Below are 72,089 nucleotides of genomic sequence, written 5' to 3'. Positions count from 1 at the left end.
AAATTGAATATAGAAGAACAAACAAGAAAAGTCATAAATCTTACTGAAATTATGTTTGGGTATTTTTCTCTAATCGGGATATCTCAACATGTCTTTTTTTTTTTTAAAAAAAAAGAACAAAACAAATATGATTTTGATTTTAAAAAGAGATGATAAAAATACAAAATTCCATAGAAAGCTCAAGAATATACCAAACTCATGCTCTTAGCTTGCTTGAACGAGCTCGTAGACATTAGTAAAAAAATATATGAGAAAAGATGGCTCGTGAAGAGGTTGAGGCGGCTTTGGAGTGAAGAGACGGGCACGAGGGGGCAGTGGCAGTGACAAACATAAATTGATGGTCGAAGATGGTCAGAATCACGTAAGGGTTTGGTAAATTCATTTGCGTGAGCCGTGAGGGTTTTAAAATTGGAGAAAAATATGATTTTAATAAATTCTCATTTAAAAATGAATTTTATTTTAATAAATTAAATAAATTATTTTTTGTATTTTTAATGACAACAAATAATTGTCGCGAAAAGTGAAAATTAAAAAATTCCATCTTTTTCGGCCAAAAACACAGATTTTTACCTTTTGTGACATTTTTTTTCCTCCCTTCAAATTTGGAATGTATATATATAACGGTCGTAATAAATACTTTCTATCGTAGTTTAAAGAGAAAAAAGAAGAGTGATGGTTTCTTCTCGGTGGTTCTCAGTTCACGCACGAAGAGAGAGAATCTCGAGTTGTGTATTAAGTTTCTAATCTATCAATTATGGTTGATTTGAGGTTTGATGGATACAATAATCACTTTATTATAATGTATTTGAGTGGGTTTTAAATTTTCGTGGAACTTTATTTGAATATTGGGTTTTTATTTTAAGTGGATTATTTTTGTCTATTCATATTTAATTAATTTAATTTTTTTTATATAACTATCTATTTATTTTGCTATTTATCCAACCTAAAGTATTTAGGGATAGTTGCAAATTTGACAATTAAATTCAAATTAATTAAGTATATAACACAATTTTAAAAAAATTGCAAATATAGCAAAATTTGTCAAAATCTATCAATGATATAAATCTATCACTGATAGACCATGTTACAAATATTGGTCTATCACTGATATATCATATGAAGTATATCAATGATACAAGTCCATCAGTGATAGTTTTGTTATATTTGTAGTTTTTATAAAATGTTGATATATCCTTAATTATTATTGCTAAAATAGTCATCTATTACAATTTTTCAAGTATTTATTTAGTTATTTATCTAGTTGATAAATATTCAGCTATGAGTTTATGTTTAAAAAGGTTGGGCTGACCTAAGTTTGACCCAATTAAATACTAGAGGCCCATACGACTTGGGCTAAGTCTATCCAATTTGGCCTTAGGTTCACTTTACTCACATTTTGTTAGTGAAAAATAGAAATATAATAATTTGATTGAAAATATTATCAAATAATAACATTTTTTAAAAAATAGTAAATATGATAAAATTTATTATAGAACACCAAGTTGATTCATGTAACGAATCTCTTTTATTGCTTCAGATTCAGGAATTAATACAGAGAAATTGAGGAGATCTCAATTTGAAAATCTCTCTAATCTACCTTCCTACCTCTCAAGGAATTGCAAAAATATCTCTAATTCACTTTCTGCCCTCTTATCTTCTAGTCTTTTCTTATTTATACTAATATATTTACCAACTAATTACCCATTAACTAGTAACAGATCCTAACAACATAACAACTAGTAGCAGATCCTAACAGAATAACAGCATAACAACTAGTAACAAAATAACAACCCATAACACAATAACAATTACTTAACTACTTGTGTGACTATTCTCGTGTTTTCTTCACTAGTGATCTCCCATTTAACCTCCTTCTTCTCCTACTGCAATGATGTAGGTTTGGTGATCATTATCTATTAATGATAAAAGTCTTTATTAATCAACTTTGCTAAATTTATAAACTTTTTTAAAAATATTATTATATACTTAATTATTATTTCTAAAGTGTTACATGTGAATAGTAAAATGTTTTGATGGTCTAAATTTTGCTCCATGTTAATTTTATGCCTTAAAATTTGTCAATCTATCAATTGGGTTGCCTTTGTATTTTATTTTTATATATACAATTATGTTTAATCTATATAGGCCACTATCAAATACATTATTTTTAATCTAAATTTAGATAAATGAAGTTTTTTTGGTTAATTTTCATAAATATAACAAAATACCAAAATATCTATGGCTCGTGCAATAAAATAAAAAAGCCATGAAATCGGTTATTTTTTTTCTAAATATTATAAATTTGTCATTCATTTTCATCTTCTTTCTTTTATGGAATTTTCTTTTTCTCTTCTTCTTCTTAATTTTTCTTTTCTTTTATTTTTTAAAATTGTTATTTGGTTCAAGATCGTGTATCAAATATAAAAGATCTATTTTTTTTCAAACAAAATGTTGTTTGGTTGTTCGAAAAAAAAATGTTGGAATATTGGATAGCTAAATCTAAATGATCATATACAAATAATCTTAAAAAAATTGTTCAGATTTAGCAAATTTAAACGAGCAAATCTAAACCATTATTGTGTACAAAAAGTAGCCAAATATAAACTATCATACCAAAAAATCATGAAAAAAATTGTTCAGATTTGACTACCAAATTTTAAATGATCGTATACCAAAAATGTTGAACAAAAATCCTTTAGATTTGACTACTTTTTTTTTTGTATTTTATCGACTAGTGTTAACCATAGATAGTAAATTCAATTAATAAGAAGTATAATTCTTTTATGTAAAGTTAAAGGTTATAAGATGCAAAGACAAATGAAAATACATAATTAGCGTAGTCAATTAATAATCAGCAAACATTTATCTCGTTTAAAGTTAGATAGATGTAATTCTATTACCATCAAAAGACATATATATTGGGTACAAGTTCAACTTCATATCTAAATTTAATGTTATTAAAAGTGTAAGCCAAATTTGCATCACATATTTACATGCATCAAAATTTTGAGTGATCAGTTGCACTATTTTTCAACCATATATTGTCTCACACCATTTGAAAAGATTATGGATCTAAAATTTTAAATTATGGGTATGCTGGTTTGTGTGGTGCACAATTAACACTAACCTAAAAATAAAATCAAGTTTAATAAAACCAAGCCAAAATTGTACTTTACGCTTAAAAACTATCAAATAAAGCTCCCTTATTCTTGACATTAGATTACTTGACGCATTGAAAAGTGTCAAGTAAATAGATACTTGACAATTCTTAAACGTCAAGTAAATTAAGTTTTGTAATAGTGGAGATTCGCGAGTCAGCCATTTTGTCAACATAATTTTGTTTTGCAGGTTTTTCTACTATTTAATTAGCTCCATTGAAGTGCAACAATTGTTACCAAGGTGGTAGAACTTTCTAGAAGAGTTGTAGAAGGGCTTGGGATTTCAGTTGTGGACATTCCGATGGTTTATGTCCACATATATGTAGTACATAAAAGGATGATTCATAGCCTTCTCATAATTGTAAGAAAAGAAGAGTCTTATACTGATAAGAAAATTTGAAAGGGAAACGTACTCTCTGTTCACTTATCTTATGCTATTCTCTCATTCATTAAGTCGAATGGTTTCTTTTTAACTCAAAATTATATACCCTAATGTTAAATTATCTATTATAACTAAACCATTTAATCCCATGATAAAAGACATATGGTTGAAGAACTAGCATGAGTACATATATATATATTGATCCATCAAGTCTAATTAAGATACCTCTGTCATGCATGAAGCAATATGACAATGTGATCTCGGACTTGAAACGAGTAATTGAGGGTTGATTAGCACAGTTTGGAATTGTGAGGTGTCCCTCATATTACATACAGAACCAAACAAGATTGTGACCGGAAAGGACAGATTGAGGAACACAAAACACAAAAAATAATGATGAAATTTTAGAGCATTGTTTTGTTGTAGAATTATATAATATTGTAGAGAAGCTAAAATGAATGTGGCCATAAAGTGTACACAGTGCAGGGACAGGAGTTCTGAAACACACAGAGTAACAGAGTTAGCAGATTATTGCTACATATATTTACATATATATATATGGGATAAGGTTGAAGAATCACAAAAAGATCTTCTCATACAAAAGGAATAGGATATATATATATATATATATATATATTTTTACGATAGATGAGTTTGAATTGGTAATAATGTTTGGAAAAAGAATAGGATATACATATGTATATAGAACATAAAGAAAATGAATATGGAGTGTTTAGTTAGATGAATGCATGTGGTCCGTGTGTGTTTTGGAAGGGGTGTGTTTGTCTTTTAGTGGTCCCTATATTTTAATTTAATCATCACCGTACGCTGACTCCCACCACCAACATTATTGGAGCAATCCTCCAAATTCTGAGGGACCTCTTCTACACGTGGCATTGTTTCACTTTTTCTATTTTAAATTCTACATTTCACCCTTACAATCTTTTTCACTCCATATTCCCAATTACCCAATTACCCATCTTTCCATTTACTTTCACACTCCGACTTAATTAAATTATTAAAAACCCAACATTATTGTTCTAATTTTCCCATCCCTAACTCCCACTGGAAAATACTCATTCCATCCTAAGAACATATAGGCTCAAACCAACTAATAATACCCTAAAACGGATGCCACCCTCCTCATTTTTAATAACTTATATATATATGAATCGAATCCTTCTCACCTTATCCAAAATAAAAGGCAATGTTTGAGTTTAATGAGTGGGAAACTTTTCACTACTAACATAGAGAAAGGTGAAAAAGAAATAAAAAAAAAGTTAAAAAGAAAACAACAAATCTACAAAACATAAAACTCCAAACTTAAAACAGAAGCCAAGATTCTATAAAGATAATTTACTAGAAACAAAATTGTTTCCATCACAAAGAAATCATTATCTCTAATTCTAATTACAAAACCACTTTGTCAAAATGTTTGTACTACAACACCCTTTAATCTTATATTTTAAAACCAACAAATAAAAACAAAATTTAGTTAGAGTTTAGTATATGCAAGTTTAAAAGTTTTTTTTTTTTTTTACTTCAATGATTTAAAGGCATACCTTCCTCTCAAATTATGTTCGTGACTAAAATTATGTTGGAGACTATTACTTCTTTGAAATTTTCTAACGTGAGATAATTATTTTTCAAATGTATTTTGTCAAGGTCGTATATTGAAAAACATTTCGTTTACGGTAAAGGTTAAATTAGTGATTTTGATTTTGAAGAAAAAAAAAATTATAAGTGGATGTTTTTAATTTTAATAATATCAAAATTTACTTCAAATGAGACAAGGTTTATAAAAATATTTACCAATTTAATAAAATATTATTATCTATCACGATATAGATAATAGTATATCGTGATCAAAATATAATAAAAATATTATTATCTATAATGATACAAATAATAGTATATCACGGTAGAGCAGATATCTGATAATATTTTACTATATTTTTAAAATATTTTAATTTATTTCGTTATATTTAAAAATATATTTAGTTCCTTTTTAAGTTTTGTAAATCTGTGGAGAAATTTCACTTCCTTCTCTTTTTATTTTGCACATCTATCGAGTTAAAAAGAATATAAAATAAAGGTTCACAGACATTTATAACCTTTATTCAACTTAGTTTATTTATGTGTTTAATATTTATCAATGGGCAATGCTTTATCATGTCTATGAGATAAGTATCCCTTCTGCCATTTGACGAAAAAGAGCTCCCTTCTGCTAGACATAATTAATATATATAAAATTTACATTATTATATTATAGAAGAGATATGTTATTTTCTAAACCAAAATAATTAAATATATATATATATATATATAATTTATACTTTTAAATGTTGTACCGGTTTAGACCACAAATAAATAATTGTATCATTACACCAAAATTTATAGTTTTATTAATTATAATTTATACTTTTAAATGTGTCTATCCCTAATCATTTTTTTTATAAAAAAAACAATCTTTTAAAAGTCTAATACCCGAGAGCAATCTCGCAGTATTTCAATTTCTAATACAAAAGAAGCATCACCAAGATCCTTCACCTGAAAATTTCTTTTGAGAAATCTCTTACTGTCATGCAATAAACCTACATCATTATTTGCTATGAGTATGTCATCAACATATAACACCAAGAAAATAGATTTACTCCCATTGAACTTGTGATATACACAATCTTCCATTATACTCACCTCAAAACCAAAAGAGGTAATTACTTAATAAAATTTGTGATACCATTGACGAGAGGTTTGTTTGAAACCATAAATAGATTTCTTCAATTTGCATACCATAGACTTTGAATTATTAGATATAAAGTTTTCTGGTTGTACCATATAAATTGTCTCATCAACGTTTCAATTGAGAAACACAATTTTCATATCCATCTGGTGTAGCTCTGAATCAAAGTGAGATATCAATGCCATGATTACCTTGAAAAAGTCTTTCGACAAAATTGGAGAGAGTCTCTTTGTAATCAATGTCTTCCTTTTGAGTAATATCCTTTGTAACAAAACGAGCTTTATATCTTTTGATTTTAGCTTGTGAATCCCTTTTGGTTTTAAATATCCATTTACAACCTATGAGTTTCACTCCTGATGGCAATTCCACAAATTCCTAAATGTCATTGTCTAATTTCATGAATTTTATTTTCTCTTCCATAGCATTTATCCACTTTTGATAGTTAGGACTTTATAGAGCTTGTTGGAAGTTGATTGGATCATCTTCCATTATGCCCATATTATCCTGATGTTCTTGAAGAAACACAATATAATCATTTGAAATTGCACTTCTCTTTTCTCTTGTGGACCTCCTTAATGTCACTTCTTGAGATTATTGAGTTTAAATTTCAGATTCAATAGGAACTTCATTGTTGTCTTGTTCTATAATTAGTTTCATAGTGAAGTCAAGAATTCCAGCCTGAACATCATCCATGCCCACATTAGGAAGAGAAAATAATTCTTCTTCAAAGACAACTTTCTTTATGTTATCTTTCTTTCAAACTCAACATTCTCAAGAAATCTGGCATTTCAGTCTCAAAAAATGATCTCGAAGTGGGATCATAAAACTTGAAATCCCAAGAATGCTCAAAATACCCAACAAAATAGCAGCTAATAGTTCTTGGGTCCAATTTTCTTTCGTTAGGCCAGTAAGGCCTAGCCTCAGCTTGACAACCCCAGACGTGAAGATGCCTAATTCTAGGCTTTCTTTCCTATCCACAACTCATAATGGATTTTAGCTACGGCTTTAGTAGGTACCCTATTGAGAATATATGTTGCAGTCTTTAGTGTCTCACCTAAGAGGGATTTCGGTAAAGAAGAATGATTAATCATACTTCTTACCATGAAAGTTAGTTGCCAAGTGAGCACTTTTTGTCTCTTCTTTCTTAATCCTATCTTCTTGTTGCACACATTGTGAGATAAACTCATTAATACTTTATCTATCCTTCTGAGTATTATAACTTATCTTAAACTGAGTGAATTGTGTAGGAAGAGAGATAAGTACTAGATGTATGAGTAAATTTTTATTTATCTCGATATCAAATGCCTTTAATTTACCAACGAGATTAGACATTTCCATATTAGACTCTCTTATGTTTCCATTAACCTTATACCTCATGGAAGTTAAAGTAGTCAAAAGAATACTTGCCTTTCCTTTTTCATTTTTAGCAAAATATTTTTCAATTTCGGCAAGGAACTTTTTGACATTTTCACTTTTTAGTGATAGAATCTGGAAAAAAACTCTTGAATGAAGTGCCTAATAATCAGGAGACACATGCGATTTGATTGTTTTCACTTCTCAATATTAGTCGTATTTGATTGTTTCTTAGTAGAAGGCAAGTTTATCAGTCCTTAATGCAAGGTCTAGATTCATACTCTCGAGAAGTATCTCTAGGCTTTTCTTTCAAATTTTGAAATTTGATCCATTCAACTTAGGGATCGAACACATATTTCTAGATATTTGAGCAAGACCAACTAAACAAAAAAACAAACAAATAAGTTATATACTCACAATTAATGGTTGTCATAAAATAAAATATGACAAAATAATTTCACATATATGGTGGCCCCTTTTACAAGATACCTAGCACAACATTGATGTCCAACCTTTGGGTAGAAACACCAACTGTGTAAATGGTACTCTCAACGTAGTAATCAAAGTACTGACAATAAACTCTGTACAAAAATTAGCCTTTCTTTGGACTGACTATTTTTCTCATGTGCAATCCTTATAATTGTCACATACTCATTACCACACGCATACTCATAATTTGGCCAAATAATTATCTTCCTTTAGGCTGATAATTATTCGTATAAATCAATGAATATGTATATCCTAGTCTAGAATTAAACTAATCTAGATAACATAGACTGCTTTGACAATATGTTATTTTGACCAATTCATCTAAAAAATAAGACACAATAACAATAATTTTATTATTGTAAACAAATAATGAAGGAAGAACACCAAATAATCTTTACCAAAATTCATCCAATAATTGGGTACATTAAAATGCAACTAATATAACATAAACATGTGAATATCACAAAAAATTATCATTCAAGTTTAATCCACGGGATGATCAATTAATCTGAATCAAATTAAACATGAATTCACAACATGATTAATCAAATCTTGAATCAAGAAACATTAAACTTTGAAAAACCACAATATGATTAATCAAATCTTGAATCAAGAATCATTTAACTTTAAAAACGCAATATGATTAATCAAATCTTGAATCAACAACCATTAAACTTAAAACCAAAATATGATTAATAAAATCTTGGATAAAAAAATCAATAATAATAAAAAAAACAAACATATTCCAACAATTCAACATGAAGTTCATGCTCTGATACCACTTGTTGGCATATTTGCTTTAAATCTATATAATAGATTAACCCAATATCATTCATGTCGAATTGTCAAGAATAAGTTACATATTTGATTCCATTAATGATGGCTATAAAATAGTCGCTGCCTAAAGACTATAAAATGACTATTATCTTTCTCAACCAAAACCATGAATACCCTTAGTGAGATCTTTCTCTCGGTGAGATACAAGAAAGACTGAGTGCTTATTGTTTTAGTATCTTTGAACCACAGACCTAAATCTCTTTATATACTAGTTCATAGAATTCCAGTTAAATCCTAATCAATCTAGTAATAGGCTTCTACCCATTTAATTCATACTCAATTAGGAATCTTTGACCTTAATTAAATAGATCACATAATAGACTTAATTTAATAAAATAATCTAATACAATAATTTATTAATTCACGTACATAGTCCAACATGTACAATTGGCATCACTAGTCTGTAGGCTATATATACATGAACTACATCCAAATTTATAAGAACTATGATGAACAAACATTTCAGTCCAGAGGTCAACATAGAATAATTTAACCTATAGACATGTCAGATTGTATCAAATTCTTAATTTAAAGTTTTGTTTTCAAAACTTATCAAAGTGTTGCAATGTTAACTTTAAAAATTAGTGAGGAATTAAAATTATTTTACTTTTAGGTAAGATTTAATTAATATTTGTAAAACAAAGTATTTTCACGTGCTGTGAATGAATTACAAAGCATATATGTATGGTAAGCGCATTTGATAAAAACAAGAGTTTGATGATTATATTTAAGTTTATAACATGATTATATATTTAAATATTATTATCTTTATTTAATATAATCCATTCTTTAATTTAAAATTTAAAATATAGATAATCTATAAATAATTATTTTTATTTTGTTTTTACTTTTTCTAATTAAGAGAGGAGGATGAAGATAAGTTTGGAAGTAGTTATTATAGGTCAAAAGTGATTGGTGTAACTTTCCATGATGCAATGAATGATGAGGAGAAGAAAATGAAGCATAGTTTCTAAAATTGGTGTAAAAATAGGGAGATTAAATTTAAAAATAAAAATAAAAATAAAACAAAAATACTTATGGAATCTTTGTCACATTCTTTATTCATATAACACTAACCACAAAATTTAAAATACCGTACATTAATTATTTTAGCTTTTTTAACAACTTATGTAAATAATGCATTAACTTTATTTCCATCCCAAAGTTATTTTTTTTCAGTCTTAGATTTCAAATTTATCTTATCTATATATTAGAAAATAAACACACAAAATTTCATGTAATAAAGTAGAAGGTTTTGTTTGGTTCTAAATCTAGATACTATTTTGTTTGCAGATACATTAAGTTATTGTTTCTCAATATGAATTTTGTGTCTCAAACTTTTGGTAACGCCCCAAGTTTAGGATTCCGATCAAGATTTAGTAACTAATAACTCTAACATTCTCAAGTTACTCTCACAAACCAATGTGGTTCATTTTAGGATGTTTTATAAGAGAATTTTAAGATCACCTGAAATAGGATTTTTCAAAGCTTAGCACGCTTAACTTTGAACTTTTTATGATTCAACCACTGAAATGAACGTGTATTTTTTTGATAATGGTAGTGACGTTCGTTTCTTTTAAACTTTTCTTAATCATAATTTCATGTTCTAGGGTGTTTCAATTTTTTTAATTTTGTGATTCAAAAGATATAAATTATAAAAAAAGAAAACTTTTTGGTGTATCCATAATTTGAATTTTAAATTTTAAAACTTAAAGTAAAAAAATATTTTAAAAAAGATAAAAACAAAAGAAAAGCAATGCTTGATGTTATGAACTCAATTCTTTTTTAAAAAACTAATGTATATATTATATAATGAATAATTATAAGTTATACAATATTGAAAAAAATAATGATTATACAAAAATTGAACATAAAACATGTTTATAACTTAATCAATAATAGTATACTTAATATTTAGTAGGTAGGTTGAATTAGTTTTATGGTTTGTCCATAGTACTATTACATTTAAAACAATGGTTAAAATTATAACACCATTTATGAATTTTGCTACCAAATAAGGGTATTTGATGGTTCGGTTTAGGGGCAAATTGATCTAAATAAAAAAAAAAGATTAAATACATATATAACTAAAACCCAACCAAACCACATATGAATTATGATTCTGTGGATTCACCTCTTGGACTAGAAGTAATAAAAAGGGTTGAGCAAAAACTATGGCGAAACTTAATATGTTGTTTGCAATCAAGTGGTGGCGAGCGACATCAAAACTTAAGATTGAGGGACGACTAAACTAACCATTAAGAGGGAAAAACAAGAGGTTGAGAAGCTACAATGATTGATAGTTCTTAAATCGCCAATTGACCAAGATATTTAAGTTAGAAGTGGGAGAGAAATAAATTTTAATTTCATATCAATAATACTCTCCTTCACTTGTGGGCTTGAAATATGTAAAATACTCAACAAAATAATATCAATTTCAATCGATGGAACAACAATGTAGAGGTTTGATCACAAGACTTCCTAAACCAACATGCATGCCTTAGTACCATCGTCGTAACTAATTAATCGTAAAACTCATTTATCTCAAGATCAAATAAAATATAAAACCTTTTCGACAAATGAATACCCCACGTAAAAACACGTTTATGACTTCAACTAGCAAACTTGTCACCTTTAGCTTGTTGATTATGTTTGAAAGCTAAGCATCCAATGGTTTGTTAGTCACTAAATGAAAGAGCATAACGAAAAAGAATCTCATATATGGAGTTTTGTTGAAGATAACATTGGATGGTGTCCAATTTAGTAGATGAGCAGCTAAAACACATTTATCCCTGGTAATTCTCCCTAAAATCTTAAAGCAGAAGCAACATTATTCAAAATATATTTAAGTTTGCATTCCACCCTTCCATTTTGTTGCTGCTGTGTACCCACACAAGAGGTTTGGAAAATAATTTTTCATGCAGTTAAAGTTAGTTCCACTCTCACTCTGAACAATTTCCACCTTTTGAGCAAATTGTGGATCAATCATAGCAATAAAGGACATAAACATATGAAAAACTTATTTTTGATCAATCTACAAATAAACCCATTCAACTGGAGAATAGTAATCCACTAAAGTAGAAAATAACGAGCACCACAATAAGATGGTTAATCATACGGACCCCATAAACCACAATCGAGCTATTCAAATATCCAAGTTGATTTACTTTGACTTGAAGAAAAATTACTGCAAACATGTTTAGCTGGATGAGAAACTTTGCAACCTATGTTCAAATGACTCCTAGAATTATAAAGAACAGGGAGAAACTTCACTGCATTCTTGGAAAGATGTGTCCTAACTGATTATGTCATAGCTCCAAGGGGACAAACTTGAACTTGAAATTACTTGTACTATGACACCTTTTCATAGAGTAAACTTGAAAGTGCTTGTAATGTGTGGCACCTTTTCGAAGATAGTAAAGTCCTAATCGATTAGGATATTCTCTTGAGAACGAATGACTTGAGATTAAAATTGTTTGTACTATGACAACTTTTCTTATATGGTAAAGTTCATCCCATCGTTTACTCCTCCTAATCACCTCCCTCGAACACGATGGTCTTGTATGGCTGATAAGTTGGAATTATATCCTACAATACAATAGACATCTTTATTTAATTATGAAACTGAAATCAACTGATTGTATTGTGAGAAAACGCTCATTATAGTTATTCTTGTATTGTTTATTGTACCGGGAGTTAATAACTGAAAAGAACAACTACGGAAGCACATAAAATCATAGAGAACACATCAAACTTTGGTAACGTAGTTCAATGACACAACATCTAAATTTGGAGGACCTTAGACCCATGATAAGAGGATTATATTGCTCGTGTAGTAATTGACCATTACAATGTTATGACATAGGGTACAACACTCTACACGTGAACCAATATGTTGAACTCTAAACTTGAATCAATGTGCTGACCATGGACTGACTCACGAACATCAGAACTAAGAATTGTGTGAAAACAATTGTCGTAACATTAATAGGATCACTCCCTCTTAATCAATGACCAGTTGCAATGTCTTCGTTCAGCAATCTTGAATTGCTTCTTAATCTCTTATATTCGATATGCAGTATTGTAACACATAGGTTCTTGAAGGAGCACACTAAAACTTCCACAAATCTAAATATATCACTGCAAATGTTTTTCGAGAGAATCCTTTTTCTTTCAACACATAACTTTGTTGCACATTTGCCACACTTTTGTCTTCAACCACAACACTATCGCATGCCTACAAGCTAATATTTTTTAGGTAAAAAAACGTCGTAACAAAACAACATCCAACTCCATCAATTTGTTAATAAACATGGTTAACATTTATTAATAACCAACTTGAATATATGAAAACAATCCCAACCAACCGAATGTCTTTATTAATAAATATTAGTCATATGATTATTAATAAACGCACATCAATCAAATCTTCAAACCTATTTAATCCATATATTTATTAATAGATCTATAATAAAATAAGCCAACCAACCTCAATAACACATTGTAATATTGAGAAACACATATAATGAAGGATTACCAAGTATTATTTAGTTTGTTTGTCTCATAACACTCTCTTTAATTAATTTGGTTTGGTTCAATTTCATTTAAGTTTTGAAAAGTAACGTGCAACTAAACCCCATAATTTGGTTTCAGTATTGTATAAAATTGAATCAAACAGATTAATTCTATTTGTTTGACAATCGATTTAGTATGGATTTGAAAACATGAATACCCTTAAACACCTAAAACACCAATGATTTTCAATAACCAACAAATTAATAGTCCTAATATAAGCCACTTGTAAACTCCATACACTTTTTTCCTATTTTTAATTTACCAGAAGACCTTCATGGAGTCAACTAACATGCAGTTTTGTTCTTAAAAAATAAAGAAGAAAAGAAAGAAAGAAAAAACTAAACTGCAGTTTGGTCAAACAAAAACAACCCCTCTCATTCACATGTAAAAATTTAATGTGAGTCTTCATCTAAACCCTAAACCTGAAAATGAATCTATTCTTGTTCATAGTTGTTTGGTAAACCTCAAATTTCTTTACTTTTTATGATCTCAAAAATAATTATCTACCTCCCAATATTTTTAAAATCCAAATAAATTATTTAAAATTAGAAAAAAAAATTGGAAAAGAGAAAAGTTAATAAAATGTAAACAATAAAATAATAAAAAAAAATTGTACAAACATTCTTTGAATTTGAATAATTAGGAGTAGAGATGGGAACATGAATTTAGTTTTGAGATAGTAATTAATTTTATATCTCATCTATTCAACCATGTTTTCATTGGATATTTGAAAAACAATGGAAACAAAAAAGAAAGAAAGAAAATTGGAAATGGAGAGTGAAGTGACGCGCGCGCGTGAACGGATTTGATCGTATGGAGTGGCTGCTTCTTAAATTCGTCAAAATCCAAACCATTCTCATTCGCTCTCTCACTTTCTCCCTCTAAAATTCCCTCTCTCTCTCTCTCTCTCTCTAACTATGCCCCGCCCGCGACACCAACGTCAGCTCTCTCAAGTTCTCCCCCCGGACTTCATCTCCGCCGAGGATCCCTCTCAGATCTTGGACTTCTCTATCGGAGTCGCCGGTGCTGTTTCCGGCCAACCCCATCAGCCATCTCAAGCTACTGCAAATGCTGCTGCCGCAGCCGCCGCTGCCACCGTTCTTCAGCGGTCAAAGAATCCAGCAGGTCAGGAAGGCTCCGGCGCCGGTCACTTCTCTCAGCTTCCAAAAACGGCGCCGTCTACTTGAACACCCAACTCTCCGTCTGTCTTGAAACTTTTTTTTTTTCTTTTTTTACTTTAATTCTCTCTCTCTAGATTTCATGTCTTTGTAATGTTAGTTTTTGTTTTTCTTTTAGGTCAATGAGAGATCCTTTCTCTCTTTTATCTCAAACCCAGAAATAAATTTGATGAAATGGAAGAAGGGTTGTTCATGTGGATCTTCATCTCGGAATTTCATCGCTAATTTAATCATAGTTTAGCAGATAAAACGTTACTTACTCTTCTCAATTAACAATTGTAAATATATAGTAATTAATTACTTTTTCTTTATATGTATGAAAATTTAGATCTCGTTCTTAAACTCAATTAGCTGTATTAACTAGTTATTATATTTATACACAATTCAATCTACTTATTTTAAAAGTTTTAATATTTTACTTTTACTGGGGCTGAATTAAAAAAGTTAAATAAAAATGAGAACAAAAAAGATACACTTTTCTAATAGTAATATATATCCTATACGAATAATAATATTTTAATATTGGTTTTTAGTACTACAATATGTAGAAAGGTTGAAGATTCGAATGTATTAATTTGTCACCTTATTCTTCAACTCTTCCAGAGTTTAACTCTAAATTTTAACAAGTTGGATGTTAATTCTAATAGAAGTTTAGCATTTTTTTTTCCTTCTTTAGTGTAATTAATTTATTTATCAGGTTGAGATTCCAAGCAATCTTATTTTTTAGTGCAAAAAAGGATTGAAGTTTTTGGATCAGATCTTGAAGTCTCTCTCTCTCCATTATTTAGCAATTTGAGTGAGAACAATGAGACAAATGTGATTGACAAATTTTAATCCTTTTCCACAAAGCATTGGAATGTAGAGGAAGCAATCAGTTAATTGCATGAATATTTACAATTTTAAAAAGAAAATAGCTTAAATACCTTCATTTTGAAATAATATATGAAGAGAAAATGAGTGGTTTTAGTTTTCAATTAATTAGAAAGAAAAACGTTTAAATTAAGAAAGAGTATAACATGTTTTTGCAATTATACTTTTAAATTAAAATGGAGCTCTTCCACTTATATGAATATTAAAAAATTGGATCAAATTGGACCTTCAAACTTATGGGTGCTGATATAAATTGTAGTAATGGTACAAGTTTATGAGTTCAATTTTATTATTTATGGATCCATATTTTGTAATTAGTGAAATTTCGAAGGTTTAATTTGGAGACTGGTAAAAATTTAGAGGTCCATCTTTTATAATTGAAAGTTTTAAAGGTGTAATTTAAACTGTTATTTGTATTTTAAGCGTGGTTTTTGCAATTTTTCTTAAAAATGAAAAACGTGTCATTACTAGAAAAATTAATAATAAAAAAGAAAAATTAATAATAAAAAAGAAAAATTGTCAAAAATAACAAACGTGACGAAATATTTACAACATATAGTAAAATTTTCCAATTATATCAATAATAGACATTGATAGTCACTTGTGATAGGAGTCTATCAGTGACTACCATTGATAGAATTCAGAATTTTGCAATAGTATGTAAACATTTTAATTTATTTTGCTATTTTAAAAAATATCTCATAAAAAAGTTATTGGCAAACTTTTAATTAAAACATGCCATCAAATAAATTATATTAAACAATAAATATAAGGGTGTTTGCAAAAATAACAAAAACATTTATGATAATATGGTCTATGTCACTACATTTTATAAATTGCAAAAGTAGTAAATTTAAGAGTTGATAGCTGTCTGATAGTTGTTTCATATATCTAATTACTTGTCATATTTGTGTTATTTGTGATATGTAAAAAAAAATTGTTATCATCTCCTTTTTTTCTAATTTTTTTTGGTATGTTTTAACAACTTTTTTATTATAAAATAACCTGTTATTCTTGGTAATATTCATCCATCAAAGAATTAACAACCAAATGACTTTTTTTTATATAAATTTTATTAAACATTTTCATAATATTTGTTCTTTTTTAAAAAAATCACATATAGTACTTTGGTTATCTACTCCAAATTGTCATGTAGTATATTAAAAGGAGAAGTAGGATTTGCAAAAAGGATAGAGACAGAGAAATTCTCCATCCCTGACCAACTTCGTGCATTTAAAGGGAGATGATACTGGATAGTGCAAGCAGTGGTGGATTCAAAAATTTTATATAGGACACATGACACTATATAATAAACACACTGAAAAATATCACGACGTTTCACTGATGCACTGATAACATTTACTACATTTGTAGTAATAAAGAAATACCGGCAATTTTCACGTGATTTTTTGTAATGCAAATATGTGAATTTAAAATTATCATCAAAAAAAGAAAAGAAAGATTAATACCTTTTGTCTCAAATGTTGTTGATAGAGTGGAAGTTTGGATCACCGGCTTTGTTCATTTTTTTAAAAAAAAAAATTGTTAGATGACAAGTAATAAGAAAAAGCCTAGAATCCTATATAATTAAAATCAAGAATAAGCGGAGAAAAACAACTTCATGAAATTCGGTAAAATTACACATTACAATTATAAAATACACATCATTAAAAAATTTGCATAATACCTTCTTCAAATGTTGAAGCCTCTTCCAATTCATGTTGAACTTAAAAATCTGTTGGATCAAAATTTAGCCAATTTTGAGTACATATGAGAGCGTCCACTGTTTTAGGAGCGATGAGCAATGTGATGAATCAACAAAACGTCCTTTGGCACTAAAAGTCGACTCATACGCTATAGTAGAAAATGAAATAGCCAAAATATCCTTAGCCATATGACTAAGAACCTCAAGTCGATCACTGTTCCACCACTGTAGTATGTCAAAATCACCTTCGTTCTTAACATTGGCTTCCAAAATAAAAAATTATTTAATATTTTCCAAAAAATTGATGATTTTTGTAAATTCACTGTATCTGTTAATCTTTGATATCCTGTATCAGTTTTTACCTATACAAATATACTTTATTTTAAGGAAAAGAAATTTTGTATACAAATGAGTATAATTGGTTAAGAAAAAAAAAGAAGTCTACAACCCCAATTTTACTATAAATCTTAATATTTTTTAAATTTGCTATCTTTTAGTTCGTTATCCAATTTTTTTGTCATTCTCACAATTATCTCTTTTTATCGTTAGTTTTGATCCAACCCCATTTTTTAGAATAGTTTCTTGAATCACTAAATCACTGTATTTTAGAAAAGAGTTTGGTGGGTGAGTGTGAGAACAAAATCGAAAATGATTAAATTTGGTTTATATATGAAAATGTAGATCACGGGAGCGAGCCAGGAGAAGCCCAACAAGATCTTTGTTTGGGTAATGAGGTTTGTTATTGAAAGCCCAAGCACCATAGTAAGAGTAGCCCACTACTATTGCTCATTGCTCCAAGAAAATCTTATAAATTGAAAAGTGGCTTCTACAACAATTTCCTTCTTCAAAGCAAGGAAAATAACTCTTTTTCTTTTTCAATTTTAGATCTTAGTTTATATCTCGGGTTTAAATTTTAAAATATTATATGTTTAGTTCTTACTCATCGAGTTTAACTTCAATTTAATTTTTAGATTTCAGAATGTTACAACTTTAACCTCTAGATTTGAATTTTGTTTCAACCTAGATTTTAGGATTTATACTTTTAACATTCATGTTTTTATGCTAAATGCTCAAATTTAGTATTTGATTACTTATGAACTACGGTTTTCATTAATAAATATTATTGTAAAAAACTCAATGGACAATTATACTGAAATTATAATAATTAGATTTAAAGTATTTGCACATATATAAATATTTATAAAAGAATTATAAATATAACAAAGTTTGTCTTAGTTTATCTATGATAGTAGTCTATCACTGATAGACTATATTGCCAATATTAGTCTATTATTAATAAACCATAAAAGTTTATCAACGATATAAGTATATCGTTGATAGACTTTGCTATTGTTGAATTTTTTTTTAAATGTTGTTGTACACTTAGTTATCATTCTTAAAATTGCTACCTGCTGTAGCTACCAAAAACTAAAGTGAATATTAATTTTAGTAAGTCAATGTTAAAAGTGGAAATCTTAATACATTTTGATCAAATTGAAAGAAAACTAAAATTCCCACACTAACCTTGTAACATTTTAAAATCTACAAACTAAATTGAAAGCAAACTTATAATTTAAGTGTAATTCCATAAGTTTAGGAGAGAGACGTGAATGAATCGATATCACATCTGAATGAGAGAGATTCTGAGAACATGAAATGAGAATATGAAAGTAATGTTAAGAAAGACTTAAAAGAATTAAAAGTTACTATCTATTTCAATAAGGTTCACTTTCCTTTTTGGTGTGGCTTGATCACAAGAACTTCATAGTTAAGTGTGTTTAGCTTAGAGCAATTTTATGTTGGGTGATCTCCTGAAAATTCTTAGGATGCATGTGAGTGAGGGTAAAGCATACTGAAAGGATTTGTATTGGTTTGTGGGGACAACTTCGCTCTAATAAGTCTATAAAACAATAAGAATGAAACTTCCATGTCATAGGGGATATAGAGGAATGTCGGGTATCCGAATTTCAAATCATGGTTTGAATCTTGGGTTTAGGGGCATTACATAAAAACCCCGTTTGATAATCATTTCAATTTTTGTTTTGTTGTGTTTCTTTTTTCTGTTTTTAATATTTTTTTATTAAAAACAAAAACTATACATGTTTGGTACTTGGTTTTGTTTTCTGTTTTTTAAAAAATAAAATGTAACTATTTTGAAAGTTTTTTTTATTTCATTTTCAATTTTTCTTTCTAATTATAAAAACAAGTTTTTTTAAAAAAAAAAAACCAAAAAGCCAATTAGTTATGAGATACATTTGTTCAATAATTAATTATTTAAGACAAAAAATAAAGAAAAATAAGTTTTCAAACAATCCTTTTACATTTTTTTTTTAAAATTAGGAACAAAGATAGAAGGCTTTTATTTTTAAATGACTTACCAACCCTATATGTTTTCTTAAGTAATATTTTTTAAAAATAGAATTTAAAAAAGAGAAGGGTCAAAAATAACCAATTTGACAAAATATTAAAATTTTCAGATTCTATCAATAATAGATATTAATAGACAGTTCAGTTTCTTTTATGAGTGTCAATCATTGATAAAATTCAAAATTTTGCTATAACTTATAAATATTTAAATTTATTTTACTATTTTAAAAAATGTTCCATTTAAAAAACATAAAAACAAAAAACAAAAAACCCTCGATTATTATCCATTAATAAATTTATGATTTTAAATCCAGCTTGAGATTACAGTAAGAGAATCTGAAACAAAATAATTTTTTGGTGTATGATGGTTCAAGTAAGTGTCTATTTGGGTGAAATCAAATTGATAATGTTGATTTTGAGTCCCTAAAGTTTGAATAATAGTCATAAATGTTGTTTAGACACAATTAAGTGTGAGTTAAGTTAAGGAATTGTTGAGTAGATTGTTAAAGGTTAAGGTGGATTTGCTTACTGCCCTTTCTTATTCTAAACCCTAAAATTAGATTAATTAAAAATAGAGATATACAATATCAAGAAGAAGGGGAAGACAGAGTTTTTATTTTACGTATTTTAGATTGGAATTGTCACCATATGTGTTGCCATCAGAAGATGTGTTATGTTATTAGACTAATTTATAGTTTTCCAAATTATTTACCTTCTTTTTTTTCAATTAAAATTTCACTTGTAAAAGTATTCATAAATTTATGGTTTCATCCTGAAATAAACTTCAGCACACCCTCCCTCAATCAAAATTCAAAACCTCACCGTTGACGCCTACCGCCTTGCTCACGCCTCGTGCCGACCACTTGTTTAGACCATGGCTTAGTCATTCGCGCCACCCTGCTCTCTTTCTGTGGGAAATCACACCCTGCCCAAACACACAAATAATCCATCATCGCCCTCACCCTGGAGTTCCCACGCATTGCTTCAATTCCATGAGAGATCGCTTTCGGAATTTCTGTCACGTATCCGTTCATAACTAATCTTTTTATTGAACTCTTTCATTTTCTTCACAAAAATGACGAAAACGACACAGTTTAAATTTGTAAACTTTAAAAAAATTTACATTTTTTTTTCTCAAGAAATCTCAGCTAGAATCACCCCGAGATACAATGTACTTTCGTGAGCCCTGAGTTTTTGTGAATGGAGTAACATAGGTCCCGAGATTAATCTTTCGATTGTGATGAAAATGTCCACGTTACTAAAATTATTATTATTATATTAAAAAATGAAATGTTTTGCTCAATAAGTTTCACCACCATCTCCCGATAAACTTTTTACAGTGTTTTGGGTTTTCTCTCATTTCCTTCCTCCCACATTTAATATCTTTCGAAGTCATCAAGAAAAATAAGGTGAATATTTACGAATTACGTTTTGATTGTCATTTGCATACTGATTAGGATAGCAATTGTTTCTTTTAGGTATTTTTTTTTTCATATGTTATCTCGGTTCTTATTTAAAGATATTAGTCAAGTTGTTTTATATTTGCCTCGAGATTAGTATAGGGTTTCAAATCTTGATCGAGTTCTAATATGATTTCACCTAGAGATTTTGGTTGTAATTTTATATTTTCTTTACATATTTGTATAGGATGCCTTCTGTATTTGTTTGTTTTGGTGGAACACAGAAAAAAATTGAGAAACATCGCTACAAAAACACTCTCTTGATGTTTTTTAACAAATCAATAATTATTACTCTTGATGGTTTTAAAATTGTTATTGAAGCCCACTTCAAGAAAGTCGAAGTTTATGATAGTTAATAAATGTAAAAAATAATAAACTTTGACATTTTATAAACATCAAGTATACAAATGTTCACAACATGTAAAAACGGTGAAGTATGTCGATGTTAACAACATTTAAAAAACGTCAAGAATGTACTTGTTTATGACAATTGAAAAAAAAAACGTCAAGAATATACTTGTTTATGACATTTGAAAAACGTTGAGAAACCCTAAACCCTAAACCTAGCTAAATGTCAATTATTTACCTAATAAGGCTAACTAAGCATCCAACCTCTAATGTAACATTCATATGTAATCAAATTGATCACTCTTTCCTTGGTACCATTGACTATTATAACACAGACTAAAATAATCATCACCGCAAACACAAATAATTATAAACTAGATTATAATAGTATGCACCTTAAACAAAAACTATAACAGCACATAGTTGATTATAACTCACAGACTATAATAACAACTAACTTTATACACCGAAAGCTCCTCGGTGGATTACATTTTGAGAGAAACACAACTGCGAAATACGAATAAAATTGAAAAGAGAAAATGAAAAAAGATGGGCAGTTGAAAATGGTTCAATTTCCAAAAACAAAAGGGATGGTTGCAGCCCTTAATTGTTCCCATAGAAGGGAAGATAGTGGGTGGGAGAAGAGAAGGGTGAAGAAGAGAAGAGGAAGAGGTTTTTTGTTTGAATTGGAAAAAGGGCAGAAAGAGAAGACTAAATTGTGTAATGTGAAAGGAAATAGGGAAATTTTGGTTGGGAAAAAGGGTGAGAGAGAGAGGACTGAATTGTGTACTGTGTGAGAGGAAATAGGGAAATTTTGCAGGCAAAAGTTGGGCAGAAAGCTTTTGACCAATTGAACTTAAAAAAAAGAAAACAAGAGATATAGGTTTAGAAGGTCACGGTGTGGGGCCTACTAGTGTAGAGTTATGTCCAATGTGGTTTTGACAAGTGTACTGTAATGGAGGATAAGTAGGTCAGAGGTGTAGCATGCGACCTGGGTCAGGGTTTGCAGGAACCCTCGTAGGCTACTCTTCACCAAAGATCCAAAAGTTTATATCCATCCGCATGCAATTTCATGCCTAAACCCTTTCTCACTCTCTCTCTTACTTTCTTTTATTATTCTTCTCATGCAAACTCATTCATTTTCCTTTCCTTTTCTTTCTCATCATACCTTTCTTTATTATTATAGTTATTATAGACAATTAATATATATATACCTTCATTTTCATCAATAATACAAATCCCCAAAATACTTTTCATTCGTGTAACAAAATGGAAAAACTTATCAAATTGGTCATTTATTTTTAAATATTTCACATTTGTCATTTATTTTCATAGTCTTTATTCTCTTCCTATTCTACGATTTTTTTTTTCTTTTTGTCATGTTTTTCTCTTCTTCAGTTTTTCTTTTATTTTTTTTTAAAACTGTTATTTGGTTTAAAATCGTGTACCAAATATAAATGATCTATTTTTTTTAAATGTTTTTTTTTCAAAATGCTATTTGGTTGTTCCAAATATAAAAGATCGTGAAAAAAATCGTTGAGATATTGGATAGATAAATATAAATCATTGTGTACAAAGAATCTTTAAAAGATCGTTTAAATTTTGAAAGATCAAATCTACATGATTTTGTTCCAAATATAAAAGATCGTGCTAAAAAAAATCTTGAAAAAAATTGTTGAGATTTGACTATCCAAATTTAAATGATCATATCTAAATGATCTAAATGATCGTTTTTCAAATATAAACGATCGTGTACCAAAAAATCTAGAAGAAAATCGTTGAGATTTGGCTACCCAAATTTAAACAATTAAATATAAATGATGATGTTGCAAAAAATTATGAAAAACATCATTGAGATTTGACTATCCAAATTTAAATGATCAAATCTAAACAATCGTTTACCAACAAAATCTAAAAAAAATCATTTAGGTTTAGAGCCAAATCTAAACGATCGCTAGTCAAATCTAAATGATTGTTTTTCAAATATATTACGTGCGCTGGATGTCAATTAATCACGGGGCATTTTTTGTATTTTCTATTGTGGGCGTATGAGTTTTTTTCGTTTTTTAAATTATTCTACAGTGTGTAAATATTTTGCTACTTTGTTATATTTTTAAAAAGATCCCATATATATATTTATTTAAATATTAAAGTGTTGATGAAAATTAAATTTTATCATCATTGTTACCATTATGGTTACTATTACTGTTGTCATTATTGTTATTGTTTTAACTGAAAACTATCAATTTTACATTTTACTACTACCTTTATCGTTATTGTTATCGCTTGGCCCTTAGACGTAGATGTAAGATAACAGTTACTGTAGATATGACGTTTTTACTGCTACTATTATTGTTGTCATTACTGCTTGACCCTTAGAGGTAGAGGTAAAAGTAGACCATAACAATAAATTTTCATGATTTTAAGTAAATAAAATTAAAAATAATCAAACTATATTTTTTTATTCTAGTTCGTTACAATTAATCTATCAATAAAATTGATCTATTACAATTACACCAACTTTCATTACAGTTTAGAAATGTGGCCTTTGAGTTGTGTTTTACTTTCTTGATTTCAAGATTTACACTTGAAATCTTTATTTTTCATTATATACTAAGTTTAAGTTGTTGTTTATTAATTAATTTAAAATTATTACTAAGTGAAATTTTAGTTCAAATTTTAATAGTAATAGAAAGTAGTAAAACTTATTCTTTTATATTTATGAATGTTCTCGTTAGTTTATGCGCACACAAACTAATTTCACGAAGATAATTCACCTAATTTTACGACATTTTGATGGTAAGTAAACACATCCCAAGTATTCACCACTAGGTCAATTCATCGTGGTTGAAAAAAAAGTGAAACTTAATAATATACTTCTTTCAAATTAACTAATTGGCATATTAACAATTAAAGATGAAAATAGAAATTAAGTAGAAATTACTCGAATTTACATTTAATATTAAATTTAAATTAAATAAACATTCTTTCCATTAGTTCATTTGATATTATTTGTTACGTATGTTTCTAACATTTTTCAAATAGAAATTAAATTTCTTTATATCATACGATTATGTACGTTCATATAACATTTATTCAAGGGATAGTTGCAAATTTAACAATTAAATTCAAAACAATTAAGTATATAGCAACATTTTAAAAAATTTACAAATACAGCAAAATTTGTCAAATTCTATGAATAATAGAAGTTTATCACTGATAGACTATGTTGCAAATATTGGTCTATCACTGATAGACCATACGAGTCTATTAGCGATAGATTTTGCTATATTTGCAATTTCTTTTAAATGTTGTTATATTCTTAATTATTATTCCTAAAATGACTATCAATTATAATTACCCTTTATTCAAGTAGAAAATAAACTTCTTTATATCATATAGTTATATCAATGTCAAATAAAAAAAAAACTACTTCTAAAGGACCATGAAGGTCAGACTTCATTACATTGACATACTCTCTTCTATACATCAATAATTCTTCATCTAACATGACCAAACCTCAATAATGGTACAACAATGACTTTCTTTATCAAATGATCTAATCTCACGTAAGAAAGTATAATATATTTCGTTTGTGTCGATACCATAATACTTTCTTTGCAACTTTACCATGACCAAACCTCACAAACTAACAAAAGAAAAAAAATCCCAAACATAAAGTTTATTTCCAAGGTTTTATTTGTGCAGATATATTTTAGCCAAGAATATTGTACTTTTCCCTTTTAAGTTTTATTATTTTCCCATACTTAAAATTTATTTCCAAGGTTTTATTTGTGCCCATACATTGGTTTGTATCAACCCACTTTGTAGGGACATGTCAGTAAGGACGTCCTATGCAAAGAGATTATAAAACTGAATCATATTAAATAAGTCGCTTTTACTTTGTAACCTTATTTACTATTTAAAACTTACTATTTCAAATATAATAACAAGTAACTAGATTTTAATCTTAAACTAACTATGAACTCCTATTTATTCAAAATTATCCTTAGATCTACATATGTGAGAGCAGTTCAACATCGCAGGTTCAACAAGCTTTCTATTTCAAGGATAAGATCAAGTACATAGTTGAAAACATAGGGTGCAAAACGAAATTCACTTATACCAACTTCTAGAGATATTAGAGAGACTGTTTCTTTAACTGCTTACTCCAAGTTTTGAATATAGGGTCCCACACTCTCTCATTGAGCCGAGAAGGATTCCGTTTATTGGTTGAAATATAAACCAATTATTCATTACATGATTAGTTGAAAATTAAGAAACAAGATGTAATTTTGGGGTAAAACGGTATTTTGACCAAACTGTGTAGTTATGAATTGGATGAAAGTCCTAATGCAGTAGAAGATCGCGGTAACAAAACTCAATTTAGTTGGAAAAAGTTGGAAATACTCCTACATTGAAAAGATAAAGAGAACCTATAGTATTAGACATGCTTTTAACAAAAATAAATTTTAGATGGTAAATATAGACGAAACTCACTTTTGTGGATGCCTATGAATCTATAAGTCGCCAATTTAGAAGTGTCATCAATCTTCGTACACCACGACTTGGCTACCTCCCTATCTTTTGAGTAATTGAGGCTTAAATTTGGAGGAAAAAAATCCTTTTTAAGAGAAAAAAGAAATTTGAAGGATTTGTTTTCTTTATTGTATGAAAATTAGGTTATGCAGCCTCTCCTCTTGTGTAGGTTGAATATGCATATAAATAAAGAGAAAGAAGGGATAGGTAGGATCACCACATGTTCCCCTAAATAACTATCGTGTAAGGAGGTTATTTAGTTATTTTAATTTAAAATAGTCCAACTAAACTAAATCAAACAATGTTAAATTAGTTAATTAAATAACTCATCTAATTAATTAAATCATATTTATTAATATTTCATTTAAAACATATTTAAATTAATATATGTTACAAAACCTATCATTTTAAGGTTAATTTTTATAAATACAACAAAACACCAAAATATTTACGGACCGTGTAACAAAATAAAAAAGCCCAAGATATGTTCATAAATTTTAGGTTTGCGTTTGAATAATGTTGACCATTTTTCACTTTTTTTCTTCTTCTTCTTTGCGATCTATTCATCTTCTCTTCATATTATTACTTCTTCTTCATTTTACAATATTATAGTTATTTTTGTAAATATTTACCAATTTCTTCATTTTCTCTTCCAGAATTTCTTTCTTCTTCTACATCTCTCTCTCTTTTTTCCTTCTTGGTACAAGATCTAAACGATCGTATACTAATATCTAAACGATCAGTTGTCTATCCCAGGTAGACAAAGATAGACCACTATATTAATAAATCGTTTTGATTTAGTACAAGACCATTTTGATTTGGTACAAGATCGTTTAGGCTAGGTAGAAGGGTACAAGATTGTTTATACTTGCTACGAGTTCGTTTAGACTTGTTTTGAGATCGTTTAGACTAGGTAGAATGGTACAAGATGGTTTAGACTTGATACAAGCGTACAAGATGGTTTAGACTTGGTACAAGGGTACAAGATCATTTAGACTTGCTACGAGATTGTTTAGATTTTCTACGAGATCATTGCTAAGAGATCATTTAGACTGGGTAAAAAATCATTTTTTCACGCATGTGTGACTGATTAATCGGGATGTATTTTAATTCACATTGTGGGCTAGTGGGCTTTATCCTTTTTTAAAATTGTTCTATACATTGTAAATACTTTCGTGCTTTGTTCTGTTTTTGAAAAATTCCCTAGTTTTAATTTAATTAATTTAATTACATCAAATTAAATTAAATTAAACTAAACTATTAAATAATTCTCCAACTAATTAATTACTCAATTAGATATGGTTAATTTACATAAATGTAACAAAACCCAAAAATATTTACGGTTCGAGTAACAAAAAGAAAAAACCCATGAAGCCTGTAAAGTATTTTCATAATTTCTAGATTTTCCTGCATCCCCTACGACCTAGCAACATTATTCTTTTTTGTCCTAAAGGCTTATTAGAGTGAAAGTTATCCCTAAAAAACCCTAAAAACCAACCTGAGTCATTTCAAGTCTTTTAATTATTAACTTTTAATTATTGATACTTGTTGGTATAGATATTAACTTTTAATTATTTTAAGTCTTTCTGAACATTACTTTCATATCCCAATTTCATGTACTCGGAATCCCTCTCATTTAAATATAATACAGATTCATTCATCTCTCCCTCCTAAACTTAGGGCGTTACATAACATCAACATATGTGAAGGAAATCTATTTGAAAGGCTATTGTTCATTTCTTAATACATTTTTAGCTAATAAAAAGTCAATGTAATAATCCAACTCTTTATACTAAACCGATGTCATTACTACTAAAATAAATAAGTATAGAGTCCAGTAGTAGAAATCTCTTACCTTAACTTTACCTAAGTTCCTGGGTCAAAGTAAAATCCAATTGGCCAACCTAGACATAATTACATAGATAAATCAAACACTTCCACAATTAATTTCATCCATTCAATTCACCCCAAATGTAAATTCTACAACTTACCTAAATAGTGAAGAATCAAACTCCAACCAACCTCGTTTAAAACTTAAGGAATTCAAGCAGTATCCTCAATTGGCACCTTCAAGGAACAATATCAATCCAAACCAATTAATCCAATATTACACCTCAATGAAGCTTTAATCCACTTTATGTTGGACTTGAAAATTTCGTAATAATCAGAAGGTAATTAGATGACAATTATAAGATAATTAGGTGACAGTCATAAGGTAATTAGATGACAATCAAATGGAAATCAAATTAAATTATTATTTAAAAGGCTAACTAAAATGAAAAAATAAATAAAAAGTAGAATGTAACAATCAGATGGTAATCAAATGTCTATTTTTGAAAGCTAACTAAAATTGAAAGAAAAAAAAAGTAATCAAATGACAATTAGAAGGTAATCAAGTGATACTATCTCAGTATTTTTTCGTTGTGGTTAAGCTTCTAATAGTCATTTTTCATAGTGGTAATGAGATGATCAAAACAATGTTATGTAGATTACAAAAATGAAGAATAATCAGAAACTGCATAGAAATTAACAACAAAAAAGTAAGGTAATCATGTGACAATCATAATGTAATAGAAAAATCCTTAGCAAATTGACAAAAAAAAATGAAAGGTAATCATAAACTACTAAATAATTGACAAAAAAATGGAAGATAGTGAAATGATTATTCAATAAACTACTTAGTAATTATATATATAAAAAAATGTCACTAAATAGTAAATGATATCATATTAAATTAAATAATAATGAGATGGTAAATTAGTATCATTAACGATGAGATAATAATGTACATTAGATAGCAATCAGACAACAATCAAATAGTAATCGATATTATTGATAATTAGTAATAATAAGATGACAATCAGATAGCAATGAAACGATAATCAAATGCAGTTACACATTTTTAACTATGAGGACATTTTGGTCATCTAAAAATTTCAATTGGTCTGGAAGTGATAATTTGTCATTCTTGCAAAATCTAAAGGGTCTTTAACTCATATAGCCTAAATTGCTATATAATGTTACATGAAGAGCTTAATTTTCTAATAAATTTCACAAGAAAAATTGCAATTGATGACTATTTTAGCAATAATAATTAAGGATATAGCAACATTTTTAAAAAATTGCAAATATAGCAAAATTATCATTGATAGACTTCGTATGGTCTATCAGTGATAGGTCAATATTTGCAACATGGTCTATCGATGATAAACGTATATCATTGATAGAATTCGACAAATTTTGCTCCATTTGCAGAAAATTTAAAATGTTATTATATACTTAATTATTTTGAATCTAATTGCTAAATTTGCATCTCATTTCACAAATGTCCTCGATGGACCTCAATATTACACAAATGTATAGCCCAAATTACTTTAATACACATTTATATTATTTAATTGATTTATAACAAATATCTAAAAGAAAAAAATTGTGGGATACGATTTTGGAAAGAAATGGAAAATCATTTAATGCTTTCCTTCTATGAAAACGGTCATTTACTCCTTCCAACGTGGGTTACAGTTTTTACAGAAAACTTTTAGAGAGTTTGGAGGTGAAGAAGAAGACATTCAACAACTGACAAATACAAAACTTTTCGGTAGAAAGTTCAAGGTTAGTATTGTATATATTTAAAATATATGAAACATTAGGTATATTAGGTATATTTTAGATACTCGATTAAATAGACAATCAAACGTTTCAAATGTGAATCATTCTAGGGTTTATTGAGATTTCGGAGGTGAAGAAGAAAACTTTCGAACAAAATTTTGAACCAAAGTAAAGAACGTTATTGATAACGACAAAATTGATTGAAGAAATGACATAAATTGATTTATGAAGAAACCGGGTCAGCACCAAACTTTTTTTCTCAAAATCTTAATGGGTGATGCAAAAATGGTATAATGTTATGTTTAATCATTAATTGTTTCCTTATTAGAAAAGATTTCAAATATTTCAAATTAATTTTATTATTAAATTTATACATCAATTACTAGGCGGAAAAAAAAAAGAAGTTATCATTTACCTAATCAATTTAGTATAATTTAAATAAGAAAATCATTTTGATTTAAATTTAAAATTTATATATAATTAATAATTATTATAGGGTTATAATTGTCCTACAAATTTACAAAAATCTAATCAAGGAAATAAATCATAATTTAGTACATTCGTAAAAATTCCTAGTAGATTTAGGTAAATCTTTCAAATTTAAAATCTTACGTCATGAACTTAATTTTCATTTTATATTTTGCCACACGTGCAAATGTCCCTTTATTAAATCTTGTTAATTATGTTGTTCTTTAATAAATTTAATATTATCTATACATATGATACTTAGATTTTCCTAGATTTTGAAATAAAATTTTATTGAGTTTTGTCACTTTAAGTAATTTGAAAAAAACAATGGATTTCTTTGGAAAGTTGTCAAAAATAGAACATTGACAAAATATTTATACTTCATAAAAATCAAGTGTGATGAATTTTTTCTTTTAGTAGTTTTGTTGGAGTGTAAATAGTTTGTCAATTTTTCTATTTTTAAAACAACTCTTTTTTTAATATCATAATATGCTAATTCAAATTGAAATAAACTAATAGTATTTTAATCTTGTATTCGGTTAGTGAAAAATTATAATTTTTTTATATCAAATTTTATATTATTAAAATTATTAGAAAATTATTAAATTATATTTGAGAAATAAAAAAATCATAAATTTTTTAAATTTTAATTTTTACTTGGTCGTTAAGTTTTCTCTAGCATTGTAATTTGGTCGTTAAGTTTTCTCTAGCATTGTAATTTTGAGTTTAAAAGATCATTCTAGGTCTTCGAACTAGTTAAATTGAAAAAAGAAAGAGAAATAAAGAGAGACTAGCATTATCCCCTAAAAAAAAGGATAGTTGCAAATTTAGCAATTAAGTTCAAAATAATTAAATATATAGCAACATTCTAAAATATTTACAAATATAACAAAATTTGTCCAATTTTATCAATGATATAAATCTATCACTGATAGACCATGTTGTAAAAGTTTTGGTCTATTACTGATAGACTATACGAACTCTATCAGCGGTATAAGTCTATTAGTGATAGTTTTGCTATATTTGCAATTTTTTTAAATGTTGTTATATGCTTAATTATTATTCCTAAAATGATCCTTAGTTGAAATTTCCTTTAAAAAAAAAGAGAGAAAATAGATCATTATTAAGAAATAACCTAATAATAACGATAATTTATAAAAAAAAACCATTAGAAAATGAGAAAATATATTTTAAAAAATATTATTATATTTAATCCAAGAGTCTAATTGGAATGAGTTCAGTTTTATTGAAACACTATTTATAAGAACTTAAAATAAAAACATAAAAAATGTGTTAAAATTTTCTATTTTAAAAAGGGTACTTGTAAATACAGTTTCTTTCGTTTCTTATAACTAAATTCTAAAGATATTTTCAAGGTTGATCGGTGACGATTGAAGGTTTGGTTGGCAGCATAGAAGAAGAATCCTACCATTTCACTTCTCGGTACGGAACCCGGCACTCGGCGGGCATACTCGGCGGAGGCCTGGTGGCGGAGGGAGAATGAGAGTTGGGTGTCCAAAAGTTGGTCGTTGAACTTTGTAACCCTTGAAACAATATTTATTAGGATTGAAAAGTAGTAAAAGCATGTAGGCTATTTTAAATCCTAATCCTAATCTCTAACTAAAACTAAACATTACCCCAAATATAAGGAGTAAACTACTTATAGCCCACTCCACTTTTAGCCCCAAACATACCCTTCGGCTTCTTCAAGTGTGAAACTTTCTCTCAATGAAATTTTGGTTCTCTCTACGTGTGAGACTCTCTCTCAACATGAATTTACTATATATCTTAATGAGACATTTCTCGAGAAACTTCACTCAACTTGTTAAAACCTAGGTTCTCTTTCAGTTTGAGAATTCATTCTCAAATAATGAATATTACTTCAAGACATTCTCAAATAATGAATATTACTTCAAGACAATCTCGAGAAACGCCTCATTAAGTTTGAAACACTAGTAGTTTTTGGCTAAGTTGATCAATCCTAACAAAAACCTACGGTTTGGGTTGGGTTAGGTTCAAATAAATAACATTTTTTGTTTAGATTGATTGATTTAAGAGTTCACCTAAAAGTAACTCATACCAGATTAAAATCAAACCAAACTTACTATTAACTTTAACAAAATGTGTTATTTTTACTCATGACTATAACAAAGGTTATGTATATTAAAGAAATTTTCCATCCAAATAACTTAGTTTCGGTAAAAGGCAACTTAATCCAATCCAATCCATCTAACTAACAAACACACTTATATGTAAATATGAAAAAGAGGATTAAGTGTTTCAACCCAACAAAAACAAAACAACACATCATTGTTGCCTCTTGTTTCTTTTGAACACTGAAATGATGGTTCTTTTCGTGCCTGTGATCTAGAGTTGTAAAGAACCAATCCTACCCGAAACAAAAAAAATAGAAAATTATTATCTTTTCAATCATTTTAATTAAAATCTATTGATCATCCTTTCAACAATGTCCAAAATATTCATTTCGATAAAATATCGAAACAATAATTTTATGACAATATCGAAAAAAAATATCATAATCATAATTCTATTAAAGTTTTGATAAAAGTATCGATAAAATGTCAATTATGATAGATACGTCTAGACAAAACATTAAAACATAAAATTAAAAAAATATTAAAACTATTAATTTTTTTTATTTTTAAATAAATAAACATCCCTATTGTATTTATATTATTTTCATTTTGATGTTTATCTTTTGTTGTTTATGATATTTCTTTTACATGGATATATGGATGTATGAATGAAAGTTTAATACTATGGTTGAGATTTTAAAACTTTTGAAGAAAAAGAAAATTGAAAATCTTATACAGAAGAGAAATGTGCTTATCCAACCCTAATCAAAATGATTAAACCCCTCTTCAAACTACTAGATTCAATAAAAAGAAAATGGACTTGAAGTTTATCATAATACATTTGTTTCTTAATATTGCTCAAGTTAGAACAAAATCTGAATTAGATAAACAATGAGTTGTTGACTTATCTGAGCACTAGAGCCAAGTGTAGTTTAGAACTTAATATTATTCATTCATATTGATTTTAGGCCAAGTCACATTTACTCATAACATTGATGGTTTTTATAATGATTGTGAATGAATAACTCTAAATTTTCTTTGAACAATATTGTAAGACCATATACATGTGTGGACACTTAGCTTGATGATTTTAAAGAATTAGTGATGGAAATAATATATATATATATGTAAACATATATGAAAAGAAACAAAAATTGAGGATCTAGAAAGAAAACATGGTAAGTAAAATTTGTAGGGGAGTAGGCTAGTTGTATGCCAACTAAGAGTTCTTCAATTCCCCATTTTCTACTTTTGTACATAAGATAGTGACATATCTCTTCATATCAAACATCAATTTAACCACTAATTTTTACCCTTCTTTTACTCTTCTAAAGCTACCCCTTCTGCCCCTCTTTTATGACCCCCTTTTCCTCTTTTTGGTTTTTATCTCCTTTTTAGTTTTTTTTACTCATAAAAGAATGTTTGACTCTTCAATTATCAATTCTTATAATCATTGGTTTGGGAGTCCATCCAATTTTTATTTTTTTCCATAATCCTACGTTTAATTTCTTCATTTTTTTTTATAATTTTAAACGTTGCATACACCTATATTATCCTTGATTGTTTTGTCGCATAAGTTTTTACTGTTTTATAAGTAAACCTTAATACTAAATTATTTGTGTTGGTCGCTAACTCGTTGTAGAATCTCAAATGTTCACTCGTCAAAGAAAGGAATGAAATAAAAACATGTTTAGAGAAAATCAATAACTTAGAAAAAAAATGGACTAACTAGAATTTAATAGGATTAGAGGTGTTAAAAGAAATTAAACTTAACACGTAACACATGTTATGTTAGAGTTAAAATAGAAAGTTAAACAAACAAACTATTTACACTCTATAAAAAATAACAAAATATTGAAACTATTTATCAAATAGAACAGTCTTTTTAAATTTATTTTGTTATATTTTGTAAATAGTTTTTATTTTTTTATACCATTCAAAATAAATTTTTCTAAAAATATTTAATAACTTTTGTTATTTTCGACAATTTTTCTCATTTTAAAATAGCTTTATTATAAAGTTGAATGTATACATAAATAAATATTAAAGTTTGAAATGAACAAAGAAAAGAGAAAATCATGTTTGGCACGTGAATAGAGATTAATTATGAGCAGTCTTTTCAAGTTCATGATTTTATTTTATTTAGATGTTACGAAATAATAATTTGAATAGAAAATAGATTGACTCATAGTCAAGAGTAGTACAAAGAAGTTAGACAAGAGTACACTTGAACTCCAATATCCAATACTATTTATTTTTTTTATTCCCATGCTCCTAAAATAAATTTGGTCAAATTATAAATTAATTATTTCTTAAATTTTGAAATATTTTATTTTTATTTCATTAAAGTAATTTTAAAATAATAAAATGGATCCTTTAGCTTTTCTACTTCTTTTTTGTTTTCAAATGGTACCAAATTCAAAGTTTTGAGGTTAAATAGAGGTAGAAATTAAATCTATAGGCTTTTCTTTTTCTTTTAAAAATTTCAAACTATTATAAAAGAGTTTGGAAATACTTTGATGAATATTTTATCTCAATATTCTTTGTGTGAATACTTTACCTCTAATTTTAAGCATAAAACTCCGTTCAATTATTAACTAAATTCTAAAATATGAAAAATAAAAACAATCATGTACAAAAAAAAAGAAGCTAAATTTAAACAATAGTACACGAGGACTCTTTTGGAAAAATTGTTTTGATCGTGTATCAAATCTAAACGTAGCAAACCTGAAAAAGAATTGTTTAGATTTGACTTTTTTTCAATATTCTTTATACACACGATCGTATAGATGTGACTATTTTTGTACATGATCGTTTAAATTTGGATAGGCAAATCTAAACGATCGTGTACAAAAATAGTGAAATCTAAATGCTTATGTATAAATAATATTGAAAAAAAATCGTTTAAATTTAACTAGCCAAAATTAAACTACGTGTACAATTTTTTTTATAAACAATCGTTTTAGGTTTGATTTCCCAAATTTAAATGATTCTATACAACAGTAGTCCAATCTAAACGATCATATACAAAAAAAATCTTGAAAAAGAATAGTTTAAATTTGAATCAAATCTAAACTATATTGTAGCAAAAAATAGTCAAATTTAAACGATCGCTTACTAAATATCTTATTCGCTTTTGATGTCAATTAATCAAGGACACTTTTAGCATTTTTTATTGTAGGTCTATGAACTTTTTTTAAAAAAGTTTATTTTATTCTATGTAAATATATTGGTAGTTTGTTATATTTTTTAAAAAACTCTTTATTGGAAGAGTTTAAATTTTAAAATCTACAAAATATTTTTGTTTAATTTTTTTTTTTAAAAAAAGAAAGCATAAGTTTAATAAAAGAAGCAGAAAAACAAAATTATTACCGAATAGAAAAGAAGGGTAAATAATTAAAGTGAAAATCATAATTATTTAAAAAAGATCAAAAAGTGGTTTTTTCTTTCTTGACATTCAAAAAAGGTAAACAAAAAGAATAAGCCATGTATTCATAAGTTAATAACCACTGGATAGAACCCTAAGCCCTACACCACTTTTTCTTAGATCAATCATCTCTCTATCTTTCCCCTGCCAAATAATAAATATAAAAAACTCACAATATTAAACACTACCAATTAACCAAGAAAAAAATATCCAATTAATTAAGCCTCCCAACAAAAATACCATCACATATTTTTGTTATATATCAGTTCTTAGTTGACAATAATCACTATCACCAAATATGTGTATGTTATGTTCTATTCTAATAGAGATTTCAGTAAGATGATCGAGAACTCGGCACCCACGGCATTGCATGATCCGGAGGCGATGGAGCATTGTATACGCAAACCGTCATTGGAGTCGCCGAGCTTGTTGTAGTCGCTGTGACGGGGGACTCATCGGTAGCGTTGATGGTGGGTTTTGCCATATCAACCCTGTCGTCCTCCCCCTCCGTTGTCTCGCTTGGCAGTCGATGGAACACTGGATTTATAAATGTCGCTGCAACCACCACCACCAGACTTGCTGCCGTGACTTTCCCGCCAACTATCCCTCCAAACACCTTGTCAAGAATAATATGAATGGAAAGTTTAAATTTACCCTAACTAATAACAATTTAAATTCCTAACTTTTAACCTTTTTATTTTTCAAAATTGTGCTTTGCTGAATATTTTGAACAATTTTCATCTTCCCTAAACAAAGATTTTATTTTTTGAAACACTTTCAAAACGTACATTACATGAACAAGAAACTCTTAGGTACTGAGTCATATGGTTTATATACTTATTTATTAAAAACTAAAAACTAAAACATAAATAGTGACAACTATCATGTCTAAGCTTTAAAATGTAATGCAATTATCTAAAAGAAAGTAGTTTCAAACTTTTGCTTTTTTTTTCAAATGTGTTTTACCTTTTCAGATTGAAAGGTAAGCAACAACAAAGTTTAAATGCTAAACTAAAAAAAAAAAATCTTGATCAAAAGGAACCATTCTTATAAATCTAATAGACACAATACATTGGAAGGTCTTATTCATCCATTTAATATGGTAAAATATATATATATATATTTTATAAATACATCAAAATCTATCATATTATTTGTAATCATTTAAGTTTATTTTTGTCAAGTGTTAAAATAATTTCTTTTTTGTTATTCATAATAACTTCTTTTAATATTAAATAATTACTTACTAAACTTTAAACAAAAGTGTTCAACTTGCTAGTATAACTAAACTCCAACATCATTCACTCACAAAATTATAGGTAAATTACATATTATTTGAGAGAAATTTAAATTTTAGTTCATATAGTTCTACAGTTGATAATATTGTTTAGAGTTAGAATAAAAAATCGAAACTATTTAAGACACTTTACCAAATTATGGGACTAAACTTTAGTTTTCTCTAAACTACAGGAACAATAAACCTAAAAAAAAGAGAGAGAGAATAATTAAAAATTCACCATAACGTATCGGATTTAATGGGGTTAAAGCTCACCTGACCTTGAGCACCAGCAAGACAAATTCCAAAAGAGGAAGAAGGAGAAGGAGAAGGAGAAGGAGAAAGAGAATGAGGTTTAGAGGAAAACGGCGTGGTATTAGCAAGAAAAGAGCCAGAGAGGGAAACAAGGCTGAAAGGTCCATGAAGTGATAAAGATGTCGAATGGGACATTGGATGTCGTAACGTAACATTTGAAACGGAGCCAGAGCCGCTAAGGACAGTGAGGCCGACGTGTCGTTTTCTTGCAAAATGAAGGAGAGTATCAACGACGTCGTTTCCAGCCGAGATCTCGATGACAACGGGCTTCATGCTTGATTCATTCTCTTTGGTTATCACTATTGGAGGCTTTGGTTTGTTCTTTGATCCAGGTGGCCTTCCACGTGGCTTTTTCATGGTTGAGGTGTCTACTGACGAGGCGGCACCGCCGGAGGTAGGGGTTCTGCTGGGTTTTGTCTGAGGTCTTGTTGGAGGGCTGTGGTCGTCGGAGGAGGAAGAGGAGGTGGGAGGTTGGTGGGAGAGGGAAATAGCTCCGCCGTAGTCCGCCATCGGAAACTCCCGTGGTCAAAGTTGAAGAGAGAAAATGAATGTTGGAAAATGGAAAAATTGGGAATTGGAGTTTTTGGGTTTTGAAAGACGGAAATTTCTTTAGATATAGGATGAAAGTTATTTTTTCTTTTTTCTTTTTTTATTTTCTTTTGAGGGATGTGGGGCCAATTGGATTTGGGAGAACAAAGGAGTGGGCCCATGTTTAGTGTTTTATTTTGCACTTTTTACCTTTTAATTAGGGTTTGAAAATAAGGTAAGTTCAATGGTAAAAAACGCGTTTGACCCTTCTACTATCAAACAATCTATTACTTCACTGCATGTTTAGCACCGAGTTATCATAATTTTTAGGGTAAGATTAAGACTATTCTATTTTTTTTTCTTTATTTTTCATCCATCACTGTTCCTTACTCTCTCTTTCACCATTTTTCACTTCAACTGTCCTATGTCACTATTTCTGTTAACTTTTTCAAACATAAATTATAATAATCTAAACCTCAAACAAAGACTATAATAATCATAAATTATAATAACTACTCCACGCCCCCTAAGGAAATTGTAAAAATATAACAAAATAGCAAAATATTTACATGATATTGAATTATTTTAAAATCGAAAAAAGCTCACATGCTCACAATAAAAAATATAAAAAATATACTATGATTAATTTACATTTAGCGTGTAATATATTTGGGAAATGATTGGTAAAATTTGACTATTATACTTTTTTTTCAATATTTTTTTGTACACAATTGGTAGATTAGGTAGTCAAATCTAAACGATTTTTTTCATATATTTTTTTTGTATACGGTCATTTACATATAGTTCGGTAATCAAATTTCAATAATTTTTTTCAAGATTTTTTTGGTAAGATCGTTTATGTTTGGAAAACGATCATTTACATTTGGTACTTGATCGTTTAGATTTGATTTATATTTGAAATACGATCGTTTAAATTTGACTACCCAAATCTAAATTTCAACGGCTTTTTTAAGATTCTTTGTACACGATCGTTCGTTTAAATTTGACTGGTAGACGATCGTTTAAATTTGACGATCCAATATCTAATGATTTTTTTTCACGATCTTTTATATTTTGGAACAACCAAATAACCGTTTGAAAAAAAATAGATATTTTATATTTGGTACACGAACTTAAACCAAATAATAGTTTTGAAGAAAAAAACTACAGAAGAAGAGAAGAAGACGATGGAAAGACAACGAAAATGGAGGGCAAACCTAAAATATTTTTTTTAAAAATAGTCCGTTTCAAGAAGATTTTCATTTTGTTGCGGTGTTCATAAATATTTTGATAATTTATTATATTTATGAAAATTAACCAAACATATTTACACTTTATAACGGAATTTAATACATTTTTTTTCTTTTAGTATTTTTTATTTCTATAAAGGTAAATAAGTTTTTTTTATTAAAAAGACCAATATTTAATTTGTTTTTGTTAAAATTCTATTTTTTTATAAACATTCTATTTTATTATACTTACATCTGTTTTCCTCCTCAATGTTTTTAAACAAAAAAAACTTATTTTGATTATGTCAGTAGAATTCCATTAACTATAATGTTTACTTTTATATTTAAATAATTAGGTTCTAGATTAGTTATCATATTAGTTAAATTGATAAAATTTTAAAAAAATCTTATTAATTTATAAATTGATAAAACATCTCTGTCAACCCGAAAACATAATTAACACATTTAAATCATATAAACTCAAATTAAAAACTAATTTTATTTTATTTTTCTAGACTTAAACCTCTCACATCTCATCATTTACTTATTTTTTTTTCAAATTGAAATCTCCAAGTAAAAAAAGAACGATATTGAATAGAATAAAAAATAAAATAAAATTTGGTGTTAAAGGTTCATGGCAAAGCAAAATAAAATAAGTACACATCCGTATAAAATAACTTTACGAAATTATTAAAAGCTTAGTGATACTTTTGTGTATACAAAATGCAAATTGAGGGATATTTTTTTTTTTTTTTGTAATGCAAGTTGATTATGTTTCAAATTTGGTGTGTATATATATATATAGTTCGTATATGGTATCTATTTGGGTTTTGCAGTTTTAAAAGTTTGGATTCAGATTTTACGAAGGCAGTTTCAATTTGATTTTTAGGGTTTAGTCAAATATCATAAATGGTCTTCTTTTGTTACCATATTAATCTTTTTTTCTTTTTCGATGTGGTGATGTCTTTTTTATTTATTTTCTTGTACACTAGTTAACCGTATAAGAGTTTAGGAGAAAAAACCAAAATGGAATAATATAAGAGTTTTTCACCAGAATATAATTGGTAAGGTTTAACTAACCCATAAAACTAAACTTCGTTTTTCTTTTTCTTTTTCAAATAAAATAAAGAGGTTTGAACTACAAACTATTAACACATATTATTTGAGTTGAACTAGACCAATCCTACTACTCGTACTAATTGAAAAAATAAATAAAATTTGGAGAGATGCAGTCACAACTATGCTCAATCTAGATTTTCTACTCAAACAAATGAATAGATGAATTTCTCATATTAAAATGAACATATTTGTTATTAGATTCGATATCATTTCGTTAGCCGAGAAATTTTGGACCAATCACAAATTGTTACATCGTTTCTTAAATTAATGATGAAATTAGAAATAATCAAGTTTGGAACAATTGAAAGGTGACATGAGGACATAAATTAACAAGTTTTAGTGATTTTCAAGTGTTTTCATTTTGATTTTTGGATTGATCAATCAATTCTAGTTTTATATATTAACATTTAGGGTAACTCATATGTCCTAAAATTATATACTATATTAGAAGATTGATCTAAATTTCTCAAATTTTTCATAAATGTCATAAATTGACTAATATTTTACACAAATATAAGGTCCAAATGTCTAATTTACCCATATTTATTATTAATAATATATTAAAAAATAGAAAAAAAGAAAAAAAAAGAAAAAGAAAAGTGGACTATGATTAATATTTATATTTATTAGATATTATATGTAAATGTGGTAAGTGAGAAAGAGAAGAATGAGATGACATACCTTGAACAAGCATATGAAAAGTTAGCAAATGAACTTGCAAAATTGGAACAAAAGTGGGCTGACATAAAAAAAAAGTTGGATCAAGAAGAGCAAGTAGAAGAGGATGCATCTTCAAACACTTGGGCACTTTTCTAAACTACAATTTTAAAAATTATATTGTTAAAGCATAATTTAAATTAATATGTGGCTATCCTGCCAGTTACGGTCGTCAATCATGCATATAGTAACATTTCAAATTTAGGTTTTTGGATCGTTTGTAGAAGTACTACCTAGACACCTAGACACTTAAACACTTGGGCCTTTGGACGTTTTGATTGAAACCTATGACATTTTTAGGTCTTTGAATGCTTGAAACATACATGACATTTTTAAGTATATATGACATTTTCTAAGCTTTTTGGATGGTTTGTAGGTATTTTGTGATCACACTTAGGCATTTGAAACTTGTTTTATAGGTTGGGTTTGAGAGTCAAGACACTTTCTAGCACATTTTTAGTTAGACTTTAGTTTCAAAGACGCACTTGGGATTTATTCATTTTAATGTACCTTTTCCAGGTTTATGTAGTTTGAAGGAGCTGGAAATGACTACTTTTTTTAAGACGTTCTGAGTGAGTTAACTCTTTTTTGTGTATTTAATATTTTTTGGTTCATTTTGATATGCCAAAATAAAATTTAGTATAGCTCATGTACCTTGACACATTAAATAATTATGGTAATTTGTCATATTTTGACAAAGTATTAATGGTTAGAAATATTTTTATTTTTTAGTTTTTTGTTGCAATGTTTCATATTTTTCATTATATATTTGAAAATTAATTTAGAAGCATACAATACTAATAATAAATAAGAAAAAAAAATTGAAATAATTTTTTCTATGTGCATATATATATTTCTATCGACAAATTTAGCGTGGAAAATTTTTTTCTTTATGGCAACAAAAATCTTTTCGTTACCAGAAACAGTTTCTGCCCATGAAACAAATGTGGCTAGAAAGTCTATTTTTGCGGACGTGATGATGATCGTGGAAGAAAAGATCTTTCTGCCGACATTTTTCTGTGGCCAGAACAGTCTTTTCTGCCTACATTTTAATTGGTGTGGACAGTTTTGCCGACGCAACATCAACAACATGGACAAAGGAAAAGACGGCGAGGTTTCAGCCATGAAACATGCCTACACAAAAAAAAAAAAAAAAAAAAAAAACATCGACAGAAGCTCTGCCCACGTTTTAAGATTTGTCCACGTTTTTTTGTGTCGAAAAAGACAAAAATTATTGTAGTAGCATAAGTATGTCCTATTCACATGTCGATACATGAACGATTTAGGATCACATCACTTATAATACTTTACAAGACATTTTTTATAACAACTACAAAACATGTCGAATCCAATAGTGTCCTCAGAATAAAGGTACGCAACCCTTATTAGCATATTATAAACCATTTCCACTGTCTACTTGAACTTGATCCATCTTTAGGTTCTTACATCAAATTTAAGCACTCATAGTCATAGACATGGATCTTAGATTATTGGATTCAGGTCTTTCTAACAAGAAATAAATAAGTTATTTTCCATTTTCAATAATATGTAACAACTTTATTTTAAATAGAAATAAGTTTTATTGGTTACAAATCACAAGTTTTAGGATATAAAACCTAACCGACACGGATGTAGTCTTTTTCACCATGTCTCAAAATGTCTCATAAGAGACCACTAACCATTCAAAACATTTGGAACTTGCCATGTTGAACTAGTTTTTGGAACACATTAGTAGCTTTATTAGTAGTACTAATTTCATTACTTTAACCCTTTGGCCACTTCTTAAGAAGCGATATTTTTCCTCTATGTGCTGAGTGAAAGGATTTAATCTGTATGGAAACGTTTGATCGTTTTGCGTCAATTTTAATTCAAGAATTTCAAACAAATAATAGAAAAAAATTGAACATCAAACATACTTTTTACCTGTAACAACATAAATTTATATCTCCAGAACTATTCTTTAAATCTTTTTCGGGCCTTGATAGAAACAACACAAACAATTCTTGAACCAAACACTTTCAGTAGATCCTTTGTACTATTCATAGGGGTACCTCCTAGTAAGAAGCTAACAAATTATTTAGAGGGACTTTGATCCCTTACTGAGTATATTTTTATATTCACCATTTTCTATGTTTAATGTTTGAGGCAAAAGTAGAGAAAATGGAAAGTTGGTAGCTACAGAAAGGCTCGTGACATGCCATATGAGGACTCAGTTTTTTGCTTTCGCTTTTTGTTGCATGTTTTCGACATTTTGACTATTAGCATGATTTTGAACTTGATGGTTATTTATTTTTAGTTTCTTTAAAATTTAGATAGGGTCCGAAATAGGAAAATGTAAATTTGTTATTTATTAATTTAAGGGAAATTGCAATGGATAACTATTTTAGCAATAATAATTAAGGATATAACAACATTTAAAAAAAATTGCAAATATAGCAAAATTATCACTGATAGACTTGTATCGTTGATAGACTTCATATGGTATATCAGTGATGGACCAATATTTGCAACATGATCTATCAATGATAGACTTATATCATTGATAGAATTTGACAAATTTTGCTATATTTGTAAATTTTTTAAAATTGTGCTATATACTTAATTAATTTGAATTTAATTGCTAAATTTGCAACTATCCCTTAATTTAAAGTAGCACGTCAGCAATTGGTTTGAAAAGTTGGGTGTTTATGGTTAACTTGTCATATTAGTCCATTCAAGAAAGATTGAACGTAGGTACGATGCAGGATCTTCTCCCTACATTGGTCCAATATACATGCCCATTGCATAAACAACTTACATTGCACATGAGCTCAAAGGGTCGAGTCCAGTTTGGAGCAACCAAAATAGGGGTAAAAGTCAACACATTTTTCCAAGTTTCAAAACCTTGACGTAATATTCTTCATCAAATTAATACGATTGATTCGCCTTCGGAAAGTTGTCGAGAAAATCGTTGTCAAATTGTAGATAAAACCAACCGGACCAAGAAAGGTTGGACATTATTTGCTAGCATATGGAACTTTAATTTGGAACCACATCAATCTTTGCATAATCATCTTCTAACCCAACCTTGAAAACTTTGTGTCATAACACTATGGGTTCAATCATCATGAAATGATGTTTTTCCAATTGAAGACTAGGTTGGTTTCTTCACAACACTTTAAAACTGTCTCTAGATATGCCAACGAATCATCATATTAGCTTCCCAAAGACCAAGAAATAATCCATGAAAAATTCCATGGAATGTTCTTGGAAGTAAGAAGATAGGCATGATACACTTGACTAGAACATGCTTGGTGCATTGCATAACCCAAAGGGCTGCGTGGAAATGTGATGGCTATGTACAGGAAGGTGAGGTTGTGTTGTCTTGATATTCTAACGCAATCTTGATCTGGTCATCACAAAGTACCCATAGAAATAAATAGAACTTACTGCCATCCAATCTATCCTTTTCAAATTACTCCTATAAACCATACACAAAATATATTAATTATTTTTAACAAAAAAATTTAGTGAAACTTAATTTGCAAGATTCACAATAAGCCAATAAAAAATTGTCATAGGAATCCACTATATTTGAATATTTATGCAAGATTCAATCGTTATTAGTTAAGGTTCTTGTCCATTAACTTTCAAGTTTATCTCATTCCTTTTATCAAATTTTAGCACTTCACTTGATAACATTCATGACATATTGCCATAGCTTTGAACTATAAGATTTCATTACATGTATATTATTCATTAGAATTTTGCAAACAAAAATCTTTCAAAAATTACCTTTTCGTTAATTTTCATAAATATAACAAATCAGGAAATATTTACAACTCGTGTAACAAAATGAAAAGACCCAATGACTATTTTTTTCCCTAAATATTCAAGGTTTATCCTTCCTTTTCATGTCTTTCTTCTAATCTCCTTTGCAATTTTTTTTCTTCTCTTTATCATCTTTTTCTCTTCTTCTGCAATTCTTCTTTTTTCTTTTAAACTGTTATTTGGTTGTTATGTATCAAATATAAAAGATTTTTTTAAAATTTTTTTCAAACGGTTATTTGGATCGTGTGACAGGTAGAACACATAAAAAAGATCGTGAAAAAAAATCGTTGGACAAATCTAAATGATTGTATAAAAAAACCAAATTTGAAGGACCATGTACCAAAGAATATTTATAAAAAAATTGTTTAAAGATTTAGCTCCGATCGTGTATCAATTTTTTTTTAAAAATATAGTTTAGATTTGGCTGATCATCTAAACTACCAAAAAAGCCATTTAGATTTGGCGATTTTAAATTTAAACCATCAAAATAGTTACCAATTAATCACATGAGCATTTTTGGTATTTTTCAATTTTTTTCGTTTTTAAAATTGTTATATACCGTGTAAATATTTTGCTACTTTGTTATATTTTTTAGTAGATTCATTTCTTTAACCATAATAGACAAAAACGAATAGCATAGTTAAATATAGGATTTAACCCTCGAAATTATAAATTAGTCTCTCATTTGACTCCATAAGAAAGCTCATATAAAGTCTCAAGAAGTCTAAAATCTCATTCCATGCTTTTCTTTATAGTTAGTAAGCTAAAAATATTGATCAACTAAAATGTTAAAATTTCAATTGGCAAGGAATTTATCTACAAAACCATAAAAATAAATAACGTTTTTAAATAAGTTAACATGTTTATTATTATTTATATTGTATTCACATTTCTTGCATGTTATTTTTTTATTATTTCATAGGTTTTTTACGATATAAAAAATGTATCAATAAACCTACATGTCAATATTGAACCCTAAAATATAAAAGTATCGATAGAAATATCAACACGTTAGTGTATTTTAAATGATTAAAGAAACAAGAAATTCGAAAATTTCAAACTTCTGTCATCATCCCTTGTTCTCCAGTCAACCATTTTGAGTCATCCATCATTTTACATAATCCAAACACAAATGACATAAATTCAAACTTCTCAATCCTATATTCAATAAACACCAAATTGTTAAAATGAGTCAAAGAAAAAAAACATTTTAAATTTTAAGAGAGAAATTCAAACATACTCCATACGAAAGAACCCCAATTCTAAAAAAACACAAGTGGCTCATATGAAGTTCAAAGAATTGGTAGAGTCAAACAAGCCATGGGCCACTTGATGACACTAAGGTTGGTGGGAGGGGAAAAATAAAGCACCAATAAAGCAAAGAAACATAACTCACAAGGCAAAAACTACCCACAGTCAAGTTCACTTTTTTCATAAAGGCAATAAGAAAGGTGTGTTTAGAAATTTTCAATGTGAAAGTGGATGACGTAACTTAATTCTAAACAGTTAGTAGCTAATAACTACTTTGGATTCCTTTGTCTAATCTAACAATACAAACAATTAGACCCCTTTTCCCATTGCATTTCCAAACATGAAAGCACTTTGTGTTGACAAAACATGACCTCTTCCTGCCCCACAACTCCACTCCAATGTATAAATTTCAACATTCTTAATCATACATTTCCTTAACCCTTCTTTATCTTCCCTCTAATAAGAGATTGCTTCAATGTGTTGATAAAGTTCCTTTGGCTTCTAAATGAAACAAAAATCAGTTAACTTGACTGTATAGCGTGTTATGGAACCAACAAAATAAAAGAGAGAAAACGTAGGCAATAAAGATCTACCTACACACAAGATTTACATGGTTTGTTAAAAGTATGTTAGCTATGTTCATGAGAAAAGACAAATGTCATACAACATAGATTGGAAAGACGTCATAGTGTTAGAAGGTTTATATATGACACCTCTCTAGTCTCTAGACTCATAATCGTAAATAGAATAAAATACAATTACAGTTTCAAGTTTTAGGCATTCCAACATAGAGTATTGACCCTAGGCCCTTTCCTGGTGAGACCTCGTGCTTGGTCATTCAGAGCATTAGATAACGAATTTAAGACATTCCAACGGACTATTGATCAAAGAAAAACATGGTTATATATGAAAATAACAAAGTTGAGGGTCCCTTTGATAATGATTTCATAAAAAATAGAATTTGAACAATGACTTTATCACTTTAAGAGTGGGGTAAGAATTGAAAAGGATTTATAACAAGATCACATGAAGAAAAATAATAGTTAATAAGCTTATTACCATTAGCATTATGTATATCTACAAAAAAAAAGTGTATCACAAATGGTTAACATGCTCTACTTTAGAGTTTAGAGTAAGAGAGTTTTTAACTGCGGATCCTTGTGATCTGAATGGTTTTTGTGTTAAACCTATAATTGATCAATTTACAGTCATGTTTGAAAGAAAAGTTGTGGAATAAACATATAAATGGTTTCTACTCTTAAACAGTGGAATAATAAGAGTAACGAGTAGAAAGACTGTTGTTATTTAACATATAAGAAAACTCTGTGTTAGTACAGCTTGCTTGGATACAATCAAACTCTATACATTGCGCAAAAAAAAAAAAAACGAAACTCTAATCACAAGACAAAGAATGTCATGTTGCCATGACTGTGACAGATGATTTAGTATAGATATATTAGGAACTACTCTTTATGAAGAGTTGCAAGCTAGAGAAAACAAAAAATAGTATTAAAGATTAGTTATAAATACCATTTGATTATGAGGCCAGGGAAGTTTGTAAAGGTTCTGATAAGTTATGAGTTCCATACCCTGCTATAAGTGTCGAATTTCCATCACCTATATGATTATCAGAAAAATGCCCTGCTACCATAAAAAACCCGAGAACCGTCCTTTTTCTTTTGGTTGATTTCTGGTTTGGGATCATGGGTTTGAAGCACAACACCTCGGTGTTCATGCTCGGGCTTATCAAGATCCATCGGAAGTTTCATCTTTGCCAAAGACTCTGTAAACTGATGCATACTCTTCATATACATGTCAACAATTTGCTGCTGCATTGCAGACTGCTCAGCATCAACATTAATGTTTCCTAAAGGAGCTGAAAACAGTTGACCAAATTTAACAGACGGGATACTTCCTTCCTTTTTTATGCTAATCTTATCTTTATTGTTTGAAAATTTTGATTCCTTATCCTCTGCAGCCCGGCCACTCTTCCGTGAAGTTGGAGTATCTGGACAAGGACCAGAGACTTGATTTCTGGCTTCAATAGTAGTGACTGAAGCATTCACATAATTTGATGACTCACCTGAGAAACGGATCTTCTTTTCAGCAGAATCAACCGAGTTTCGATCATCACTCAAACTCGTTGTTGTGGAGCTTAAAAAGCTGGAGTTTTGAATGCTACTCTCATTTGGGGAAATTGATCCCGGTTGGTGTTCTTCAGTTGAATTAGCAGTCATTTCAAAGTCATAGGGTGGTTGGGGAGGCGACGCACCAAGACGGAGAAATGTGGCAATTCTAGGCCTTGTACAAGAATCATTTCCGGCCAAAGAAAAGTACTCGGACACCATTTGTTGATTCTCCATCACCACATTAACATCAGGGAACTCAATCCTAGAATACTCAGCTGAATCCAACATCACTTCTGATATTTTCCTGTCCAACAACACAACTTCCGAAGATATAGATGAACTAACCGGCAGATCTGATATCGAATTCAATTCATCAACAGGCAATGATTTATCTAAAGACAGACTCAACTGGACCGTTCCGGCCGGGGAATGGAAGAGATCTGTAGAAGAGAGGCTATAATTCTCTGTCACTTTCCCCTTACCAACAACTTGTGATAGTGGAACCAAAGCAAATCCCAAAAGCTGATCTTCCAAATAGTTTCTAGCCCTACTAAGCATCCAAATCTCACATTTGAGCACAGAATCAGGCTGTGTAACTTTCATCCTCAAATTTTCATTGAAATCAGGATTCTTCCCACCTCCATTAATGACTCTAGTGGACAAGGTCTGGTCTGGATTATAGGTGAGTGAAAATTTTGCATAAACATCCTGATTTTCATATATGCATATATTGTGAATGTTTCTAGCATGATGTACATAAATTTCAAGAAGCCCAGAAGAATCAGAATCATCCATGTTGCTGGAATTCACATCATACCCAAACACAGAAATCCCATCAAAGGAATCCATCAGAAAATCAAATTCGCCACCAAGAACAACACCCCTTAATCTCCTCCCTTCTAATCAACAAAACCATAGATCAATCACAAACGGACTCATCACAAGAAAAACCAATAAAAACTCAACATCCTGAAGAAAACAAACAGAACCCATTGGAAATCACACAAAAAATTCTCCAAAACTCGAGAAGATTCACAAAAACAGAGATAAAGAGGGACTTACATGAGGAGGAGGTGGTTTGAGTGGAATGAAAGGGGAGAAAATAGAGAGAAAAATGAAAAGGAAAGATGATGATGATGATGATTGGGGGGGTTGTTGGTGGGAACAAGTTATGAAGAATTTTAGTGAAAGGAAGAAGGAAGAGGGTGGGTGAGCGATAGGGATTTTTGAAGGGACTTTTGGGTTTGGGTTTGGCTTTTGAGGGTTTTGGGGTTTACTTTTGCTTGACATTGCAGCTTCCACTTCCGGCGATAATTGGTTCCACTGAGGGAATTGGAGGCCCCCACTCGGTCCCAACTCCACTCTCTCACAATCTTTCTCAACCATCGCCATTGCGCCGGTGAATCAAAATCCCATAACCTAACGAAATATGACCACCGACTCCATTCTTGCATTTCTTATAGTCAATCTTTGATGATCATGCCTTCTAAAGTGTCTCTTTGTTCGGAGGGCTCACTATAATTTATATGCTAACCCATTCTATAAAGTATGCCTCACTTTAAACATAACTATGTCTATCGTAGTTTTAACACAACCCTCGTCATTCTAGTCATAATAAAATTAATCACATTTTTTGTATTTTTTCATTGTGGGTTATATTCTTGGACAATATTCGCATTAAAGATACAAACAGTCATTTCTTACCATATACATTATAAAATGTGTATAGTATTTGTTGTGTTTTCCCCTCTTTTTACTCACAATTTGATGTTAATTTTTTTTTATTAAGATAGATCCATAATAATTGTCACATTTTTATCTTTTCAAGAAAATAATAAAAGAAATTGGAAATAAACCCATAACTCAACTATAGTAAAGCTTGTACTAGGAACTCAAAAGTTAATGATTTAATTTCTTCCCTCCACTTATTGTTAAAATATATGTGCTAAAAAGTTGTTTTTATAAATCATTTATATTTTTTCTAAATGAAAGTTATGAGCTATGTGTGTTGTGATATATTGTTAAGTATAAATCAAATATTAATATATTGGTAACATAGTCAAAATATTGTAACTATATATCATATATACCATGGTTTATTTTTAGTTTAATAATATTTTTTATTTTTTTTGTTGGTCAATTTAACTAGAAGACTTAGGACTTATTTGGATTGATTTAAGAAAAAATATTTTTTTTAAAAAATAAAACTCATTTTTATTTATACTCTTTTGATAAAAGTTGTGTAAAATATATTGCATGTGTATCAAAGAAAACAACCATAACTATGGTTAAATGTACTTCTACTTGACTCTTGCTTTTGTATGATTATTTTGAAACCTATTAGACTCTTTTAACGTTGCTTAATGGAACTTTTGTAAACCTCACCTAATTACATATCTTGTTGTATTTTGTGAATGGTTTGTAATATTTCTAATTATACCATTCATGTTAATGTAATTGTGATCAAAATTGTTGTTATTGAATGTTAAAAATTTTCGTTTTTAACATTATTGTCATGAAAATCAACCGTTTCAAGAAATTGAAATATTAGAGTTACAAAATATGAAAAAAAATCGTTTAGAAATTTGATACATATTTCTTTTCCATAATTACTTAATTTTTCCTACGACATGAGAGCATCATTCTTACTTGTCTTAAAGCTTTATTAAAGTGAAGGTCATCCCCAACATCATTCTTAATTGTCTTGAAGGCTTATGAGAGTGAAATCCGTTCCCACAAACCAACATATAATTGCTCCGGTCTAAGCAAATTAACTTTGGAGTTCATATGATTGAGTCACCGAAAAGAAATGTGCAACTTATTGGTATAAGTATTAATTTTTTAATTATTTTAAGTCTTTTTTAACCTTACTTTCATGTCTTTTGGATCCCTCTCACTTAACTGTAGTATCAGTTCATTCATGTCCTCCTCCTGAACTCGAGGCATCACATAATCTATCTATGTCTATCAATATATCACTGATAGAAAATAAAATTTTACTATATTTATAAGTATTTTCAATCATTTATTATTTAAAACAAATTTTTTTCTTTTGAAAAATATGTAAATAATTGAAGTCCAAAATTGTTCTTTCCTTTCAACGAGTAAAGAGAATTGTATATACCTTCTAAATCTAGAATTGAAGAATACAACCTCTCTTTGCCAATAGAAGAAAGAGAATTTATTTGATTCTTTTCTACATTTGTTTCAATTTATATTTAGAATCTTTACTTTTCTTTTCTTTTTTCTTTTTTCTTCTTATATTTAAAAGATAAAACAATTGAGAATTAGAACATGATAGAATAATTTTAAGAATGTAGAACTTCTGAATAAAACAAAATTTCACAAATAATAATAATAATATTGTTGTTGTTATAATGATGATTGGTCCACATCCATTATCATATAATAATCTCAAAATAAACAATTTACAAAGGCAAAATGAAAAAAGTAACCTTTTGGGAGATAGACCAATAGCATTTGGACACCAAAAAAAAAAAAAAGAAAAGAAAAAAGGAAATCTAAGCACTTCTTGGATTTCTATAAGCATTGGTATTATCAATCTACAATATCATGCTAATTTAACCATAAAAAAGTACAATTTGGATAGGTTCAAAATTTTATAAAGTTTCCATTGTTTTTAATTTTTATAATAGTTTTTAAAGAATAACTAGAATGGTTAAGCATGTGATTAATTGTCCAATTGGTATGATTTACACAAGTTTTATTTGGTATTCATTCTAGATGTTTTTACATTTCTATTTCTTTAAGAATTTTGGATGCAAAGCAATGGGATGCTTGAAAGTTCATGCAATTTATTGATGGTCTTCCAAAATGCATGGAAGAATGAGTTTATTATATATAACACTTTAATTGAATAGTTGAAAACAATATCAACATGGCATAACCTCGATTCTTGGACAATTTTCAACTACGACAATTGAAAAAAGGAACTATAAACCCTATAAACAACAATTAGAATTCTCACTATTAAAGAAGAAGTAATCAACTACAAAGACTACCATCAAAATGGTTAGATATCAAGATATATAATCGAAGAACTATGAAACTCGTTAGTTTATGAGGGGTCATAGAATGACATAGAATAAAAGATCCATCTTTCGAGAAGAAACCAATGAAAGTATATTGCAACTATTGGGTCTAATTATGATTTGGGCCTCTATTTAATCCAAGAATTAAAGGATACTTGGAGGAGGTGAAATCACGTTGGTTTCTTTGCAGCCTTACACGCATGAGGATGAGGGTGTCTAACTCTACACGATGAAGAAAAGAAATATGGAAAAGAAAGAGGAAAGTAATTACCTTTACTTTCTTTGCTTCTCCTTCTTCGATTTCTCTCTGATTTGAACAATAAACCCTAATGAAATTTGTTTATGGTTTGGTGAGTAGATGATGCACACATACATAGCAATATGAATAAGGGAGATGAGAAGAGATGCTACACAATTTTACGTGGTTCAGCAAAATGAAGCCTACATCCACGGGAAGGAACCCTTTCTTAATTTTGAAGATGAGTACACAGAAAACTCTCTTTATCACTCTTATTTTTCTTGTAAATGAAAGTTATGTCTAAAGACTAATTTGTTAGAAAGCACCTTTACATATTTATAGGTGGTTAAAAGCATGAGTTAGTTAAGAGAAAAAACTATGTAGACTTGATTCTGTTGGAATTCCTTTATTTTTACAATCTCCACATTGAATCCAACTTGAAATGTGTTAAGGATCCTTCCATCCTACTCTTTTTCTTCTAATCTATCATTTTTCAAGTAGGTCAAAAGCTATCAGCTCAAAATACTTTTGGAGTTTCAATGTTGAGACCGTCTTAGTAAGCATATCGACAACGTTCTCAAAGATATGTACTTTTAATACTTGTAGTTCGCCAACTTTAATTTTTTCTCGTATGAAATGATATTTAATATTTATATGCTTTGTTCTGCTATGATATTGTGGGTTCTTGGATAGGTGAATGGCACTTTGGTTGTCACAGAAGATTTTTAAAATCAACTGTTTGATTACAAAGTCCTTCATCAGTTCTTTGAGCCACCATCCTTCTTTTACGGCTTCTGATAATGCTATGTATTATGCTTCTGTAGTTGAGAGAGCAACAATAAATTGTATGGTTGCTTTTCAATTAACTAGATTAGGACCATAGAGAAAAATGTATCCGGTTAGGCTTCTTCTTTTGTCACTGTCACCAGCAAAGTCTAAGTCCACATAACCTATTAGTTATAGTTCTGTCTCGGTGGTCCTTTGGTAGTTTAGTTTAGCATTCTTGAACCAAATTAGATATCTTATTATCCACTTGATAGCTTCCCAGTGCCTTCTTCTAGGATTAGTCATATACCTGTTGACTAGGCTAGCTGAATAGGATAGATCAGGGCTAGTTGAAATCATTTAGGTACATCAAACTTCGCACTGTTTGATTGTATGAAACATTTTCCATTTGTAGTTGGTGTTCTATATATGTATCACTAGGGGAATTGACAGCTGATAGCTTAAAGTGTTATGCAATAGGGAGTGTCACAGGTCTAGCATCGGTGAGGTTGAATCTTCTCATCACTTTCTCACAACAGGTTGTTTGGTTTATGCTTAGTGTAGATTTGTCTCTGTCTCTTATGATGTCAATTCCTAGAATCTTCCTTGATTCCCCTAAGCCTTTCATATCAAATTCTTTACTCAAAAGATTTTTGACATGAATTAACTCTTCTTTAGAACTTCCTACAAGGAGCATATCATCCACATAGAGTAACAAGTAGACCTTGTCCTTATAGGTTGTTGGGTTTATATAAACACACATATCATAAGAACTTCTTTGAAAACCCAAACTAGCAATAAAGTCATCAAATCTTCTATACCAACATCTATGAGATTGTTTCAACCCATATATTGATTTCTTTAGTAAACAGTAGAGGTCTTCCTTACCTTGAACCTCAAAACCCTTAGGTTGAACCATGTAGATTGTCTCTTCTAAATAGCTATAGAGAAAAGCTGTTTTTACATCAAGTTGATCCAATTCTATATTGTTTTGAGTAACTAGGGATAGGAGAAGTATGTTTAACAACATGAGAAAAAATTTCAGAATAGTTTATACCTTCTCTTTGAATGAAACCCTTTGCTACTAGCCTTGCCTTGTACCTTGGTTGTGAGTCTTTTGTAATTCCCTCTTTGAGTTTGTAGATCCACTTGAATGCTATTGATTTGCATCCTTTAGGTAGAGAAGCTAGTGTCCATGTGTCATTCATATTTAATGAATTTATTTCTTCATTCATAACTTCTATCCACTGTCTTGCATTGCTACTGTTCACAGCTTCCTCAAAGGAACTTGGTTATGAATCATTAGGAATTACAGTAGCATTTAAAATAAAACTTATTTAGTTTGATTCAGCATACCTGGCTAGAGGGACAATTACCCTTTTTTGTCTGTCTCTTGCTAAGGAATATTGGCTTAGGTCAGGTTGTTCTTCAATCATTTCAGCTTGTTCCTCACTTAAGTTCTCCACTTGTTCTTGTTCAGTAGTTGTAGATTCCTCAATAGGTTGAACATTGTTTCTTGTATTCTCCACCTCAATCTGAGTAGTATAGGATTCTGTTTCATCTGAGTTCCCTGCAATGTTGCCTTTCTCTAGCATAAACATCTCCGATTCTCTGAAAAGAACATCACTACTAATTATAAACCTTTTGTTAGTAGGGTGCAACAACTTGAAACCCTTAACTCCTTCTGTAAAACCAACAAAAATACATTTAGCAACTCTAGCCTTTAGTTTTCCTTTATTTTGGTAAACATACCCTACACTTCCAAACACCTTAAGGTCACTTAGACTTCATGGGTGTTTGGACCATTTCTCCTCGGGTGTTAGGAGACCTAAGGAGGTATGAGGGTTTCTGTTCAATGTGTATACAACATAGGCAGCAGCTTCAGCCCAGAACTTTTCTTCTAGGATGACATCTGATAATAGACACCTTACCCTTTCCATTATAGTTCTGTGTAGTCTTTCTGCCACTCCATTTTGTTGAGGTGTGTAAGCCACTGTTTTGTGTCTTGTTTATTTCACTTTTCCTGCAAAAATTATTAAACACCTCTCCACAAAACTCTAAACCATTGTCAGTTCTAAGGTATTTAATCTCTTTATCAGTTTGTTTTTCTATCACTAGTTTCCATTCTTTAAATTTTTCAAAAGCTTGATCCTTTGTTTTCAAGAAATAAATCCAACTTTTTCTTGAAAAATCATCAGTAAAGGATAGAAAATACCTTGAGCCACTTAGACTTGGAGTGGATGTTGGACCCTATAGATCCGAATGGATGTAGCTTTGGTGAAACTCTGGTTTCTTGTTTTTCCTAGTGCATAATGTTCACAGAAAGACAGTTTGCTGCATATGTTTTGAGGCAGAATGCCTTGTTTAGATAGGGTCTCAAGACCTTTCTGGCTTATATGAGACAGTCTTTTGTATCAAAGGTCAGCCTCTGTTAAGTTTAGAGATATCACATTGTTTGCCTCTTCTATCATTTCAAATCCTTTTATGATGAACAAATCATTTACCTTTTTCCCAACCACAAGACTTCTTTAGATCCCATAAAGACTTGGAAGACTCCACCTTTCCGTTTATATTCACATCCTAGAGAGTCTAGTATTCCTAATGAGATAAAGTTTCTTTTAAGGTGGGGACACGTCTTACATTTCTAAGAAGTTTTACGGTCCCATCCTTTAGTTTCATGGTAACTAATCCAATTCTAGCAATGCTACAAGCATTAGTGTTCCCCATGAACACAAACTCTCCATTGATTTCCTTATAGGTATTAAACCATGTTCTAAAAGGTGTCATATGGTAGGTGCATCCAGAATCTAGAACTCAATCATGTTTTTATTGGGGGTTTACATGGTTGGCTTGGTCTAAGGTTGATGCAAAGGCATCAGTGTAGGTAAAAGAGTTTTATACTATAGAGGCTTCTGATTGTTTTCCTTTAGAATCTTTTTCTTTTTCTTGATTCTTTCTTTTAAGGAAAAAACATTCTTGTATTGTGTGTTCCTTCTTTTTCTAGTATTTTCACGTCTTTTTCTGTTTAGCTTTATTATCTTCACTAGAAAAAGGTTTGTTACTATTTTTACCTTGATTATTTTGGGATTTACCTTTAACAAACAATCCATCTCCACTTTGATTTTTCTTGTGTGATGATTGTATTTCCAATTCTTTGGTTTTGAGGCCTGATATTATGACATCTGTTTAAACTGATTCTCTTCCATATTTTAATGCATTTTCACTTCTTTGTAAGCCATGGGTAGGGAATTTAGGAGTACAAATGCCTCATTTTCATCACTGGGCTTGTCTTCCAAGCTTTTAAAGTCATAAACTATTTTCTTGAACTCATTTAAGTTTTCTGTTAAGTTTTTGGAAGAATCCATTTTATATGTGAATTTTTTTTCTCTTAGATACATCTTGTTTGGAAGGTCTTTGGTGGCACAGAGACTTTCTAACTTTTTTCAAACTTTGTGTGTTGTCTCTTCTAGTACTTGCCTAATAATATTGTCACTAAGGTTTAATATTAGTGTTCCATATGCATTTAATTCCATTTCTCTTTTTGTGTTGCTGTGAGGGTTGTTGGAAGTTCTGAAGGATCTAAAAAGGGTTTATGAGCTTTTTACTGATCAAGCAAGACTTTGATCTTTGCTTTCCATAATGCAAAGTATCCATTTCCATCCAATTTCTCAATTTCTACTCTTGTTATAACCATTTTTAGGCCAATCTATCTTTATTTTGTCCTCTTTTTTTTATATTTTTTTTCATTTATTTATTATTTTTTAAAAGAATTTGAATTTAAATTTAATTTTAAATTTTAAATTTTAAACTTATGTTTTAAAACAAAAATAAAAACATATTTAAAATTTAAAAGTAAAAGTTTTTTTTTCTTCTATTCCTTCTCCTTATTTTTGTCAATCATCCCTTGTTTTTCTTGGTCACCACGTACCCACTCTCTCCCACTCTCTCCCAATCTCTCACATTCTCCCACTCTTCCACTTTTTCCCCCTTCTCTCCTACACTCCACTTCACTATCTAAAACTACTCCACTTCACTATCTAAAAAAATGAGACATTTTCTTATTAAAAGAGAAGGAGAAGATTCAATTGAGGAGAGATTCTTTTTTTGGCTAGGAGGATTATTTGATAGAGAAGGGGGACACGTAAAAGAAATTTTTTTGGAAAGAGGTGAAGAGAATCAACACAGAACCTTTGGCATTTAAGGCTGACGTGTAAATTTTTTTTTTATTCATGCTTGATGATACTGTGTTAATCATTTGGCACCCATTTGACATCTTTTTATTATTTGCATCATTTTAATTATTTGACACCCATTTCACATTCATACATTTATGCGCATGATTAATTAATTAGCATCCTGTATTTAGTAATACACATTTTTCATTTGACCTATTAATTAATTAGCACCTGTCATATTTGACGTTTTTAATTTTTGGCATCTGGAGTTAATTATTTCACATCCATTTGGCTACTGCGTTAATTAATTAGTGTGTTCTGTATTAATTATTTGGCACTCATTTGGGTGCTATGTTAATTATTTCATTTGGTTAATTAATTAAATGATGTGTTAATTATTTAGTTGATGTCTTAATTATTTAGCATCCATTTGGCATGCTGATTTAATTATTTGTTATCTTTTTAATTATTTAGGCAACCATTTTACCTTTGGTGTATCTTGCGTTAATAATTATCTATTTGGCATATTTGACCGTTTTAATTTTTAGCACCCTCCGTTCTGAGCTAATTATGTGCATATCGTTAATTATTTTGGCACTCACTCTGCATTAATTAATTTGACATTCATTTGGCTACTGTGATTATTTATTTGCATATTGCGTTAATTAATTATTTTGCATCTTTCTTGGTTAATTAATTATTTTGCATATTTATGCATTAATCAATTATTTTGCCTCTTTTGACATTGATCAATTATTTTGCATTCTGCATTAATTAATTATTTTGCATCCTTTTGAATTAATTAATTATTTTGCATTCTCCTACATTAATTAATTATCTTGCACGTGTTGTATTAATTAATTATCTTGCATCATACGCTAATTAATCATCTTGTACATTTTTCATATTGCTTATGTTATCTCTGTATTTATTTTATCTCAGCATATTACCCTTCAAGTATTTTTCAAATTTCATAATGTTTTGTCATTGTTATTATTCATTTTTCAATTTAAACATAAAAATGTAAATTGAAGAAATAATATTGTTTTTTATGGATTTTATAATTTAAATTCCATGAATACATGAAATTTTTCCGTTTGAAATTTAATTAATAGATTGTTTTTAAATAAACACATTTCATATTTTAAATGAGATTGAGTAGTGTTTTCCATGAATTTATTAATTATTAAATACATGAAATTTCTCATTAAACACCTATGATAGAGATTAAAATATCAAATTTTGGTATCTTAATATTCTTAAGGTGAATAAAAAAAATTCTTTTAAAACAAAAATAAACTCCTATTTTTAATGGCTCCTATGCCACCCATAATTATCAATTCATGCTTAGGTTTTACTTTCTTCGATATGAATTGATAAACATGGGATATTTAAACAAAACCTAAATAAAAACTTTGTTTTGTGAACCTCTATAATTTAATTTAAAAGATAAAATTGGATAACCATTTTGTGGGTGTTGTAGGGTGCTAACATCTTCCTTACACACAACTGATTCCCGAACTTAAATCTCTGAATTTAAGCAGACCATTATTTTTTTCATTTTGGGTGACCAATCACACTCTAATATGGTTGGTGGCAACTCCAAAACTATTTGTTTATTAAAATTAAATAAACGGGGAGGTCGGCCGCTCCGCGTAGCGATCACATCGCGACAATATGGAAAAGAAAGAGGAAAGTAATTACCTTTACTTTCTTTGCTTCTCTTTCTTCGATTTCTCTCTGATTTGAACAATAAACCCTAATGAAATTTCTTCGTGGTTTGGTGAGTAGATGAAGTACACACACGCAACAATATGAAGATAAGGGAGATGAGAGAGATGTTACACAGTTTTACGTGGTTCGGCAAAATGAATCATGCATCCACGGGAAGGAACCTTTTCTTAATTTTGAAGATGAGTACACAGAAAACTCTCTTTATCACTCTTATTTTTCTTGTAAATGAAAGTCATGTGTAAAGACTAATTTGTTAGAAAGCACATTTACATATTTATAGGTGGCTACAAAGCATGAGTTAATGAGTTAGTTAAGAGAAAAAACTATGTAAATTTGATTTTGTTGGGATTCCTTTCTTTTTACAGCAACAAATGGAAAGGAAGTCATTCTGCTAGTAAATGTTGAATGAAGAAAAAATAGATAATATATCTTTGGGATAAATGAAAATTTAAATAGACAACTTGTGAATATGTTCCTCTAAGAACCCAAACTATATCTTTGGAGCGTTATATGATTATGAAGAAAAGAAGAAGAAGTGGGACAACTCCAATTACTTGAACGAATCAAAGAAATAAATTATGATGGTTGAACTAAGACAGAACCTCCAAATGAAAGAATTAGAGCATGTAGAGAGGAACTTGCCTAAATGTCTTGGTTGGCAAGAAAGAAATGTTTTTTTCTTTTTTAGACAATTGACTACATAAATGAAGATCGAAAAAAATGAGTTTTAAATGCTTAAAGATTCGTTGGAAAGAAACCCATATGAATCAGACATATAGAATCAATAGCCTCTCTATTTGATAATGATTTGTTGCTTCAAGAAAGAAGATGATACCATACATTTATATTGAATAAATTGGTAGAAAGTGTGGATTAGATAATTTTAAAAGGTTCCCTTGCATTGACTATTATGCCTATAAAAATTCTTCCATTGCTGTGAACTTAATTAAAGTAATAAATAATTTTCAATAAAATATTAAAACAGTTAGAGAAATGGAGAGGAAGGGTTATTCATGCATCGAAGTTGAATGACAAAATTGTCATCAAATGAATAGTAAGAATGCTTATAATCAAAAGGGTAAAATGGACTAAAAAAAATTCTCCATATTGAAGCTTTTATATATATTAGTTGGTAACATGCGCTATGCACGTTAATTTTTCACACAAACAGTATGAAGTTATATTTATTTACTCATGATTTTTTAAAATACATTTTTCAGTTTCATTTCTAGAGAAATCTTACATGCATGTGTATAAATCGAATGAGCTAAAAGATATAATGAATGTGATAGTATGACTATAAAACAATCAATTCAATCAAACTTTAGATGGATGAGTATGACTTTTTTATATGTATCAATTATATATCGAATATTTAAATGGATTGGAATTTTGGACATCAACAATGACTTAATTATTATTTGGACATTTGTGCTAATTTTATATACTTGATGTATTTCTACCATATTCAAGAAGTATAATTATTTAACAAATTATTCAAGAATTATAATTTAGTTATTGTTTTGAAATGAATAATTAAATTTAAATGAAAATATATTATTGAAATAATACAAATAGAGAAGACAAATTGTTTTCTTTTCCACCACTTACAAGATCCATAATATACTATTGTGGTAAACACATTCTACGTCTTGACCTGATCAAAAGCATACTTAATTATAAAGTAATAATTAAAAATTGAAAAACCTAGTTTTTTGGTATCCTCATGCCACTTTGTTATTTTTTTTTAAAATGAAGTTTTTGATCGTTTTATCTTTAGTCTCTCACTTTTACATTCTTCATCTTTGAGTCCTCATCAATTTCTTTGCATCTTTTTTATTGGGTTGATTTCTTGTTCCTAGACATCGCAAAAATATGATGAAGGTTCGTGAGCTTTTGTAGCACTGGCTCAAAAATCTCCATTTGAATTTGTTGGAAGACTAATTTATTCACACCGTAACTTTTTGTTATGACTCGTGAATATGAATAGAAAAGAAAAAGAACGAGATATTTATACCTAAATATTTGAATAAGAAAAGAATTTAAAAGGTTGAAATAAATACAAAATAACTATTATGAGAGAAGAGAATGTAAATAGGTGAAAGATAGAGAGGTAAAGAATGGTTTTAGAGAAATATTAGTGATATAATTAATTGGAGAAAAAAAAATTAAAATTATTAATACCCAAGTATTTATTAATAATTAATTTCAAATTAAAAAGTAAATAAAAAGCAAATTACAATAAAACCGAAACCAAGGTAGGAAACAAACAAATCTAATAAGAAGATGGACAAAATTGAAAACAAAAAGTTTCTCCTCATCCATCCTTTTATATATAGTATATAATTACAAATTAACTAATTTATAGTATATATAAAGCTTGGATAAAATTTTTATGACATTTTTTCCCTTCCCTGAATTATTTTTTATTATTGCATTGGTAACAATTTTATCTTTTCACTTTCCTATTTTAATGGTAATTGGAGAATAAATGAGATGATTTTATACATACCTTATGAATTTATTAGGTTAATTATAACTTATAAACCACTATAGCTCAAGAAAACCAAAAATTCATCCAACTTCTAAAATAAAAATAATCAAACTTCTAAAATAAAAATAATCAATCATTCATTTTTCTCTTTTATATGGTTATTTGAAATTATTCTAATTAAAAAAGAAATTAAATGATTTATAAATACCTTATTAGATAACTGAAGTAAATCGAAAAATTTATCCAACTTTTAAATACAAAAAATTAATAACTAAATTGATTAACTAATGTAATTAACAAACCTTAAGAAATTCTTAAATAACATCACTTAGTTGAGTCTTGAATTGCTATAAAAAAATCCATTTTTCTACATTCCAACTTTGCAAACAAATTGAATAGCATTCAACAAACAAACTATCTTTATTTGATTGCATGATTCTAATCCTATAGTTTCAATGTAAACCTTTTCTTTTCTCTCACTTTTTAATTTATATTTATTTTAGTTGGGGTAAGCTTTCCTACATTTGTTTGTTTTAAAATTATATCTCTAAAAAATGTTTTACATTTCATCAATATTTCAAGTTGATATATAAAAATTACACTTTAGAACATCTTCATTAATAGTTGAGTGTATAATCGATCTATTCACCAAAGGTTAGACGGATCAAATCGAGAGGTTTCTAGATTTGGTCTAATATGTAAATCCATAGGTATCAGTAAAGGTGAAAGCATATTCAAAAGTCCATACAAACAACAATAGAACGAGACTCACTAATAGAAAAATACATCCTTAAATGATAGTTATTATTTGGTAGTGATTTATGAAATAATTGTTAAAATAATCCCATCATTTGTCATGTGTTTAAGAATATCTATATGTACTTGTATAAGACGAAAACTTTGTCTTTGCTACTTCTCTTGATTTGTATTTTTATTCCATTGTCAACTCTCTTTTCTAAAACTTTATAAAATTTAGTATACAAAATTAATGCAATATAACTAATTCATTTTTTTAACGGTGACAAAGTAGAATTGTCTAGCAATCAGTGTAGCATTTCATTTTTAAGAACTATTTGTTGATTTAATTTTAAACAACAACAACTGGAAGAAAAATTAACCCAAAGAAAATGTTGTTATCATAAAAAATAATCTAGCCAATGAAATAAAAACAAAACACAAATATGACGTGTATGACACTTGTTAAGGACTAGTTAATTCTAAAATACTTATTAAAACATTAATTAATCTAAATTAACAACAAAAGAGATATGAAACTCAAATATGTTGATTATTCTAAGCTATCCTCCTCACTAATCTTAGTGTTTAAATAAATTGTAGTCATCAAGTGTAACAAAAGTTAGAGTGGATGAACCTATATAATATTTTAACCTAAATTATAATATAACCCATCTTATATCATTGTGTAGGTCACATTTCTGACTATATCAACAGAAAATCATAAGGTCAAAAGAAAACCTTCTTCCAAATCCAAATGATTATACATTTTAAGTCAAACCCTAATAACTAACCCTCTTTTTCTTTCTTTTTCTTTCTTTTTCTTTTTGTTCCTTCAGTCAAAAAGTCATAAGGAGAAACATTAAAAACAAAAAAAGATCTTCATAAAATCATTAGATTCTAGTATCAAAGTTTTGATTATCAATTCATTAAAATAATTAAATATTTAAATTCTTATAATCACTTATGAAATAAGTAATAATAACAAACACCAACTATTTTTCGGTGTGGATCATTAAGAAACATCTATATAAAGATATCCTAATTAAAGACAAATATTTTTGTAATTATTATACTTAATGTCTCTGTTTCTTACCCACTTAGTGCTGTGTTATGTTCTTCATTGTCCTACTTGACCATATATCTTTTAGATATATTACTAATCTATTTATTCTTTGGCAAAGTTAACACACTTAGCCTCTATATATATATATATATTCGTGTAGGACGACGTGAGTGTTTGAAGAGTTTTGTGAAGAAAGGGGTTAGGAAACACCACTTGCGAGTCACAGAGTTGTGAGGATGAAGGGGAAGAGTTAGGATTATTTAAGTGAAATAAATATTTATTATCTATATTTAATGACATTTAAAAATTGTCATGGATTGATGACACTTGAAAACTGTCATAAATTCTCGTTTTCATATTTTGTGATAGTTTTCTCTTTTCTCCTTCTAATTTTGATTGTATTGATAAATCAATCCAAATCAATTTTCTGTTTGGCTTTTGTTCTTAGATTCGTTTCCTTTTCTTTGTTGTAGTTGTAACCATTTCACTTTTGTCTCACTAATTTTCTCTAGGGTTTGTTTGCTTTTTTTTTCTTTTTACTCTCTTTCCATCCATGGCTGCTCCTCCTGCAAGGGCTCGAGTCGATGAAATGGGATTGGTGGATTAGTGTTCATTAAAAAGAAAATATATGTGAATAAATGTACATTTCCCTTTTTATCATTGCCTTTTATTTTGTGTTTTAATTTCCAAATGTTTACTTTGATATATTTTTTAATTCCTGAATCATTGTTTCTATTGAGAATGATCTGATGAAATATTTCAAAGAGGATTTACAGTGAAGGATGTTAAGCACCGACTTTAAGAAGCAATTAAGTTGATGGTATAGAAATGCTACCAAAGGTGTTTTGCTATGAAATGTCATCTTTTAATTTCACGGCACATTCCTAAATGCCATATTGACAAATTTCCATGAATTTCCAGACACTTGCATCGATTGGAAAGGATGTGATTGGGGTTTTAGATATTCTACTCAGGTGGGTGTGTTATGTAATTTTCTAAATCAAGCACAACATGTCTATTATAGATATGGATTTGGTATTCCTTAAATACATATATTTTTTTACAATTTGTTTTTGCACAAATTGTTTCCATTTGGGATGTCTAATTAGGTATAAACAATCAAGTGCTAGAGTTTCTTCCTGAACTTTTCTAAGAGCTTCAAGGATGAAGGGCACTGTATAAATGAGTTACGTTTGAAGTGGCTATCTTCAGTGCTTGATAGAGAAGGTGTTTTCTAATAGCTCCAATTTTGCTTTTTTCAGATGATAAGGGAATCACCAGAGCTGCTAGATTTCTGTTTGTTGATCGAGTGTGATAAGATTGTTTGGCTGATTTAAGCCAAAGCTTCTGTTGATTCTATTTGTTATAAAGTTCGGATAATTTTTTATTGTTTTTTCTTAATATGAATCTTTCTATGAAAGTTTCCACTGTCTACTTGGTATGGTTCAATTTAGGCCATATCTACACTTGAAGATCTGTTAAATAGGTTGATTGAGTTTGTTGCAAAGCAATCTAACCCTTGCTCTCCAAATGAAGGTGTGTATATTCAGAGTTGATCTTATTTGGAAAACTCCTTCGATTGGAATAATATAAATCAGTAAAAATTACTATTGAATGCAAAAAGAAGGTTTCGACCTCTATCTGATGTCCACCACCACCACTTAATTTTGTCACATTATAGCTAATATTTCTCATAAATTGGAATGTGAATATTGGACTTAATTTGAAGAATTGCCCGGCTATTTAATTTATTATTATTGTTATTGTTAAAATTAGAGCTATCACCGTAATTAAAGTAATTTAGCTGTAATTTAGGAATACATTATTGTAATTAGATTAATTTGATCCTTTCCTTATAGGTTGTCCAAATTAACTATATATGTATCATTGTATTATTGATTTTAATATAACAAATAAAGAAGATCTAGAATATTCTCCATATAATTCACAAGAGCAATGAAGCCTTGTTATTCAGACTTGGAAGTTATGCCATCGACGTTGTATGAGTTCTGTTCATACTAGGTAATTTGTGCCTTGAACTATAGGAAACATCAAAACCAGTGCCTGCTGTTAAACAAACACCACTCTTTGATGAGGATTTGGTTGTGTAAGTTGAAGGAATTAAAAACTGATTGTTGTGTATTAGAGATATTTGACAGATTTAGATATTGAATCAGTGGCGCCAAACTCTTGTAATGCAGGGAAGGTATTCTGAATGACTTGGAGGACTTTCCACCTTCTGTTCTGTTTGAGTCACTGGTCATTTCTTTAGTAAGTTGATAATTACCACACTTCTTCCTATTGTCTTAAACTACTCACTAGTACTAGGAAATGTGCATTATTTTATATGTCATCTTGAAAAGTAACAATTCTAGACAGATTGGGTCTCAAGAATGAAGCTCATCTTCCTGCAAAGTAATAAATCAGCTTCATCACTATTCAGTGGGTAGAACACTATAATTTTTTTTTTTCTTTTATGAAGATGATCGGAGGATGTTACTTGTTTTATGTGTTTGTAATATGCTTTGATTTTGTCCTTTACATTCTAGTTTTGCTATGTTCGATAGTTTTCTTCCTCAAGATCTATGGTTCACTTTGCTGTTTTGATTTATATTTCTGGCTTTAAAAGTGCAGTTATCCCACGTTGTTTTTGTAGTGTACCCTTTTGATCAATTATGTTAATAACATGTTTCAAAATTGGAGCTTCTGCGTTTTGTTATGTCATTTATTTATTGATTAATGGTAATTTGTTGTATCAAGTCTATCCTAATCTGTGGGCTTATTTGAGGAGATTGTTGATTTTTCTTCCCCTCTATTTTATTTCTTCAAGTTAAACTAAAGTGAATAATGAATCTCATTTCATTCATTTTTGCTATTTAGTATCTCATTGTATTTTTTTTTATTATTAAAATGAAGTTTGTATAATGATCAACAATATATTAAGATATTATGAACTGTTTGTATCGGTAAAGAAGAGTGAAGGGAAGGGATTTGAAAAGATTCGAAATTAGTCCCCATTATAACCATATTGGTTTTAGTTCGGGGCATTTAATTTAGATTAGGTTCATCATCATTTCTTTAATATTGTCTTCATCTTCAAGAAGAAAAGGTTGAATTAACAAAATTTTGGAAATCAGAAACTAGTTTTCGTGTTTTAAATTTAGCTACAAATTTGAACCTATGTCTAACGAAGATGAAAAATGTTGTACAGAAAATGTGAGAAAACAATTACACTTTTGAATAATTAAAAATCAAATGATCATTAAACTGGAACTTTAATATTTATTTTTCAGATGAAAATTGTACTTTTATCCATTTGCTGGGCAAATATTTGCTTTTGGGCTTTTCCTATAACCTTTGTAAGGTTTAGCTATCTGTTCTACTAGACTTTCTAGATAAGTAATGGTGGTAGAATTTATATGCTCATCTTTGTAAGTTTTATGAAAATGCAACATTGAAAAGGTATTACTTATGGGTATTTATGTTAAATCTTATTTTATTGTGATCAATTGAGATGCATATATAAATATGCACTAGAAATTTGTTAAAGTGTTAGACTTATCTGTTTTTTTTTAATAGGTTTGGAAGGACTTCAAGGTACGTTTTGTTAAAGCAAATTTGATCTTTATATGGCTAGGTTGATGAGTTTCCATATTCAAAAGTCTATCTAAAGCTCTATTGTTTGTTTAACTCAAAGGTAAAAAAGAGTAAAGTCTGTGGACTTGCACCGAATAGAGCCATGGTAAGTTTTCAATTTCAAAAGTTTACCTAAAACTCTATTGTTTGTTGATGAGTTTCCATGGAATTTTGAAGGTTTTAGAAAAGTTGTGGAAATTTGGGACAATACCACCCTTGCCTTACTTGTATTTATTCTCATCCCTATTAAGTTTTTCTAACTACGTTTCTTTGAAATTACCAACTAGTGTAACTATGTTTTCTTTAGCTTGTGGTCATATGTCGAATTCTCAATGTCAGTGATATTTGGTTGTTATCCAAGAAGAAGAAAACTCAAACATTTTATTTGATTATTTTGTTTGGTTTCTAGCATTTAGTACTACTTTACTTTTTGGTTGATGGTTGTGATTTTTTTTATGTCAGTTTGTCCTAGTATGAAGGATTTGACCATGATTCAAGCAACAAAGAATATTTTCAGAGGTGGAGAATTACCGGTTGATTGTTTATGCTTGTACAGAAAATCATGTTATATGTACTATAATGATATTTACACTAGTTTTGATTAAGGGTTGTAATTCCATATTTGTAAATTGTTCAAACTTGATTGGAAATGTACGAATATTACAAAGTGTATTATAGTGTATATATATTAAAGTGTTGACCATTTGTTTCTATACGGGTGTTATGTATTATAACATTATTGTCGTTCAAATGACTTGTGTAATGGCGGAGCGACAAAGAGAACAGGAAAAAATGTAGTAATTGAAGAATTTGCAACATGAAATAAATATCATAATATATGAATTCGTTACACTCCATAATTGTCATCGATATTAAAACAATGACAATTTTTTATAAGAAAAATTGTCACGATTGCCCTATATTTGACATGAAAAAAATGTCGTCAATAGCAAAACAATGACATTTAATTTCTAAAAAAACTGTCATGATTCACATATCTTTGACATTTAAAAAATGTCATAATAAATGAATTTACGACATTTTTAAACTGTCGTTAATACGCAAATGATGACAGTTATTTGTTGTCATACAATAGTAATTAACGACATTTATTTTCTGTCACGAAAAAACTTATTGCAGACAATTTTTTAAAACTGTCATGGAATGACTTTCCATGACTCCCGCTTCTATGACTATAAATAACTATCACAGATTTTATTTGCGACATAAAATAACTATCGTCGTAGACCACATTTCTTATAGTGGTCATTTATGTTTGAATGTTCAAACTACTATACTTTTTGTTACCATGAATGTTACTCTTCAAGATTAAATTTAGTGGCAATATGATTGAATGCCTTACTACTGTGTGTTGAAACATAAATTTTTTATCCTACCTATCTTTCCCACTCCATTTTTAGGCAAGAAAAATTTAATATGGAAGTCCAAATAGCTAGGTCTATGAAAGTTGATGAACTATCTCCAAACTAACATCTAATGCTAAAATAACAAGTCAGTTTACTAATTTTAAAACCTCCTAACAGGGTGTTCGTTATTATAGGTATGTTTTCATGTCATACAACACATTTCAACATGCTTTTTTCAGCTTTCATGGTTTCTTGTATTTTTCCTTGCAGAGTTAATTTGTTAATTCTTTGCTCTAATATATTCTCAACCCTATCTAAATATTATGATCATTTTGTTATGGCTGTTTTAAAAAATAATCAAGTAATTTTTTATTGTGTTTGCGCCAAAAACACAAGTGTATCAAATATATGAGATCGGAAAAGTTTTGTCAACGTTGATCTTGAGTGATTCTCTAGATTTTGTTGATTTGGTCAATTTTAGAGTCGGTCGTTTTGAAAAATATTCATATCATCCTTTTGTATTTTTTTGCCTAAAAACACAACTATGTCAATCTATGACGTAGCTTTTTGCCTTTATATCGGGTTGCTGTTTTCAAAAGTATTCAAGCCATTGTTTGGTATTTGTGCAAAAAACACGAGTGGTTAATGAGATTGTGAAGCTTTCTTTTGTCATTGTTGATCTTAATTGAGTCATTCTCCAGATCTTATTTCTTGGTTAAAGAAAAGTTCTGTTATGTGGTAGTTGAACTTTTTGATTCAAAACCTTAGATAACTATATTCTTTTCCTTACCATTTTGCTAATATATATGTGTATATATACATGTGCCTCATATATATAATAGTTCAATGGTGAAAATGCTTGTAACATTAGGGGTTAATCACGCACTATCTAAAGTTGGTAGAGTGGGTTATTACTTCCACTTCATATTTGGGTGGAGATACCGAACATATATAATAGTATACAACTATTTATAAGTTTCCATTAGTTGTAGTAAATATTATACCCAAACAATTAATGCATAACTATAGTCAGTTGAAGCTTGTTAGGAAGCAGCGGCTACATCATCAGTGACACTCAATGCATAACGATGTTGCCCAGACGAGTTTCTTCAAATCTCTGTTGGAGTGGTCGACGTCCATGGAAGACTGGTTTCTGTCACTACGACCTCAGTGTTTGGCCATCCTTTGTTGGTTCTTGACGTCCATGAAAGACTAGTTTCTCTCGCCATGACTTCAATGTTGGCCATCCTCGCCTGTTCTTGAAGAAGATTACAGAAAAAATGTGTAGGTTTCCCTATAGAGAGAATCAGAGAGAAGATGAAGAGCTTTGGAGAAAGGTCATTAAGGTTTCTCAACATTACAATGGTAGGAAAGGAAACCTAAATACAAAGTAACATGGGCCCAATGGGCTTTTACATAAAAACATAACTTTTTTTTTTTTGTTTTAGACATAAAACAAAACCTACACCTTAATATTCAATAAAAATAATTAAGTATATAGCAACATTTTAAAAAAATTGCAAAGTATAGCAAACTTCGATAAATTTTATCAATGATAAAAATCTATACTATATTGCAAATATTGATCTATCACTGATAAATCATATGAGTCTATCAGCGATACAAGTCTATTGGTGATAGTTTTGCTATATTTGTAATTTTGTTTAAAATGTTGCTATATTCTTAATTATTATTCATAAAATGACCATCAATTACAATTTTTCTATTAACATTATACCAAAATTAAAAAAAAAGACCCACAAAGTTGGTCATTAATTTGTTTTTTCATGTTTGAGGTTTGCTCTTCCTTTTCATTCTTTCTTTTCTTCTCCAATTTTTCTTCTACTTTTCATCTTATTTCTTCTCCAATTTTTCTTCTACTTTTCATCTTATTTCTTCTCTTTTTTCTTTTAGATTTTCTGAAATCACCAATTTTATTTTTAATCAATCATAAATCTTGTATTTTTTTAAAGTATTATTTTGTTTAAGATCGTGTACCAAATATAAATTGATACACGATTTGAACAAAAATAATTGGATATTCGTTTAGATTTGATGTACCATATATAACAAATATTAAATATCTCGAAAAAGAATTGTTCGAATATTGTTATTTTTTATTTGAGTCGTGTAGCCAAATAAAAATGATCGTGTACCAAATCTAAACAATCATGTAGACAAATATCCAAATGATCGTGTACCAAATTAGCTAAACGATCATGTACTAAATCTAAACGGTCGTGTAGCTAAATAAAAATAATCGTATACCAAATAATCTTTAAAAAAATCGTTTAGATTTGGATAGAATGGTATAGTCAAATCTAAATGATCGTGCTTGTTAGTCCAAATATAGATGGTTGCGTATCAAATAATCTTGAAAAAAAATCGTCTAGATTTGGGTAGTCAAATCTAAACAATTGTGTATAAAAATCTAAACGATTGTGTACAAAAATGTTTTGAAAAAAGATCGTTTAGATTTTGATAACCAAATCTAAACAATCGCGTAGCCAAATCTAAATTGAGTCTAGACTTTTATTTGAGTATGTACTTTTACCATTTTTGAAATTATTGGGTAGAGTGTAAATATTTTTGCAAATTACAATGATTACTCTTACACCCACTAACTATAAATAATCACCAAATTACAATCAAGTTAGTACAAACGCTTTGATGCACTTTTATGTTTAATTTTTTTGTAAAAGAATTTCAAAACCTAGACATTTGAACTACACAATGATCGATGGATCACTAAAATATAAACGAAACACAAAAGTGTTTAATAAAGTCCATATTCAAGGACAAAAGAAAAGCGAAAGTGTTAGTGAAGATACACAAGAACAATATTTATTCAATTAAACTATAATTTTTATGGATATCAATTTTGGTGATTCCCACTTTTAAACTATATCTAATTTAGGCCCAATTTTCTTTATAGATCATATTAAATTCAGTTCTCAAAGAATTAAATTTTTATTGAATTTTATGAAAATAATATATAAAAGAAAAAATATGTTTTCAAAATTTACAATGAAATGCTAATAAACAATAATACAAACAAACTGAACAAATGAGGAATAAGCAAGCTGCAAGAAGTATACTAATTTTTTTTGAAAACTCTAACGTAAAAATTGGATATTTGAAAGTGTATATATATATATATACGGTAAGAAAAGTTTGTATAAAAGTTAAAAGGATATTTAAACTAGTTTATTTTTTAGTATGATGTTTGGTATGGTCACAAACTTAAATGCAAGAACACACTTGAAGAAGAAGCAACCTCAAAGTTTGTTTTTATTCTATCAAAATGTTTTGAAGAAGAAAGAGAAAAGAAAGCATATATAGGTTGTTTTTATTGCATTAAATTTTGAATACATAGCTGAGCTCTAGGTTTGTGGGCTGAAAGTGATTTTCTTTTTGGAACAATATTTCTTTCTATGTCTTTGTAGTTTGGTTTTCTTTATGTATTTTGTTATGCCAACTTGTGAATTGTGATTGTGACATTACGAACTTTACTTGCTTTTCACAAAAGGAAGAGTAAGATAGAAGGCAAACCCTCAAATATTTCTCGGTTATTTTGTCGCATATGACCAAATTTCAAGGTATTTCAAATTTTGAAAGGGAAAACAAATTTGAAAAAGTGACTTCATATGTTTAATTTCGTTTTTTTTTCTCTTAATTTTCGAATTTTTATTTTCAAATTTTGAAAACTATTCACTTTTTCTTTTTCTTTTGTTTTTAATTTCAATTTTAATTTGCACATGAAGGTGGTCATTGAATCCGCAAGAGGCGGAATGAATGTTAAACCGAACAAAAACTTAATTTATGTAGTTGATTTGGTTTGATATATTT

At 28.9% G+C, this 72,089-nt stretch overlaps 2 protein-coding genes and 1 long non-coding RNA gene across 6 annotated transcripts; 1 reads left to right on the top strand and 2 right to left on the bottom strand.

The window, feature by feature from the left end:
• Nucleotides 1-35,644: 35,644 nt before the first annotated feature.
• Nucleotides 35,645-37,798, bottom strand: LOC101217818 (AT-hook motif nuclear-localized protein 17). Its single transcript, XM_004139082.3, has 2 exons — nucleotides 37,157-37,798; nucleotides 35,645-36,220 (listed from the first exon to the last, which is right to left on the bottom strand). The coding sequence occupies exons 1-2, from the start codon at nucleotides 37,703-37,705 to the stop codon at nucleotides 35,936-35,938; spliced, it is 834 nt and encodes a 277-aa protein (XP_004139130.1). The 5' UTR covers nucleotides 37,706-37,798; the 3' UTR covers nucleotides 35,645-35,935.
• A 9,322-nt stretch (nucleotides 37,799-47,120) lies between these two features.
• On the bottom strand, nucleotides 47,121-49,475 carry LOC101217581. 4 transcript variants are annotated; one of them, XM_031880189.1, is made up of 3 exons: nucleotides 49,041-49,475; nucleotides 47,933-48,947; nucleotides 47,121-47,857 (listed from the first exon to the last, which is right to left on the bottom strand). In XM_031880189.1, exons 2-3 carry the CDS (start codon nucleotides 48,825-48,827, stop codon nucleotides 47,478-47,480), a joined length of 1,275 nt encoding a protein of 424 aa, XP_031736049.1. In that variant the 5' UTR covers nucleotides 48,828-48,947; nucleotides 49,041-49,475; the 3' UTR covers nucleotides 47,121-47,477. The 4 variants fall into 4 exon arrangements, with proteins under 4 accessions (XP_031736049.1, XP_011660165.1, XP_031736047.1 ...); XM_011661863.2 differs by having other exon boundaries at nucleotides 47,121-48,947; nucleotides 49,041-49,474; XM_031880187.1 differs by having other exon boundaries at nucleotides 47,121-48,877; nucleotides 49,041-49,474.
• A 2,439-nt stretch (nucleotides 49,476-51,914) lies between these two features.
• Nucleotides 51,915-52,735, top strand: LOC116401737. Its single transcript, XR_004214073.1, has 2 exons — nucleotides 51,915-52,293; nucleotides 52,389-52,735. It is a non-coding gene; the product is annotated as an uncharacterized LOC116401737 (long non-coding RNA).
• Nucleotides 52,736-72,089: the final 19,354 nt, after the last annotated feature.

The sequence above is a fragment of the Cucumis sativus genome, chromosome 1 (genome assembly GCF_000004075.3).
Source record: "Cucumis sativus cultivar 9930 chromosome 1, Cucumber_9930_V3, whole genome shotgun sequence".
Classification (NCBI taxonomy): domain Eukaryota; kingdom Viridiplantae; phylum Streptophyta; class Magnoliopsida; order Cucurbitales; family Cucurbitaceae; genus Cucumis; species Cucumis sativus.
The sequence above is the reverse complement of the archived record's forward strand: the minus strand, read 5'-3'. Positions and strand labels throughout refer to the sequence as shown.

Excerpts from the sequence above, each read along its gene's own strand:
- LOC101217818 (XM_004139082.3), bottom strand. The coding sequence starts at position 37,705 with ATGGCGGACTACGGCGGAGCTATTTCCCTCTCCCACCAACCTCCCACC. Across the intron at positions 36,221-37,156 it reads TTGCTGGTGCTCAAGGTCAG|GTGTTTGGAGGGATAGTTGG; the intron begins GTGAGCTTTAAC and ends ATTCTTGACAAG.
- LOC101217581 (XM_011661863.2), bottom strand. The coding sequence starts at position 48,827 with ATGGATTCCTTTGATGGGATTTCTGTGTTTGGGTATGATGTGAATTCC.